General features: G+C 43.6%; 1 protein-coding gene and 1 long non-coding RNA gene across 3 annotated transcripts; both read right to left on the bottom strand.

Moving 5' to 3' along the window:
- Nucleotides 1-4,500: 4,500 nt before the first annotated feature.
- On the bottom strand, nt 4,501-26,896 carry VDAC1 (voltage dependent anion channel 1). Of its 2 annotated transcripts, XM_083489668.1 has the most exons (9): nt 26,244-26,896; nt 15,736-15,805; nt 14,633-14,682; nt 14,324-14,476; nt 14,175-14,227; nt 9,248-9,475; nt 8,516-8,666; nt 6,191-6,248; nt 4,501-5,509 (listed from the first exon to the last, which is right to left on the bottom strand). In XM_083489668.1, the coding sequence occupies exons 1-9, from the start codon at nt 26,343-26,345 to the stop codon at nt 5,418-5,420; spliced, it is 957 nt and encodes a 318-aa protein (XP_083345794.1). In that variant the 5' UTR covers nt 26,346-26,896; the 3' UTR covers nt 4,501-5,417. The 2 variants fall into 2 exon arrangements, with proteins under 2 accessions (XP_083345794.1, XP_083345795.1); XM_083489669.1 differs by lacking the exons at nt 14,324-14,476; nt 14,633-14,682; nt 15,736-15,805; nt 26,244-26,896 and having other exon boundaries at nt 9,248-10,614; nt 12,923-14,227.
- Nucleotides 26,897-53,601: 26,705 nt separating this feature from the next.
- LOC310700876 lies at nt 53,602-59,344 on the bottom strand. The gene is made up of 3 exons (XR_014522884.1): nt 59,278-59,344; nt 57,196-57,281; nt 53,602-53,978 (listed from the first exon to the last, which is right to left on the bottom strand). It is a non-coding gene; the product is annotated as an uncharacterized lncRNA (long non-coding RNA).
- Nucleotides 59,345-60,948: the final 1,604 nt, after the last annotated feature.

Consider the following 60,948-nt stretch of genomic DNA (forward strand, 5'->3'; position numbering starts at 1 on the left):
ACAAAAATCAAGAAAGCTTATATCAATAGGAGTTCTCAACTTTCATCTACTGAAAACCTTGGAGAATATTTTATTCCTTTCACCAGAACACTGATGAAAGGCATAATTCACTTTCATAGGAGAAAGTTCCTCACTTCAAGAGATGAATTCATCCTTGCCTCTGGTAAGCTAAGGGGGTTTTGATATTAAATTGATTTTTTTCCCTGTTTATCAGTTCTCTCTTGATTTGACACATTTGATTACCTCTTACTAAAGTTTCTGCTTAAAAGGTATAATTAAGCAGAACGAAACAAAATCTTAAAATTCCATTCTGCTTAACTGGTCCCATTATATCACATTAAATAAAACAACCACTTTTAAAATGCAGTAAAGGCACAATCCTGTTCCGAAGTTCTACTACAGGGGTAGGCAACCCAAGGCCCATGGGCCGGATGCGGCCCTATAGCCTTCTCAATCCAGCCCACGGGCGGTCCAGGAATCAGTGTGTTTTTACATTAGTAGAATGTGTCCTTTTATTTAAAATGTTATTTGTGGGGCATAGGAATTCATTCATTTTTTCCCCAGAAATATAGTCTAGCCCACCACATGGTCTGAGGGACGGTGGACCGGTCCCCTGCTGAAAAAGGTTGCTGACCCCTGATCTACTAGCTGAGCAGCCTTAAGAATAAATGATTGGTGAATGTGTCAATCTTGGTTTCTGTTTCCAATCTTAAATCCAGTTCCAATTTCAAAGAATGTCTGTGTTTCGTTTCACGTATTGCTTTGAAAGGGCAAATTAGGTGGGCTCACCTATAAATATGAACTGAGTCAAATTTCTCATCTCTTCCTACTTAGAACCAGTGTAAGTGTCAAACACCAGTGGAATGATAGATATAGAAATGTGGGCAGACTGTGGGTGTGTTGTGCTTATCCCATAGCCTTTAATTTCTTTAATTTCTACAGCACAGCCACAAGGATGATGCAACTTTACACCACATCAAGGTGTGTTTTCCCTCCCAGGAAAAGCAATAGTTTTAAAAAGCAGTGCCAACAAAAGCAATAGAAGATTTAGCAAGCAAAGTTCCAGAAGGTGTGGAGCTGGATTTGGCAACATGTACCACAGCGGACAGGGGGACGTGGGTGGTGCTGTGGGTTAAACCACAGAGCCTAGGACTTGGCGATCAGAAGGTTGGCGGTTCGAATCCCCGTGACGGGGTGAGCTCCCGTTCCTCAGTCCCTGCTTCTGCCCACCTAGCAGTTCGAAAGCACGTCAAAGTGCAAGTAGATAAATAGGTACCGCTCCGGCGGGAAGGTAAACGGCGTTTCCGTGCGCTGCTCAGAAGTGGCTTAGTCATGCTGGCCACATGACCCGGAAGCTGTATGCCAGCTCCCTTGGCCAGTAAAGTGAGATGAGCACCACAACCCCAGAGTCAATCACGACTGGACCTAATGGTCAGGGGTCCCTTTACCTTTACCTTTACCACAGCAGACACTGTGCATGAACCGTGTGAAAAGGTTCTTCCAAATAATAATAATAATAATAATAATAATAATAATAATAATAATACCTTTATTGTCAATGGACAAGCTGTGTACAATGTTGAAATTAACTAAGCCTCCCTCCCCCCCCAAACACTCTATCTCATTGCACTCTGTGTGCTTGTCGCACAACACACCAACCCCAAAAGTCAGTTGCACTATATTATTTTCCATTCAGCAGCCTAACAGCCCACAGATAGAAACTGTATTTTAGCCTGTTGGTATGACTGATTATACTTCTATATCTCCTGCCCGAGGGTAGAAGATTAAAGAGGTGCTGGCCGGGGTGTGAATCATCCCTGAGAATTTTTCTTGCTCTCCTAAGGCATCGATCCCTTGTGATGTCATCTAGCAGGCTCAGGGGACAGCCCATGATATCATGAGCTGTGTTCACCACCCTCTGTGAAGACACTGTAAAAACATTGTGGATGTTGCTCTGTATCCTGGATGTTGCTCAGTAAAGGTCTGAGTGTTGCCAGAAGTATTCACCTAGAGGGTGAGAGAGATTCTTCATCCACATCCTAGTTTGATTTGACTCCAGGATGGGACTTCCAAGGGGAATGGGGCAGGCAGCTTGTTAGACTGCAGGTTGGTGTCTTTCTGCTTGATATCCTCTGCAAAGGCCTCTCAGTGGCATGGGTGCTGCCTCTGGGGTGTACAAGGCAATCAGAGGAGGGAGAAGGAGTTTTTGCTTGCATACTGCCTGCTAGGGGTGGCCTATGTGGCACCATGTGCGTAGCAACTTGATTACGCAGGTTACAATGGAGGGTGCTAAAAGGACTTCTTAGTCCACGCAAAAGCCAAGCCACGCAGCAGCAAATCCTGACCAAGGCTGAGTCCAGATGGGGGCATCAGCTCACAAACTCTTTCAGATCTGATATTTCTGCACGCTCTATTAGCACACTCCCTTTTTTCCCAGTCACCCTATTGATCCCTGTTCTGCTGCTTGCTGCCTGCCCCAGAATTGGGCAGAAGATATTCAAAGTACAATCTGATGTGTAGCTTTTGTTCCTCTCCTCAAACACTCTTCCCTCAGACACCTTAGATGATTAGACAGCCATCAGTTTGTTCTTTTTTAAAAAATAATAATTGTGCAGTTCTGATTTAACAGACTTGTGCAAGATATGTAATAATAAAAACAAAATGCAACAACTTAGTGCTCCAAGTGGGGCCTGTGTGTCTGCCAATGCTTCTGCTAGTGAAGATAATTCCATTTTTGCTGCCTTCTCCAAACATTAAACTTCAGCTTTAAGCATCCAAGGATCTGGTCACATTGCTGAGGCAGGAGGTAAATCAATTCAGTCCTCAGCCTCTCACTGATATTTTTTTCAAACCTCTCCACTTCTGAAGGATACGGGAGGTGGGGAAACAGCAGGAGGCAGCAAGTGGGGTTGCTCTCTTGCCTCATCTTTGTTTTTCCACAAAACCTTTCCAAAAGCCTGTTGCAGCAAACTCAGGGTTGATTTGATTCCCTTTCACCCGTCTTAGCACCACAGTTCGATTCGTGCGTGCTTTATACTGAAGTTGAAAACTAGTCTGAAAAGTCCAGGTGGTGAGGAATTACCTTAATTTACAAGGGGAACAGCACATAAAGCAGCCCCAAACTTTTTACTACTATTATTACAGGCCTTGCACAGGTGGAAGGGGGCCTGGAGCAACAGAAATGTCACCACACATATGACAAACTGACCACTCACCCAAAAAATGCATTAAGCAGCTTTCACATCAGCAGTGATAGCAGATGGATAAGGGGTTTACTTACTGGATTTTATTGTGGTAAGGGGAAATCCAGATTAGAGGGAAATCTGGGCTGAAATTTTGATGATGTTGTCGTGCACGAGTCTGAAATAAACAGCCATGTGGAAACACCTCATCTCAGGTAGTTTGACCTGTCCCTCTCCTTTTACTAGTGCCAGGTTGGCGCATGCACACACACACAATTCAGACTGGGTCTTCAGTAGGGGTGGGGCTTGCTGCTCATCTGTGCTTGGTTAGTGCTTATGCTTCTCATCACATCAGCTTGGTTCATGTTGATGCTTAGATGGCTTTACCAGTTCGCACTCAGTGCATAGCAGGTAAATCAAATGTGAATTTCTCTCTGCTGTCAAACTTTAGCCCGTTGAGCTGAAAATGTCAAGCTCTGGCTCAGCCAAGATTTGGACAGAGAGAACGTGTTAATCAGATTGGCAAATGCAAAACATTGAAAAGAACAGGAACACTGTAATAAAGCATAGGATCAAGAACCAATGACAGACATCTGTCAAGGTTATTCATTTGCTGATAAGGCTATAAACAAACTCCAAGGAATGTACTTTTTTCCATCATGTGCATTGCTTGTGATGAAAGCAACTATAATCGTAGTGGAGGGGAAAGGGTAGATCTCTCAAACAGATGTGCAGTCTAATATGCATCTCTTGTGTGATCCAGACTCTCGTTCCTTCCATTCCTCCATCTTCCACAATGCCTACCCCATACCAAAGGTTCCTCAAGACACAGACCTACATTTTTTGTGTATCTTAACTCCATGTACACTGGGGGAGATATCGGCATGCTTTGGGGAATCCCAAGGTTTGCAGAATTCTTTTAAACAACTTAACAAGGAAAAAATGCACACACACACCCAAAAAAACCAAAAACCTGAATCCAAATGAGGGTGGATTATCCCATGAAATGTTGAGGGTCAAACTGGAAAAGAAACCATGGAAACAGTGGGGAGTCATGAAGTGTCCTAGAGGAGAATGTGACTGGTTAGCATACCTGTTAGAAAGTGACTGCAACATTGGGGGGTCTCATTTGTTTCCATAATAACCAAAAGCTTTCATACTGAGGACTTTACTGGGATATTCACTCATCTGTTTGTTCTGTCTTACAACAGATGGGGGGAAAACACCTATAGGTTGTCAAGAGAAATGCAGCCATTGCGTTTTGTAAGAACACAGATGGGGATGCTAAACCATTTAGGAAAACAGACACAATTAGAGATGAAGTTTCAATGTTTTATTCAAGTTGGGTTTGCTTGTTTGTTTCATTTTAAGTGGTGTCCAGTACAGCATTTTGGGGTCTAATGCCACACAAAAAAAGATGGAAGACTGAAGATGTAACCATTAAACTGCTAAAAAGAGAGAGAAGAAGAAGAAGTGATAGAAACAAAGTCCATCTTGTTTAATGCAATGTCACTAGGAGATTACAGTTACAAAAGACTTCCCTGCTTATGGCCCTGTCGTACAAGCTTTTCCATAATGAGTGCAAGGGAAAGAACCACAACACGGGGTGTGATTTTTAAGTGGTGTTGGCTGAGTCACATCAAACTTTCTACACGCCAAAGTTATACGAAGTGAACACTCTAAAGCACTCCAAGGGCAAGCTGTTGGTGTAGGAAGAGAGCTGAAGGTGTAGGAGGGAGAACTAAGTAAGACTTAAACGTGTGTGATGCATCTGCCTGAGCAGCCCCTTATCAGACAAATTTGAACACTCCATCACAGAATGAAAGCCTGCTAATTCAAGTGACAGGAAAAGGAGCTTCCTGAGCACTTGGATGGATTGGCATTCTCATAGCATGAATTCCAAATGTTTCAACCATTTCAGGAACCATTATCTTAAGAAAAAGGTTCAAGACAAGAATCAGGCCTTCTTATTAAGAGCTGGTAAGTATGGCGTTCTAATAAGCAACATTCCCCCAAAGGTCTGGAACTGGAGAGAAAAAAATCATCACCGGCCTTCTCTGAAAACACACACTTTGAAGCTTAGCCTTCTTTAACCAGGTTCAACATGACTGACACATGGCAATAATTGCATCCCAGACATAAAACATTGAAAAGTACACTAAATTCGGAAGGTAGCTATGCTGTATAGTATTTCAGAATTAATCACCAGAAATAACGGTGGTACAATTCCTTCTTTCATGCTTCAAATTCCAGTCCTAGACCTAGTTTGTGGCCACCTGCGTTGACGTTCTTCCCATCCAACAAAGCCGACAATGTCAATTTAATACCTGCATAGCAAAACAGGGAGAGGGAAGATATGAGCATTCATAGTTAGGAACATAAGGGCAATGCATACAATCTGACAGCGATTTCCGCCCGGACACAGTTTCCGACTGCCGTGTTCTGGCTATGTCTGGGAAATTCTGGACATATAAGAAGCCTATCTGAGAGATGTACAAGAACTAGACATACAATGGATATAAAGGGTTAATTAACACTTTCCTGATATAGAACGGTGGTTCTATAACTTCCATACAACTACCAAAACACCTCACTAACACCATTCCTTGTGATGTCAGCATTAGCAACACTGTCCTTTGACTCACCCTCTTTTAGTATTTTAGATTTGATCCAAGCAAATGACTACAATAAAGCATGATCAATTATCCATAATTCTTACATAGACTGATCAGCTTTTTCTGTCAATTTAGATTTAATGTTTTTGGCGATTTATCTGAGGAAGTACAGGAAAAAATATAAAAACCAGATGGAGTGGCATTCAGTCGCCTTCACAAGAATTCAAATTTAGATAAAAATAAAGCCTGAAAGAATTGATCACTAGGATTGAAGAATAATCAGGCTTTCCGCACAGCACAAGCATACAACAAAATCACTCATGTCATTTTCTACCATCACCATTTGGACAGAAAAGGTCAGCAGAATCGAATACAATTCTATTCCATACGTACCTGGCTTCAGAGTCTGAGTATATCCTAAACCAATCAGACTGGAATTATTCACTTTAGCCTGAAAAACAAAAGTGAAGATATCGTTCAAAGTTCTTGTTGCAGATCATAAAAAGAATTGTGGAAAACAGAAATGACAGTTTATTTGCTCAGGGGAAGAAAATTGGGAATTCGGAAAGCATGTGGATGTTTATTTGAAAATGCAGATCTTGTTGAGTTCAATAGGTCTCCCCCCGCCCTGCCCATCCCCGTCAGCTAAATTTGCAAAAGACTACTCATGTATTTCCTAACAAACTCTTTACTTTTGCTGAACAAAAGTTTTCTCCAGGTGATCAGTACAATATTGTGGCTTGCAGCTCAAATGGCACAAGTAGAATGAACTTAGGATGTCGGCTTACTGCCAGTGTAAAAGGAAAGCAAATGGAAACTTATACCCCACCCATTTATAAATTTGAACCTAAGGCCAAGCATGATGTTTTGCTGCCAGGAATCATTTTAAAAGCTCTCTGCAAGTCATCCAGTTGCCAGTCAGCCTCTATACTGCAGCCAAAACACGAAGACTGGCCTTGAACGGGAGAGCCCTCGCTTTCCACTCTCCAGAATAGCTACTGCAGGTGCGTCATGCATTATTCCAACCAAGGAAATAATTAATGAAAGGGGTCGTCAACTTCTACCACAGCTCTGATTGCCTATTGGATCCTGCTTTTCACCCTGCCCTCGTGCCTCTACTGCCCTTCCCCATTGCCCTCCCCAGTGGGGCCATGTCAGGCACCTGTTCACAAGTGGAACGAGCAGGATAGAGCCACAGCCACCACAGTAAAGACCAGTGTTTTAAAGCATCAGTGCTACTGAGGCTACATGAGGGGCTATAATAATGATGATGATGATGATGATTATTATTTATACCCCAACCATCTGGCTGGGTTTCCCCAGCCACTCTGGGTGGTTTCCAACAGAATATTAAAAACACAATAAAACATCCCCAGGAAGGAAAATGTTGAGTTTTTTTTCAGGTGCAGAGATTTAAAATAAAAATTAAAAAATGTTATTACTCAGATGTGTTTGTAGGGCAATGAGTTTTACCCAATTAAATTTTACATGGAGTAGTGGGCTTATGTTAGCCATGTCTATTCATTTCTACGGGGCTACTCAGAGTAGAACTAACATTGGACACAACCCTATAAGTCAGGCATGGGGGACCTTTGGCCCTGTAAATATATATATATATATATATATATATATATATATATATATATATATATATATTCCTGCCCATCTGGCTGGCTTTCCCCAGCCACTCTGGGCGGCTTCCAACAAAAGATTAAAAATACATTAAAACATCAGTCATTAAAAACTCCCCTAAACAGGACTGCCTTCAGATGTCCTCTAAACGTCAGGTAGTTGTTTATTTCTTTGACATCCGACGTCTGATGGGAGGGCGTTCCACAGGGTGGGAGCCATCACCGAGAAGGCCCTCTCCTCCTCCTTGCCCAGTGGCAGACTTTGGGCTTTCAAATATCAGCAGCGCCCTGCGTGACACCAAAATTCAGTGCCCCCCTTGCTAAGTCATTCTCAGCTTGGCACCCAGTGCAGGCAAACTAGTCACACTCCCCTAAATCCGCCTCAGAACTCGAGTCGTGAGATGGAAGAGAGAATGAGCCAGCCACAGGTGCAGCAGCTCATGCAGTACTGCCAGTTCAAAACACATGTAAGTTAGGTTTGTTAAACCTTTTGGCTCATTCTCCCTTCTATTCTTTAGCCAGTAGTTTCATGAGTCAAAGGAAACGATGAGGAGATTGTCTGTGCAGCTGCCATAGCACAGCACTGAGTGAAGCTGCATACACATCTCTGCCCAGCAGCAGCGAGAAGGCATGTGGTAGTGATAGTTACTCACTATGAGCAACTAGGCAAAGTGCTAGATCTACAAAGCTGTATTGCTCAGATACAATCTGTTTTCTTGCTTCTTATTGATGACTTCGCTTGATACGTGAAGCAAGAGGAAGCAGTGATTACCAGGTGAGGTAGGTGACCCAGCAGATGGGTTGCTGTTGCTCTCCAGGAGGGGAGGCGAAGGCAGCAGGAAGGTCTGTGCATTGGCAGAAGTGCAGGACTGGCTCTGCTGATGCTTTTGCACTGCACCAACCTCCCCACCACCTTGCCCTATGCAGGAAGCAACAGAAACCCACCTGCTGGGAAGCTGGCATAGCTGTTCCACCCCACCTGCTGAGCTGCTTCTGTTAAATGGTCTTGGAGTTCCAGGAGAATTAAGCAGTCAGCTTCTGTAACAGAATAAATCTCAATGAAAAGGAGTGTCCACATGTTACTCACAGAGAAAGATGCATCTGGGTCAATTTGATATTTGGCAGCTATTCCAAAGCGGGTGTTGCTATTTCCAGCTGTCCAAGCAAGATTGACAGCAGTTTCCAACTTATTATTCACCTTCTGATAAATGGAACCTCCAAATTCTGTGCCATCATTCCTGTAAGAACATTTTTCATACTTTATTGTACAGTAATTTGTGGGAAGAGTGCAAGCCTAGGCATGGTTATGTTTATGATTTGCTGCTGAACTGCTCTAATGGTTGGATGCTGGGCTTTTACTCTTTTTTAATGTTTATATTGTTTAGCTTTTCATCATTTGTATACTGCTGTGAGATGCTACAGGATGAAGGGCAATCTAAATTACAATCTATATATGGTGCTTAAAAAAACACATGAAGGAAATATATTAACAACATCCTTTCACATTTTTTATTTCTTCAATAATCTAGTGTGAACTTAAGTCTGTCATCCATGCCAAATCATTTCTGAACCCAGGTCTCCAAATCCTTCATCTGGGTTTTGGAGATTTGGATTTAGAAATGATCTGGAAGGTCCTATATATTTGAATAAATATAAATTTGGATAAGTGAAAATACAATCTTCCTCCTACCAAAACAGTGATGTTTAAAGCATCCAAGTTATTGATAAAGAAACAGTACCACCTTCCTTTTCACCAACTTGATAGGCTCTTTTTTTTTCTTACAATACTTTCCCAGTATGCAGTCTTCCCAGTACTTACACATTGGTGTGAAGCTGAAATTCGTCGGTCTTGTAACCAACAGCAAAATTGCTCTGAGTTATTCTGGACTTAGCAGTCTCAAAAGTCATTTGGTAACCAGCCAGCCAACCTTCGTAGCCAAAGACAAAGGCACCACGTATTGAAGGACCAGCGATGTCAAAATCCATGTCACAGCCCAAGTTGATATGTTCCCGCTTGTATCCAGACTTGACTTTAGCATTCTTCTTCCTAAAAGGAAAACCGTGCTTTACATTATTCATTTTCAATCATGCATTATAAAGCTATTTCCCCTTCACTGCTATGTACCAGTCCCATGCATTCTCCACAGTTGGAGGCAGAAATGTTTCTGAATATCAGTTGCTGGAAACTACAGGAGGGAAGTGCTCTTGTGCTCATATCCGGCTTGTGGTTTTTCCAGAGGCATTTTGGTTGGCCACTTTGAGAACAGAACATTGAACTAGATGAGTCATTGACGTGATCCAGCAGGCTTCTCTTATGTTCTTGCCACCACCAGAAACCTTTAGCGGTAGCATGGAGACTGCCAACACAAATTAACCTCTTTCTTTGTATGCTGAGCCGCTTGACAAGCTATAGTCACCATGCATAAGCTATCTTAAGATGCTACCTCATCATGCACCTGGTGGCTGAAACAAGTAGGCCAATTTTTTGAGCCTCTCCATTATTAGAGCTTTTAAAGCAAAAAATGGATGGCCACCTATCATGGAAACTACAGCAACAAATTTATTACATCAGCAGGGGACTGAACTAGATGGTTTTGAGGTCCCAATTCTATGATTCTAACCAGCAATCAGTCCTGTTTTGAGCTGTTGAAATAGGCACTACACTATTTCAATACAGGGGACTATTGATCAATGCAGTAGGTTAGGAAAATTATTTGGAACATTATCTGGGGATATTGACTCAAAACTGATGGTTGGCAAACATTTTACTTGCAATGCCTTTATCACCAGGCACCCTTCCACATGCTGGTTAAATTAAGGACCTACTTTTTTACCTGCTATTAATCAACCGCATTATTTCCTCTCAGTTCCTTCAGCCTTATTTTAACCTGGATATTTACACTGAAGCCAAATGGAACACTGAGATGATCCAAGACCGAAACCCCAGGTATAACAGCTCGTGGTTCGATGTGACATGCACCCCAGGAGGTGACTGCTACATTAATCGGCAGACATATCCCTCTTTCACATACCGGTGCCTCCATTTCAAGCTTGGAAAAGAAGCAAACCTCAGAGCCACCTCAAGAGATCACAGTTCAAGGTTCACTGAAGGCAGGCGCTATCAGTAACGCACACCAGTCCTTGTCAAGCAACACTTTCACTACTTCATTTATATAAATGGTGTCACTTAACCACATAATTACCGTATTTTCCGCCCTATAGGACGCACTTTTTCCCCTCCAAAAATGAAGGGGAAATGTGTGTGCGTCCTATGGGGCGAATGCAGGCTTTTGCTGAAGCCTGGAGAGCGAGAGGCGTTGGTGCGCACTGACCCCTCTTGCTCTCCAAGCTTCAGAAAGCTATCCGCAAGCCTTGGGAGCCTGGCGGGAGTTCCCACCGGACTTGCAAGGCTTGCGGGCAACAGCCTGTTCTGGGGGCTGGGGTCGGGGGAAGCTCGGACTTCCCCCGCCCACAGCCCCGCAAGCAACTCCGGGAGCGATGGCGAGGGTGCGCAACCTCGCCTTCGCTCCCAGACCCCCAGCCCCGAGGCTAAAAACGTAGCCAGGACAGCTAGCGGGATCCATCCTGCTCGCTGTCATGGCTTCTTTGCTCTTTGGGCTCGGGGGGGGGGATAATTTTTTCCCCTTTATTTCCCCCCCCCCAAAAAAGTGCGCCCTATGGGTCGGTGCACCCTATAGGGCGAAAAATACGGTAATTCAAGGGATGCTGGCATGCCTCCATTTTCCCTGGGATTAATTGAAAGGACACGCGTATCTGACATTTGTGACTCCTGAACAGTGTGGTGTATTTTTTTTAAGGAGCTTTATATGGGCAGGAACCTGCCTAATATTAGGCTAGTATATTTGTCCATCTAACCCAGAACTGATTAGACTGACTGGCAGAGGCTCATCAGAGTCTCAGGTAGCACTTTCCCATTACCTGTTATCTGATCTAGCTGGAGTTTGCTATGCATGCAAGGAACATAGGAAACTGCCCTATACTCAGACCCTTAGACCAGTGTTTCTCAACCTGTGGGTCCCCAGATGTTGCTGGACTACAACTCCCATCATTCCTAGCCAGCATGACCAGTAGTCAGGGATGATGGGAGTTGTAGTCCAACAACATCTGGGGCCCCACAGGTTGAGAACTGCTGCCTTAGGCCATTAGGTTGGTGCTGGGCATTCATGTGGGTCCTTCTGCATGTGAAGCACAGGCTGTACCTCTGAACTATACTCCCTCCCTAAAGGATGCTTGTGTGGCACTGATGGAGAAATGGACAGTCATGAACAGTCTCAACTAGCACCTCAGGAAAGCTGCCACCTTCCTTCTCTTCCCATCCGCCCTGCGGTCTTGCTTGGAAGCCACAGGGAAAACTTCCTTAGCCATTCCCCAGCTTTCTTTGCCAGGCATGTCACACACCCTCTCTTTCAACTCCCAAACTCCATCAAGGGACCCAGCTATAAAAGGAGAGCAGGGTCTTTCCCCACTGAAGCCAGTGGCTATGCTGGGGTGTTATCCCAACATGCAGGAAGCCAGCCTCCTCTGTGCAGCTTTCCTTAGCACCTCTGCAGAAATCAGGGACAGGTTATCCCATCCCAATGTGAAAGATGAATTGGGGGGGTCTCTTTTGTGTTAGCAAATCACTCCTCTGTTGCTGATATATGACTGGTAAGTCACATGTCTGTGTTTACTTTCCTGAGCTGGGAAAGTCTGAGGATGGAAGTTACATCTTATCTCTTGTTATGTAGTGCTGTTGCACTATGTTTTTCTCTCTGTATCTGCTGCTGAAGAAGAGAGCAGACACCATTATGATTTGTCCTGTAAATATTGCAAAATAAATCTAAGAATGCTCACAATTATGCTTCCAGTCATCACTGCAGAATCTGCTGATTAATAGCGTGCACAGGATCATCCGACCTGTGTCGTTGAGTGCTCCGGGATGAAGACTGATGTCCATCCCGGGGGAGCACAACACCGGACAACGCCCGGAGAGGCTTGTCTCATACCGGGGGCAGTGGGGGCCCCCAAGGCATGTTAGGGACACTTTGACCTCATATTGAGCTTCAGAAGCGCTCCAAGTACCAGGTCAGGGGAGAGGTGTGGCTGGTGGTGACATTTTGATTGGTTATGAAGGTCAGTCAAAGTCTGCAAACACCTGCACCAAGGGAATGACAGGACTGAGGTTCATCGCTCCCTTGTGTGGTTTCTGCTGTGCCACCAATGAGGCAGCAGGAAGGTATCCAGTCAAGACAGAATGGAGGACTCCTAGTGGAAAGGATTACCTGTCACTGGAGTCCAGTCCACACAAGCATTCCTCTCAATACCCACTCACTTGGAAAGGGGATTTATGGCTCTGTGTCTTACCTGCCTTTAAAATGTAGCCCTCCTCACTCTGCTATCAGTAATTCAGCTGTTTTGAAAATGCAACTTCTGAAACTGGGTTGCGAAGGGCCACACTTAATGTAACACTAAACACACAACATGCTGTGGCAACCTTTGTCCTTTCACTGCTAATGGCAAGTACAGGGCAAGTTTTCATCAGGACTGTGATGTCGGAGTGGGGAGGCGATTCTTTTCTTTGCCACTGTGGTTCTGATGAAAATCAATGTTCCCTGTGTCTTGGGTGAATAGCAGCTCTGCAGAGAGGAATTTTATTTAGCACAACGGTGGAGGAGGAAGGAGTGAAACCACTCCTTTCCCACATTCCGCAGTCCCCAAAGCGAATCACACACACCCCAATTTGAAACAATAAAATATGCAACAACCAAGAGGTGCATTTAACACCATGTCTAAATTGCGTCTTAAAACGGCTAATTCCCAAATGGACATTTTAAAATCACACCAGTAATTAAAAGGATCTATTTAATTTAATAATTTTAGTAGATCTCTGATTTAGAGCTTCATGTCAATGCTAAGGTGGATGCCACATTAACCCCTGGTGCTTTTAGCAAAGGTGCTCTGTCATTTTACATTTTTTATTCCCATCCAGGTAAGCACTGCTAGTAAAACCTGAGTTTGTAATGATGCTGCAAAGCCAAATCTGGAGGCTATGGAGCAGATACTCAGTAATCATTCTGAGACTGAACATCCACAACTCAGGAAAGGGACACCATACCTAATGAATGCAGCCCTGATTACTGGAAATGCAATGCACTACTTTTAGCTGTGCAACATTCTGACATCAGGAGCATTTAGAAAGGATGATAAAAATGAAGACGCGCACACACACAAATATTAAGTACGTATAATCTCCCAGCTGCTTAATCCTCCTGGCCCACATAACATGCAGGAAACAACCACAGCATCAAAACCTTTCATCCAACCAAAGGCATCTAGCGTTACAGCCTGCAAGAAGGGAGACCAGAAATCCAGCTGGGGCAGGGGAAGAAGAGGCGTCCCAAATAGCACAACTTAGTGGTAAAGAGTGAGACAGTTATTGTTAAGTAGCACTAAATAGACCTTGCACTACAGGCTGTTGGAAGATGTATTTTGCATTTATAAGACCCACACGTGCATCTTAGGCCAAAATTAGCAGCAGTTATGACAACTGGCTCAAGTGATTAACTATTTTAAATAGCACCACACTTAAGTTTGCAAAAAGAAAAGACCTTCATGAAAAGGGAAAGATGATCGCACACAAAGGATAATCACTAATGCAGCCCAGATTGGAAAGATAAAGCAAATTAAGCAGGCAACTAACAACAACAAAAAGGTTATTCTACTGGATGAATGTACCCACTCCTTACCCAGTGTTAGGAGAGAATGAGGAGTCAAAGGTCAGCTTCAGTCCATGTGCAAGCTGAACAGAAAAAGAAATTCACCAATTGCATTTATAGTTCGAAAAGATGAGTGCTTAAAGAGTTGAAAAACTGCCATATTTCAATGTAACACTCACCTGATCTTCTAAAGTGATCTCTGTGCCTAGTGTGTTGTCTGTGTTCCACTTCTCTGTGAATGTCAAGCCATATTCTGTCCACCTGTACTTGGTTTCCAAACTTCCAGAAACTTTGGTTGTTTCTGTATTTGCTGAACCTGAGCTTGTAAATTCCTAAGGACAAAATGCAGGGTGAAAAACTGTTTTTCACAAAGTCACCTTACAAAGTTAGAAAAATATACAGGCCCCTGTCCAAGCAGACAGGTGGCTTTATTGGAAGGGTCAATTAAAATGACATGAAAAAATCATGTTTGGTCTTTCTCTACTCACCAGTCCATTTTCAGATTTTGTTTTCAAATCCAACTTTATTAAGCCAAATCCTAAGAAAATATAAGTAAGCCAGAATGATGTCAGTAACCATCTGGGGCAGAGGCAAGCAGAGATTCTGATTGAACTTTCATAAAATGTAAGTCTTCTGTGCAGGAAGAATAACATTTAAGAAGCTACACTAATTTCTGCAGCTTGCAGAAAGTTGGGATATGATTATATTCACATAATATATTATCTAGCCACAGGACAATCAGCATAAACATGATAAACTTTTGCTGCTGCTCTTGCAAGAAGTAAAATGAGTAGCATTTTTATATATTTCAGTTGATTGGTGTGTTTTCAGTTGTATCTGTTTTAATTTGTGTTACGAGGCAGTACTGGAAGAAAGATAGGATATAAATGAAATGAATAATGGGGAAACACATGATGAGATCCATGATTCCATGAGATATTTAACAGAACACAAACAGTTTTCTTCAAAGGATCAGAAGGCAAATTGCTGAAATAAATACTCCCAAGTAAAGGCCCAAATGCACAACACCATCTTTAGTATACAAATTCAAAGGTAGCTAGGACTTGGCCCAAATTTACTCCCTTCCACAGGTTGCAGAGTAAAGTGACAAGACTGATTACTCAGGCTGACAGCAGCTGGATAAAACTGTTAATTCAGTCTGGTCAAAAAAGGGACATGTCTCCCCTTGTCTTTGTCACTGAAAAACAATTTAAAAATTTACAATTGCCAACAGTGCCTCCAGATATACAGTTAGATGGGCTTTTACAAAGTGGGAGCTACATCCGAGAACTATTCTTTGCATCCCTCTGCTGCAGTTTACACCTTGAAGGACATGAGCTATACTCATCTGGACAGAGAAGTCCTGTGCATCTTTAGTCAGAAGGTTTACTAAGTGAGCTAAATGATGCCCAGAAGCCAGTGCATACTGGGAAAGACCTATTCTTAGGGCACAGTTTGATCTATGTATATTGACTGTGATCTATAACACACACAACTGGCCAGAAACTGCAATTATAGTTGTGTGAAATCCTAGAAATCAACAACTCAGATAACCAGTGAAACACCACCAATTCCTTGTGGCAATATTTACCATATCCCTTGGTGAAGATGTCTCGAGCAGATTTTCCTAGGTCAGCATAAGCAGGGGGAACAGCCATTTTCTGCCAAAAAAAGAGAAAAGACACTTGAGTTTTGTGGAGAATCCAAACACCACGGTGCTTTGGTCATTCCAGAGGTCCAGCCACCAAGTAACCAAAAAGCGGACCAATTAAAGCCTTTTTCATGTTACATCACCGAGATGCCCTCTCACTGGTCGCTATAAAAACAAACCCCACAATCAAGAACAGAGCTGAGTTTGTCGTGACCTTTATTTGTAATGTTGAATCACCTAAAAAAATATATTGAAGAAAATCCGGCCAAGAAAAAAAATCCTGGGGCTTTAATTTACCTCTTGATCCTTAACAACATGAACAGATCACAATGATCTGGGCTGCCAGGTGCATGTGAAACATGTCACTCTGAATCTGCTGAGTTAACAACATCTTCTCTCCTCCCCCACCCCCGATATAGAGCTCACTATTTATGTTTTCCCTTCTTCTAAATCTTTCCACAAAGGAAGGAGATAGTATCATTTAAGCATTTTATTCTCTTTTCCAGCTAGCCTTGAAGCCCAAAGCATCCATCAGAAACAGATGATGAAATCAAACAAAGCCATCAAAGCTATGCAATATTAGGATCTGGATCCAGCACCTTGTTACATGTCAATACATAAAAGTTTTTCTAAAAACAATCATTCTTTAGGAACAGGAACCACAGAGATCCATTTCATAGCAATCAAGTCTATAACCACATGAGGTTAACAAAACTTATAATTGAGCTCAATGAAATGACATTTTAAAGCATCTCCTCCTTCAAGGCCAGTATGTTACACATAAGTAGACTTGCCTTGCAATAACCAAGACAGACCCAACTCATGAGCCCTTAAATCCTTTACTCTTCACCCAGATGAATATATAACAGTGCCTTACACATGGTGCAGGATTGTTTATTGTAGAAACTGAAGATTCCACCCTCATTTCTTAAATGGATTAGAAGATCCATTAGTATACTACTAGCTGCACACCATAGGTTAGAAGCTTTACACAAAATAATTTATTTTGCCAGTAAGCAACAGGCATTGAGGATCTATTTCATATTTCACAGACAGAATGATTTACCATAATTCCGCTGAAAAGTAGAACGCAAAGTAAGGATATGCTGAACACCCAATGGTGTGTGTCCCTAAACCTTTTTGGAGCAAGCACCACTAAGTTATTGCTTATTTTGGCTCCAGACCAGAAGCAATTTGCTTTTACAAGAGAACTACCAGAGCACATATGTCAGATAGGTACTTTAGCAGTTATTCACAGCCTGAAGCGCTAAGTGCAACAAGCTGTTGCATGCCAGAGTTGGATACTACTCTTAGATAAGTCAAGAGTCTCAAGAGTCTCTCTTCTGGCTCAAATTGAACTGCTACATCAAGCAAACCCAGAAAACAAGCTACAAAGAATCTTTCTGACCTAGTGACATAGTCAGCATTCTTGAGGGTACACTGATTGAGAGATACAAACCCCAGGTGATACTAACTTAACTATTCTGTGACCGTCTCCAGGGTGCTCCAAGCCTGCCACCCAACTTAGTAAGCTTAAAATGGATGCTCCTCGACTAATCAGATCTTTATCAAAATGGAAGACCCGAAGGCCAAGAATCATATTCTCAGCAGCATAACTAGCCGCTCATGTGCCTGGTGCGGCGTGTGCATCCTGCAGCCGGGGGCAGGGCAAGCCGCCCATAGGGACAGGGGGGTGCTACGTGGAGCCTCTCCGCCACCTCCCCTTCAGTTGTAGGGCAGCTGAGGGACAGGCGGAGGGCAGGCGCAAGCCCCAAGCAGCTGTTTCAGGCAGCGAGGAGCCTGCAGGCGCCCAAGCCACCACGTCACTCCCAGGCGAGACGCGTGGCTTGGGCACGCTGCAGGCCCCGCAATAAGTGCCGGCCCATGCGGTGTGGCGCCCAGTGCCAGCCACATTTCGTTACATTTGTTGACTGAACTGAAAGGTTCGTGAGCCCCATTTTTTAAAAAAACTCACATTTTGTCATTTTGTCACATCCCTTCACTGATGACACCCGGGGCGGCCCGCACCCTTCCTTCCTCTGCCACTGCATATACTCCAGAGGTCCCCAAACTAAGGCCCGTGGGACTCGTTTATCTGGCCCGTGGCAACCCCTACTGCCTGCTGCCACCACCCACTGTTACCGGCGCTGCGCTGCACGGCTGCCCACTTCCGGGTTGGAGGAGCACCAGAAATAGCTTGTGCACAAGTGCAAGCATTATTTGCGCATGCGCAAGCGTTATTTCCGGTGCACATCTGGGTCAGAGGAGGCCCATGTACATGCGCACAAGCTATTTCTGGTCTCCTCCAACCCAGAAGTGCGCCAGAAATAGCATGTGCGCACGCTTATGGGCACGCGCTCCCCCGCCCTCCGGCCCGCCATGCGATCAGCGCTGGAGACACCAGCCCAAGGCGCGGTAAGTTTGCTGACCCCTGATATACTCAATAAGTGTCACTGTGAAAGGCTAAAAGAGAGCCATGAAATGTTAACAGGTCTCAAAAGTAGTTGACCTGAATGTGAGCACTAGGTCAGAAAAGGGACCTCTCAGGATTCTACAGGTGTCTTGAGTGACTATATCTGCATGCATCTTTCCATGCGGCAAGCACTGTCTCTGCTCCAAAACCAGAAAATTCCTTTCAGAGGAGCTTGTCTTCATGGGCCTCCTTCTCCAGTGCTGTACTTGTCCACTGCTATACCAGTGTGAGCTGAAGGAAACAATACCTGGAACAGCTCCTTTACATCCTTAATGATGTTTTCATGGTGCTCAGGTGTGACTACTATCAGTCAGGACAACTTCTATTTCAGCTGGCTACAAATCCATTCTAAAACTCCAGCAGGTAGCACTGAAGAAAGCCACGTCACCAGGATCAGCTCTGGGGTTTTTCAAGAAAGCCACCACAGCACGGGAAACGTCAGCGATGGCTGTGTGATGAATCGATCATGACATGCCGGCTTAATGCAGCAGTCTAAACTATGCCTATGAAGCAGTGGGAAGTGTCTAAATCCCATCTTATGCAATTACTGAAATTAAGGAATATTAAAAGATAATCCTGTATCTAATGAGAATTGAGTTCTAGGCAACTATTAACTTCACAGGGGATCAGGTGTCTGAAACAGACAATATCACAGTGTTTTTTCTGTGGTTAACCCCCATTAAGATATGAATCATCAAGGGGAGGAAAAGTTACTTGCTTCCTCTGTGCAAGAGCTGATCAGTCGTTTTAGGTCTGCGGTAGCTCAAAGACAACTGTCAGCCTCCACAAGTTGAAAGTTCAATGAGCTTAATGAGTGGGGCTGCAGGGTCTTAACAGGGCAGCCTGTAAATGCCCCTATATATCAGTTCTGGGATCTCAGAATGTGAACTCCGAGTGGGTCATAAGTGAAACTGCATGTCAGTGTCTGATCCCAGCCTTGAAGATGATAAAGCTATCACATGACTCAATCCCTGTTCAAGGATATCACCAAGACTGAAATAGCAGGGACAAAATGCAAGTCAGTGTTAAGCGCTCCTGACTTAGCAACACTAAACTCTGGCATCTGTTGTCTCACCTCATGATTCTGCAATTTATAGGATTATTACATTTTTAAAAGATGTTGTGGAAGCAAAGTCAGGTAGCAAGCTTTAGATGATAATTGTTTTAGGAAACACCAACTGGCAGGAATAGGTTGGAGTTCCTTCATACTCGGGTTAAGAAGCCTCCCTCTAAAAGAAAAGTAAGTTTGTTCTTATATATCCCTGTCACTGATGATATAATAACAATAACAATAATTTATTATTCACACCCCACCCACCTGGCTGGGCTTCCCCAGTCACTCTGGGTGGCTTCCAACAAAATATTAAAAATACAATAAAACATCAAACATTAAAAACTTCCATAAACAGGGATGCCTTCAGACATCTTCTAAAAGACAGGTAGTTGTTTATTTCCTTGATATCTGATGGGAGGGTGTTCCACAGGGTGGGCACCACAACCGAGAAGGCCCTCTGCCTGGTTCCCTGTAGCCTCACTTCTCGCAGTGAGGGAACCGCCAGAAGGCCCTCGGAGCTGGATCTCAGTGTCCGCGCAGAACAATGGGGATGGAGACACTCCTTCAGGTATACTGGACCGAGGCTGTTTAGGGCTTTAAAGGTCAGCACCAACAAAACGGCATAAGAACTTTCTCTTAAAATAAATACAAGCCTGCATAGCCACAAAGGGATGACAAGTTGAAATTGTTCTGGACCCTTGGGCATGGAACAATTCATTTTTTAAACCAAAAGGAATGATTTGCTGTCTTAAAAAAAATAAAAATCTTCCTATCTTATTTTAAGGGCACAAGAAAAGCCCTGCAGGATCAGGCCAAAAGCCCACCAAGTCCAGCATCCTGTTCTCACAGTGCACAACCAGATGCCCACTGGAAGCCCAGAATCAGGCCCTGAGTGGAACAGCATTCTCCCAACTTGTGATTCCCAGCAACCAGCATTTGAAGGCATAGTGCCTCTGACTAAGTGGGGAGAGAGATGCAGTAGCAGCACTAATGCCTCTTCTGCATTTGTAAGAACTCATTTGTTCAGTGTGGCAGCACCTTCCCATTGGAACTCCCTGCCTATTGAGACTAAGCTTAGAAAGTTAAGATCATTTTAAGGTGTTTTAGCATTTTAACTTTTGTATATTTTAAAGTATAGTTGCAAATTTCTCTTGATTTAACTGTTTTATCTTTCATAAGCAGCTTTGAGGGGTTGTTGTTTCACAACCGGGCAGCGTATGAATTTTATGAAATAGATAAGAATACACTTCTCAGTCTCCGCTGTGAAAACCAATGTACATTAGGCAGGCTTAGTTCCAGCTTTGGTCAACCTCGGCCTTGGCACCCATCTCCATGCCACTTTCTGCTGATCCATCTCTCTTGCCCTTAGTTAGTGCCTCTTCTGCAGCTGGTACAGTAGCTGTGGAGCCTGCTTCTGTACCAGCTACAGCATGGGTAGGCAAACGAAGGCCCAGGGGCCAGATCAGGCCCAATCGCCTTCTAAATCCAGCCTGCGGACAGTCTGGAAATCAGCATGTTTTGACATGAGTAGAATGTGTCCTTTTATTTAAAATGTATCTCTGGGTTATTTGTAGGGCATAGGAATTCGTTCATTATTATTTTTTAAAAAATATGGTCCAGCCCCCCACAAGGTCTGAAGGACAGTGGACCGGCCCCCTGCTGAAAAAGTTTGCTGACCCCCTCACTGCTGCCTGAGCCCCAAATCGCTTGCCGCCACCACACACCCCAGCCAGGCAGGAGGAATGGACTTTAGACCCCCATCAAAAGAGTTAAAGAGTAACAAGTAATGTATCATTTTCACGGAATCTGGAGACGGTGGCAGAATCCTAAGGTACCAGCAGCTACAGAATGTCAGGGCTGATGTTGACACAGTGTTTGGTACTAAGGCAATCCATCCCAATAGGAGGAGCTTTGTACAAAGAAGTTTTCAGGTTTGGTCTTAATCACATAATATTGTGTTTTTCTCCAAGTAATTCAGCTTTCCTTGCTGCATTTGATCACCTCCTTGCTGCTGGTTAGCAGAAACCTCCCCAAACAAGATGTAGCACACAGTGCTAGAAACTCAGATATATAAGCTAGGTGCCAAATGGCTTCTTAAACCAAGATTGCCGTAGCCAAAACAGAATGTCTAGTTGCTATTTTGGGGTAAGACAGCTCTAAAGTCTTATTTTTCAAATGATGGACTGACTGTGATTGAGTCTCAGTTAAACATCTGGCTAGTTCAGATGTCAACCTTGAGCAAGGTTAAGAGCTTTGAGAACTTAAATAAGAAAACTGACTTAATCCAGGGACAGTCACATATAAGAGGGCCATTACAACCTTTTTTTCCTTAATGGTGACTGCTGCTGCTCCAGCTGCACAGAGAAAGCAATTTGATTCCAGAAATTCATTCCAATTGTGCAGATAAAATATACCATAACTGATAGGATTCTACAGGATGGGGTATTAGTGTGTGAAAACAGTCCATCTTCACTTGGTTGCAAGTGGTCAAAAGCCAGCTGGGAAATGTGGCTGGTGCCTGACCAATTTCAAACACTGGTAGCATGCCTTGCCACAAAGCTACTGTAAGCAAAGAATTTCTACATACTTTGAATCCTACCTTATTCTCCCTGACTTACTGTGTGAACAGGTGCAGAAAGCAATCAAACCTAAGCCCTTCAGCCCACAGAACATGAATGATATCAGCCTCAGTAAGATTTACACATTCATATTACTAAATACAAAGGTGATTCAAGAGACTAATATTTGTTCTGACTTCCTGCTCCACGGTCAAACCTCCATAAAATTCCAGCTCTAACCCACATGCAGACTTCACAGTCATACTGACTGAAGTGACATTTTGCATGGGACTTGACCTGGCCACACAGAAGTGGTAGGAAAATGCCTTGCTACTCATTTGCTGATAATATTTTTACATAAGAACGTAAGAGCCTGCTTGGTCAGGCCAAGGGCCATCTAGTCTTGCATTCAGTGGCGTAGCGTGGGGGGTGCAGGGGGGCCCGGCCGCACCGGACGCAACATCTGGGGGTTAGGGTTAGGGGGCGCAAATCCACGGGTTAGGGGGCGCAAATTACTTGCCTTGCCCCGGGTGCTGACAACCCACGCTACGCCACTGCTTGCATTCTGTTCTCACAGTGGCCAACCACATGCTTATGGGAAACCAACAAGCAGGATTCAAGCATGAGTACACTCTCCCCTCCTGTGGCTCCAGGCAACTGGTTTTTAGAAGCATTTCTGTCTCCAGCCACTGGGGCAGAGCATAGCTGTGATGGCTAGCAGCCATTTTAATGACTCTCAAACTAGATACATAACCAGCTGAGGAAGAAATCCTACATCTGCTAACTCGGTCCACATACTCCAGTGGTGCCCAAGCAATTATTCACACTGTATGAGGTTCTGTTCAGTCACCTGTAAATGTTTCCTATTTCAGAGGAATTTCTCCCAACTATTATAGGCTGGAATCCATACCTTTTACATAGGGAATGTCTAAAGCACAGAGATGTGGCCACCACAGAAGTCAGAGCCAAACGTATCAGACTGCAGAAGTGGAAAGTCGCCAAGTCTCATGATGAAAGACCTCTTAGATCTTGCAGCTCACAAGCAATAATACATTATATTAAAAGAAGGGTGGAATATACATTTCAAAATATCCCACATAATTTCTTGGAATCTTGCAGACTGAAAAGACGGATTTTGCTCCCTCTGCACCACCAACGCCGATTTGTTTTATCTCTCTCTCTCTCTCTTAATCTTTTTTCCATTGTAAAAAATTGATTACCAGAATAGTCAAATCAATATATGTAGCAACTGTAAATTGTGCCTTATTTAAGTCACAGACCTTGACACATCAATGACATGAAAGGCATGGGGCAGGGAGAAAAATGGGACATTGGAGATTTAATGCTAACTGTCCATTATCACTAACTGCATTGCTGGGAATAGGGGAGGGGGGGTTCTTTCATTGTATCTTTTTAAAACATTTCAATAAACAACAAACAAAATGGACCAAATTTCTTCTCTATATATCAAGCCACTATCCCTCCCATATGTCTATATAAATGCGCGCGCACACACACACACACACACAACCCATTCCTAACAGTGCTAGCTTTATCTTATCTCCACTGTCACCTAGGTCATGTCTATCTCATCTTTGCTACACTCAGTCAATATCTGACTTCTACCAATCCTTGCTTTTTGCATCTAATGTTCCCTGGTGAGAAACAGTTTGCACTCAGCTCCTGCTTTCCATAGGTGGTAAAAGGATAGTGAGTGCACAGTTCTCTGGCTCTGTGTTTTTATGTTGTGCATTTGAGGATTTTCTTTGCCTTCTCTCCAGTGATATCCATCCTGCAATCCTGATGAACCTTTCATATACTCATTATCAAGATCTGAATGCACCATTGTGAGCACTCAGTTCTGACTCCACCCCCTAGCTGGACGAAGAAGATACGGGAGGAGAACAGGAATGACAGATGCGCCCGAGTGTATCATTTCCGCAAGAAGCTCAGGTTTGGAAGGAAAACACCTTCTTCTTTTGTGTTTTAAGAATTAGATTTTGTTCTTACTTTGCCTCTAGGTGTCTTTTTAAATGTGTTGCTTTGTTTCTGCCACAGGCTTTATGAAAACTGCTGGGAAGCCTTTTAACAGGGCGTCTTGGAGAAGATTTTACCAATGTGGCCCACACATGAACAGTTCTATTGAAATAATTGTATTAAAAGGAAAGCACATCACTAGTGTATGCCTTGCTAAAAGAGCAGAGGCATATGCAAATAGAGCAACTGAAAAACAATAGCCTCAGTGTAACTTCCCACTGAGATCAGTATCTGCTAAATGTAATATGTGAATGGCTACATGAGCCTGTTTTGCTCCTTGGACACTTGTCTGGAAGACAACACCTGTACTGGCAGCCAGAATATTTACATATGACAGTGTACATGCTTCTTTCATACAGTAGCCTTCAGTCCCTTGGATTTCCAGTCAGTCAACTTGAACCAGTTGAGGATATCTGACTTCTGCACATGTTATCACCTGCCAAATCAGGAACCTGTGGACATATGTCTCATATGTATCTGAAAGTGGATGCTATCTCTCTGTATTGCTTTTGACAAAGAATCTGTTTGCAACCCCACTAAACAAAAAAACAAAAAAATAGCAGGAGTAAAATGATGAAATTATTTTTCCTGCCATTTTCATAGGGGAATCAAGTTGGAACAGAAGCACACATGTGCAGAAAGGATGAGGGAGTAGCAACACTGTCCAATGAACACTGTAGCCACTGGTGTGAATGAAATTTAGCATGTCATGTCAAAAAAAAAATCACAGTTCCATACTGAAGTGTGAAAGAAACATTAGTCTCACATGTACTTTTAAAAGCATGTTTAGAATTGGATGTCATGTGTCAGTTTTGCTCAATACCAAAGCACATTTTCAAAATACACATTTATGTTTTATCCCCATACCTTTGGTTGTCAATGGCTTTGAATTTGTGCTAGTAGTTAATATTGTGTTTAATTCTATTACAAACAAAAAGGATTGTGACAGTATACATGGAAAATTAGAAATATCCCACGTATAATTAACTGTCTATTTGCTAGATATATGTAATGTAATAGGCACTGTAGAATTCTATCTACTTAGCCGCTATATTGGCCTTATGAATGGCACTGGGCTTCTGCCTAGGGCAACAAATACAATCTGCATCCAGCCATAATGGTTGCAAAAATCAGCTGCAAAAACAGGTCACGTTCAGATAGCCCTTTTGAAACACATCAAAATCAATCTGAGAATGAAGGTATTTCCCATTGCAGACAGTGGCATTTGATGTAGCCATGCTCTTGAATATTGAAAAAACCCTTGCTATTTATTTTTAAAATGACATTCCTTTAGAATTATCTACATCCATTTGAAGACATTCAAATACACCCAGCCCTTTGGGCAAAACCTCATGACTCCATGTTCTCGGCCCACTGAACTTTTGCCTTCATCCAGCAGATATAAGAACAAGCAAGGGCATTAGGGGCATTTAGAGGTCAAGGGGAAGATCCTGAAAAGAGGAAAAGATGTGGAAAGCAGCACCCACTAACAGGTAGCCAGAAAAGGCTACGACACTGTTACCTGTGCGCTGCATCTAGACCTTGCCAAACCCACGTTACCGTGCCTGTGGCCTACCCCGGGGTTACACCACCTGGCCTCGCTACTACTTGGGTATGCGCTGCCCAGGAGCGCAAGGAGCATTCAGCTCGAGGCCTTTCCAGCGAGGAAGAAGAGCACATGGAGTCGGCGCGAAGCACGCTTCGCGCACAGAGGTCACCTACAGCTCGGTGCTGCTGAGCGCGGGGAGAAGGGGAGCGGCAGTCTCCCCTCGTCCCCGTCTTCCAGGAGCCTCCGGCTGGCACACAGATGGGCTGGCACACAGATGGCGCTGGCTTGGAAGAAGAGGTGTCCAAGGGCCAGCCGGGCACGTCTGGGAGGGAAGGATGGAGAGACGGGAAGAGCTTTGATGGGAAGCAGATGCGCACAAGGGAGGCCCGCGAGAGGGCTTCTGGCGCCCGCGGCGGCGGCGGCGGCGAAGCGAGGCGGCCTCGTCCAGGGCTTTCCGGGGCCTGCGGCGGCGCGCCGATCAGCCAGCCTTCGCGGCCTTGAAATAGAAAGGGCAAGGCGCCAGGGGTCGCGCTGGAGGGCAAGGCGATTTCTCCTCGCCATCCTCGCGACGGCCACCTCCCCAGGCCTGCAGTGGCGCAAAGCCTTCGCCTTCCCCCAGCATCCCTCTCTCCGGCTGCGGCGGGCAGGGGAGCAGTAGCCGCGCCAAGGCCGCCGGCCCCGGCTCGCCTTCCCTCCCGATCCCTGCGGCGGCCCGGAGAGAGGCTGTAAGCAGCCCCGGCGCCGCCAGTAGCGGCCGATCTGGCTCGTCCGCCTTACCGTGTCTTTGCCGTGGCCGCAGCAAGGCTTCTGGTGTGCGGCGGGAGGGGCGGCGGCGGCGGCGTGGAACGGGGCGGATCTTGCAGGCGCCGAGGCCAGCATCGCGGGAGAGCCACGGGCAGCAGGCAGGCAGGCAGACGGACCCTCCCTGCCGAGCAGAGGGACGTGACTGCGCCGCCGTCGGACGCTGGCCGGCCACGGATAGGCTGAGCGCCGGGGACGGGAAGGGGGATGGCAGAAGAAGCGGGGCTGGGCTTTCCGGGCGAAGGGAGCGGCTCGGCCAATGAGCCAAGGGCGGCGTCTCTCGCGTCTTAAGCCGCACGGTGGTTGCCAAGCGCCACACTGGAGGCGGCGCCCGCGGAGTCGTCGGATCGTTCAGGTTTAGCGCATCGCCTTTTCTGCCCCGAGACAGGGTGGCGAGGAGATGGTGTTAAATGCCTCGTCTCCAACTGAAATCGGTGGCCCTCGCTTCCAAGCGGAGCTCCCGCTTAGGAATGGCCGTCTTTATTAGTATTTATTCCTCGCTTTGCACACACAAGTCTCCAAGCGAATAGAACACTCGAAACAGCTAGAAATCGGTTAAAAGCCAGAGAGCAGAGATCGCTACACCAGATAATCCGTGAGGATCGTTCGCACGTAGGCAGCGGAAGGCTGGTGTGAATTCCGGATATGCTAAAATGCATGGCAAGAATGCCCGGTGGGGGAGCTGTCCAAAAACGTAAGCAGCATCTGCTGAATCAGGCCAGTGAAGCCTCTAGACCAGTGTTTCCCAACCTTTTTTGGGCAAAGGCACACTTGTTTCATGAAAAAAATCTCGAGGCACACCACCATTACAGCCCCGTGACGTCAGCGCGCAGCGTCACGCCAGGAGGGACATGAATTGCTAGCAAATTACATAATCACCTCCTTGAGGGCTGGCTCATCTTCTCCGAAGGCAGAACCCCATTAATTAACAGCACAGACTCACACCATAGCCAAGACGAGGGGGGAAAACCTCAGTCATGCACAGTCATGCACATGTGGGGGCTAAATGAGGACGAAGAGAGCAGGGTTCAAATCACCCCACCTGGCCAGGACAATCCCTGGGTGCTCCCTTGGGCCACTTGCCTGACCCACTTCGCAGGGCTGTTGTTGCGAGGATAACACGGGGAGAACCACGCGCGCCCCCGGGAGCTCCTTGGAGGAGAAAGCGGGCGATGAATTCAATGCACGAAATATATGAGAGGCGGCCAGGTTTTGCAGGTGAGGGGCCCCCACCAGCCTCCGCTTCCAACACCCAGCGCAACGACGCCGAAGTTTCCCCCCGGGCTCGGCTCGGGGAGCAGCGTTGCTCCCCCCGGCTCCCCTTCGCCCTCCCGGCTCTCTCTGCCGCCCACTGGGGACCCCCCTCACCTGCCAAGTCCGGAGCGCCGGTGGAAGTTGCATGCATGCATGCAGGGCGCCGCGTTGCCATTGCATTGCACTGCACTCCATGCAACGCCTGCACGCATGCATTGCCTTGCACGCACGCCAAGGGGTCTCCCCGCGGTCCGATGCGTCCCCTCCGGCGCAGATGCAGCATTGCAAAAATAAACACCCCCCCCGACGCAGCCCTACCTGGGGGGCAGCCTCCGCCGCCGCCGCTCCGCCTCCGCGGGGATCCCCGGGCTCCATCCTGCCGCCCGATCTCCGCGTGGGCGCAGGCAGGCTGCGCGGGGTCTGCGCGGAAGAGCTCCTGCCCGCCCGGCCGCCGCCGCTGCGCTCATTCCATGGCCGGGAGAAGAGCGCTTCAAACAAAACGCCCGGCCCACCAGGCCACGCTGGGAAACGTAGTTCATGCACCCCGCGCGGGCGCGGAGCCCAAGGGCGAGGGGACTACGGATCCTGGCAGCCCCCGCGCCGGGGACGGAGGGGGAGAGGCCGGGTGCAGGGATGGAGGGACGGGTGGGTGAGCGAGTGAGTGAGTGGCAGCCGCCAAGCCTTGGCTGAGAGCCAGGAAGGGCCTCCCCGGAGGAGGAGGAGGAGGAGGGAGGCGCAGAGCGGGAGGGAGGGAGGGAACCCCAGGGTCATCTAGTGACGGCACCCCAATCGAAAATTTGACTTTTTTTTAAAAAAAAATCTTTCGAATTTTTTAATTTTTCCCGCGGCACACCAGGCAACATCTCGCGGCACACTAGTGTGCCGCGGAACAGTGGTTGGGAAACACTGCTCTAGACCAGGGGTCAGCAAGGTTTACCTCGCCTGGGCCTGTTCACTCCAGTGGATACCCCTACGTGGGCCGGATCGCCTGTGTGTGAGCGCGCTCAATTTCCAGCACCTGCATTTGTACAGACGCAATTTCCAGCATCTGTGTCTGCGCACATGCGTTTTTCGGCGTCTGAGCATGCACAGACGCAATTTTCGGTGCCACAGAAGCAAGTCCCTGCACCGCGCTGTGCTGGTTTAATGCAGCGTGCAGGGACTCGCTGAGCAGGCGGGTTGGTTCGGGGGCAGCTTGTGGGCTGGTTAAATGACCCCGTGGGCCGCTTGTGGCCCATGGGCCTTAGGTTGCCAACCCCTGCTCTAGACCAGCGTCCGGCTCTCGCAGTGGGCAGCCTACAGGACGAGCACTAGGAATATCTGAAGGTCTTGGAGGCAATGGGAGCCCTGCATATAGACACAAGAAGACAGAGTGCATACAGGAACCCACCACATTAGTACTGGCCATCAGATGATGAGGAGTAGCTATGATAGGCCTTAGGGACATAAAACAGAGCGATTCCAACTAAACTTCCTGACATTAAGAGCCACAGTGAAAAGGACTCCCTCGGAAGGTGATGGACTCTCCTTCCTTGGAGGTTTTTAAGCAGAGGTTGAATGGCCATCTGTCACGGATGCTTTAGCATTGCAGGGGGTTGGAGTAGATGAATCAAGCCATTGTTCCATTCAGCTCAGTATTATTCACACTGACAGTAGAAAATACAGTGTCTCTCCAGATTTCAGACAGGGAGTCTCTCTCCCAGTCCCAGCCCTACCTAGAGATGTTGAGGATTGAACCTGGGACCTTCTTGTGTACAAAGCAGATTCTCTACTACTAAATGGCAGCTCTTACCCATGGGACTGGAATAGGGGAAAGAAAATGGTGACAATTGCTCAGGTGGTAGATGACTAGTGGGAGTGGGAAGGAAGGGCCATATTTTCACCATGTTTGTATAGAGGAAGTCAACGAAGAAAGAAACACAAACTCAGGACGAAAGGGAGAAATGAGCTAAGAGGAAGGCACATTTGGCAAACCCTCACCATGATCAACTCCTGCCTGGAAACCTATGTCCCCACTGTGGAAGGATGCGTGGATCTAGAATTGGCCTCCACAGTCACTTACAGTCACACCTCGTAAGACTGTGTTCATGGAAGACAATTTTTTTTCTTTTTTTAAAAAAAAAATTATTAACAATTTCAACATAACAATATATCAAAGCACCATATTCATTATTTTCCCCCTTTTTCCCATTTCCCATCAACCCCCCCGAGACTTCCCTCAGCTCCTCTCTCTGATTTCTCAGCATATGTTATTCTCTAAATATTATAAAATTATTTCAATCCTTATATTATCTATCTACCATGTTATCAATCACTAAATTGGTGTACAGTGGTGCCTCGCAAGACGAAAAGAATCCATTCTGTGATTCTCTTCGTCTAGCGGTTTTTTCGTCTTGCGAAGCAAGCCCATTGACGGATTAGCGCTATTAGCGGCTTTTAGTGGCTTATCAGCTTATCGGATCAGCTGATAAGTGGCTTAGCGGCTTAGAAAAAGGGGGAGGGGGGGAAACCCACAGGAACTCGCAAGACATTTTCGTCTTGCGAAGCAAGCCCATAGGAGATTCATTTTGCGAAGCACCTCCAAAACGGAAAACTCTTTCATCTAGCGAGTTTTCCGTCTTGTGAGGCATTCGTCTTGCGGGGCACCACTGTATATTTATTCAAAACCTGCCAAGGAGTCCAATTCATTTTGTTGTCTTTTTAAGTACTTCGTAAAAAGTTCCCATTCTTCTTTGAAGTCACAGTTGTCCTTGTCTCACAGTTTGTATGTCAGTTTAGCCAATTCTTCATAGTCCATCCATTTTTCTTGCCGCTGTTCCTTTGTCGGGGTTTCCTCATTCTTCCATCCTTGTGCTATCAAGACTCTTGCAGCTGTTGTAGCATAGATGAATAAGTTCTTTGTTTTCCTTGGCAGGTCTTGTCCTACAATCCCTAACAAAAATGCTTCTGGTTTTTTTACAAATGTCATTTTAGACATTTTCTTCATTTCATTACATGGAAGACAATCTTACTCGGATGCAAGTGATCGCCAAAGAATAGAGGGAAGTTGCCTAATGGTAATGGAATGAATACTCAGGGGAAGCAGGAGAGAGAAGCTGCATGCCTGGTTGACAGGGTGGGTGGTAACAGGGGTGGATCTGGAGAGAATAGGAGAGGAAGGGAGAACGAGAAGTTTTGATCATATTGAGTTTGATGCTTTTTATGATCCAAGTAAAAATCTCCATACAGGCAAGTTAGAGATGTGAGGTTATTATAGGGAGGTTACTATATCAGTTGTAAATCGCTTTGGGTTGCCCTGAACAAGATAAAGTGACTAATGAATTCAATAAGTAATAATAATATGGAAAGGGAAAGCTGAGAAGTAGAGCAGGATCTGGTGGCCTACAGAACCATGAAGAGGTGGTTCTGTAAGCCATGAAATTCACGGAGGTCACTCAGGGACAGTGTGGAGAGGGGGGGAATAGCAGAGGGATGAGAAGAGATTCATTCCTAAGGGACCCTGGCAGAGAGGAGAGAAAGCAGAGAAAGAGCTTCCTGCTGTGGGGGCAGGGGGAGGGACCTGAATGAGCAGTGAAGTAGAAAGAGGAATTTAGGCCCTTCCTTCCCAGCCACCCTGTCTGACCCCCTGCCCCATGACTTCTCAGTTCTGCTGCTGCTCTTATTAAATTATTGTTATTATTATTCCACCCTTCACCCTACAGTCCCTGGCTGGGTTCTAACAATGAAATGCAACGTTAAAAACATTTAAAAACATTTGGTTGTTTATTTGATTTTCATTTGATTTTTATTGTTGAAGTGATGGGTTGTTGTAGTTTTAAAAAAAGTTTCTCAGTCACTTTTCATGTGGGACCTTTTCCTTCCTCTTGCCAGCCTCTTGCTTACTGGGTTGCCGGGTGTTCAGGAGTCTGGACCACTGAGACAACTCCTTCTATTCCCCTCTTCTTTTTTTCCCTTTCTGCAGAACGGGGAAGAAGGTACAGTATGGTGTTTTCTGGCCTCTTGCTCATGCAATTGCAGGATGCTTTGAACTACAGAGGCCAGTTTTTGCTTCCACTCTTTGTTCTTTTTCTCTTTCTTTCTTTCAAGGCAAAATGATTGGGAACTGCCTGCTTGGCCCCTCATGCATCACTGGCAGTAAAACTCTGTGAGAGAGAGAGGGGGGAGGAAGGGAGAGAATGAATGCCTGAGCCAGGTTCCTCTGGGTACTTTGTGGCTCTGTGTGTGTGTGTGTGTGTGTGTGTGTGTGTGTGTGTGTGTTCATTCCTGTGTTTTGAACCTGCTGTTCATTATGTGTTTGTGTTGAGGTAGGAGTTCATCCCTGCAGGGCTGTTTTTAGCTTTGTTGGGTGACTGACATTCCCCTGGACTTGAAACAACAGCCTACACATTGCAGATGACATTCTGCTTCAACCATCACACTAGTCTAAGGGCATTGTCACTACACTGGTGAGATGTCTCCAGTGAGCTCTTCTTTTTTATTCTCTGTTTCTTATTTTTGTAACTAAAAACTTGTACATGCAATTGCTTACTATCTCCTGGGGTCAGGGACTACCATTTTTGTTTTTAATAATCTGGATGGCCACTCTGGGAACACGGGATAAAAATTATTTTTAAAAAATATTATAAAGATAATAACCTTTAGCCTCAAACTCTTTCTTTCAAAGCATCTTTTGTTTAATGCAGATTCAGAGATGTCTACATTCTGGTTCTTTATGTGGCCTAGGGGGCAATCCACTTAGGCACACGCCATGTATAAGACACCTTCAGGACATTCACATAAAGGAACTCATAGAAAACAGACTTCTGCACGCCCAGAAATAAGACAGAAAAGGGGGGGGGGGAATATACCCAATGCTCTAACTCTGTGTAAGGCTACTGCAAGTGCTTCTTACGGTTACAAAAGTTGGAAGCCACCTCCAGTCTCTAACAAGCTGTGACAAGATTCCAGGAAGTTCCAGGTACTCACCGAGGGTCTGTGTTCCTGTGAGAATTCGGGCACAGTGGAGACTGCCTTGCCTTTAGAAATATGGTGTAATTGCACATATTTACACCTTTTGTCTTTGTCTTTGTCTTTGTACATGGAGTTTTCTTGGCAGCGATACTGGAGTGGCTTGCCAGTTCCTGCTCCAGGTGGATCACATTTGGTCAAATACTTTGGCCACCTCATGAGAAGAGAAGACTCCCTGGAAAAGACCCTGATGTTGGGAAAGATGGAGGGCACAAGGAGAAGGGGATGACAGAGGACGAGATGGTTGGACAGTGTTCTCGAAGCTATGAACATGAGTTTGACCAAGCTGTGGGAGGCAGTGGAAGACAGGAGTGCCTGGCGTGCTCTGGTCCATGGGGTCACGAAGAGTCAGACACGACTAAATGACTAAACAACAACAACACACCTTTAGTCTACATACAGAGAGTCCAGATCTTACAGCATGCTCATCTCAAGAGGGGCTTCTTCCCCACAGCAGTACAGCACCTGACTTTCCAGGGCATCTCTCCCAGCCAGCTTTCAACCAGCCAACCAAGATCATTCTGTCCTTTTTTTCAGCTATTGCAAGCTAAAGGCCCCAAACCCTTCCAGTGACATCATACCCTGTTACCCTAGCAACTTTCCAAATCTGTGTCTGTTCACACCTCAGGGCAGGGAAGGAAGGAGAGTTCTCTTGCATTGCCAATGGCTCTTAATGGCCCTCTATTTTTTCTTAATGGCCATAGCTCATTCAGGTCTTTTTGCATAGGTTAGTCCAGGAATTCCTCTGCTGTATTTTCCCTTCTTACAACAAATAATCAAAATCCTACCATTTATTAATTTCTGCTATTCACTGATAGACTCTGTTACCTCATATCTGTGACAATACATTCTTATGATGGAGCCAGGAATATCCCTATAATGACTAACCTGCTCCAGCAATCTTGTTTCTGTTGTGGTGACAGCACTCAATGCTTCTATGGGAATTAAGTCTTCTTCTTCTTCTTCTTTGGCGATCACTTGTAGCCAAGTAAGATTGTCTTCCATGAACACAGTCTTAACAGTGAGTCCATAAGTGACTGTAGAGGCCACTTCTGGATTCACATGTCCTTCCACAGCGGGGACATAAGTTTCTGGGCGGGAGTTTATCATATCCACTGAGTACGCTTGCTTTATTTTTTATATACATCTGCCAGAAGATGGCAGTAAAGGTCTTATCAATTTAGCTATATACTATTTATGGCTTTCTTCTGTTGTAATAAACAGATGGTGCTATAAAATTGTCTGTTGAGTTGATAACTGAGTGTGATATTGTCCAATGAGTGGAATGGTGTGGCCCATACCTACCTCTCCCTTGCAAAAAGCTCTTTAGCCACTCATAGGTAGCAAAATTAATGTGTTGTGTGCTGCATTATGGAAATGGTGTGCTACATCAAGGAAGTGCAGTTTCCATAGGAAAACTCAGAACCTTCCCTTGGGAAGCCTATGGTTTCTCTGTCTACCCACAGCATTATGGAGCACATGCAAAAGGGTCTCTTTCTTGGGCTACAAGTTTAGGTGATGCACTATACATTGCATCAGGTAACATCATGGAGCCAGCTTGGCCATTGCCATGCATTTGTTGGTGACTTCTATGCACTGCTATTTTGGATGGTTATGAAGTAACATGTTGACTGCTGAATGGTGACAGAGTTACCAGGGATGCTTGGAGGACTGCCTGTCACTGTTGCTATATTTTGTTACAAGATTACTGATGGTGGCTATGTTACACCAGTGTCGGCTCTGGAGCCATGGCTGCCTAACAGAGTAGGACTATTGGATCAGCCTGCTGGGCAAACACATGTACTACAGCAAGGGAAACAAATTTCTGTAACTGCGAATCTACAAAATGTCATCTTCTGTTGTCTTTTTTTAAAAAAAGTACTTACATTGCATTTATTATTCAATGTAAACATCCTATCCTTCCCTCTAAAGAAGCCCAAGGCAGCAAGTGATAACACAGTAAAAAATCTTAGGAACAATTCCAATGCAGATGCAGACTGGGAGAGTTTTCAACTGAAATGGCCTGTTGAATGAACTAGGTATTCACTAGGTGTTTAGTACTCTTGGGGAAAGGGGAATTCCGAAGGATAGATGTCATTGGGAGATTGCAGTCTCTATATCATATATACAACATGTTTACAAACTGCAGGTCTAACACAACCCATCCCGCTAAAATAGGCCACCAGTATGCCCAATGCCCTCTAAGTGACAGGCCGAAAGCCAGGGTCAAAAGAAAGGTTTTTGTCTGGTACCTAAAAACAGAATGTAATCACAGAGAAAATGTAACTTAAATTTTCAAATTCAGTAACTTCCCCCCCATGCATGCATTTTTTTTTAAAAAAAGGGGGGGAGTATTGCCATTGGGGGGAATAAATTGTACTTTGGTTAAAAGAGCACATTCAGTAGCAAACAAAATTTAGAAAAGTCAAATAACTGAATATTATCTCCTTTTTCACAGTCATCTGGAAAAAAGCTAAAATAAGAAATAAAAAAAAGTGTTTCACAAAAGTGAGCCAAGTGAGCATCTTTTGATCATGATAGATGACAAAGAAAGTCAGCTGACATTATTGTTTCCCCTCTCCCCCTTGTTTTGGGATGTGTGTGTTGACTTTGCGTAACAGGCAGTGATCAAAGTCAAAGCAGTTTTTCCGTCACTTTATATTTTCTTCTTTACTCTGAGCGCAAGTTGTTAAGTTTGCAACATTTTCCCTCTTGGAAGCACTGGACCAGTAGTCTACTTCAAACAGGACTGTTTAGAAAAGAGAAGACTCCTGTGGATTCTGTAACCCCATCCCCATGCCTCAAAGGTAAATGTATGCAGCTTGAAGACACAACTGGGAAATGAGTGTGGAACAACCCCTGTAGCTTTGGAGACAGGTTTCCAGAACACAAATACAAGCTTAAGACTTCATACCCCTTGAGAGATCAAAAGAGGGATACATGGATCTGTTGTCTTACTTTATTTACCTACGTCGATATTTTTATGCTGCTTTTCAGGCAACAACCCCCTCTAAAGCAACTTACAAACCATTATCTTACATTGTTAATTTAAAAAACATATAACCCAATTAACTAGAACAGCCTTCTTTAGAAACAGGTGGGGGGTGTCTCAATAAGACAGGAGTGGTGTGGGTATGATACCCACCCAAATGTGACCGTCCCCAATAAATCTCTAAATTAGGGAACACAAAATTAAATACTATGGGGAAGGAAATAAATATACTCCAATTATCAGGTAGGTTTGATCATTTTCTGGTTTTGGTTTAAAAAACAAAACAGGTTAAGATAGAAATGATGGATGCTGCTGCTAGCTATGTGCCATTTATATCAGGGATGGGGAAGCTCCAGCCAAAAAGGCAAGATGTGGTACCCACTCATCATCATCCCACCACTAGTCCCCTGGTTCTAAGCCTTCTTCCCTTGGTCGCTGCTCAGCTAGTGCTTCCCACCACTCCTCAGCATCTAGCCAGTCAATGACACCCCAGTGGCATATCACACATTTAAACATCATCATTTTCAGTGATTCCACATCAAGCATAAAGGACAAATACCCGGTAAATGATCCCAAGAAAAAGAAAAGATTTGAAACCCATGGAAGAAATCAGTCTTTGAATGTTAGCTGAAAAGTTATTGACCTAGGTAGATTTTTTAGATTTGGACTTAAGCTGGAAACATCTCAGCTCTCCCATGTATCTAAGCAGGAGGTTACAATGGATGTGCAGCAAGAGGAAATTCATAGAATTATTCAGTGTAATTTCTTAGGTTTGTAGATAAGTGCATATGTGGTTTGAAGATGCAGATATGTGCCCAGAATTAGGATCTAGATTTCCCCCTGTTATGCCATGAAAATAACTGTTTTTTAAGTTCCCACAAAGAACACATCAAGGTTTTCACAGTAACCTCATCACATTAAGTCTGAGGTCAATGTCCAGGGGCAGAACATATGAGCAGATCAAAGCCTCAGAACAGCATAGAACTAGTAGGGCAAAGTCACTCCACTGGAAACAATAAAGGCTTTCATTCTGATTACCATTTTAATTACTGAAAGCTGCATCTGAAAGCAGAGAATGTGAGGCAATCCCTGGGCACAGTTTAAAGACAGATGTGTTAATTAGCATTAAAGGGACATGAAAATATTTCATGCTGGCATTATTATCTTTCTTGTTGCAATTTGAGTGGATAACTAGGACATATGGTGCATCCCATCAGAGCTTTGTGGTACGGGGTGAGTTCCTTACTGCAGTGATTTCCTAGAGTGTTTGGAGCAGATGTGTTTTCCTACAGCAGACACTCTTTATATCATTCTCACTGTTTGCAGAGCAATGGAGAAACCAGCCACAATTCACCTGTTGCTAAGTAATGACTAAATAATACTTAATAGTTCATGGTTGCAATCCTAGCCACACTTACCTGGGGTTGAATTCAACAGGACTTTCTTCTGAGCAGATATGGTTGAGATTGCACAACAAGGCATCTTTTCATAATATTTTTTGCCATTGATAGTGTTGTCTGCTGTCAGATGGGTGATGGCTGTCAAAAAGGCCTTTTTTGTTGATATGGCCAGCAAACCCTGATAACTTCCTGGTGCCAAATTAATACTTTTTTCTTGATATTGTGTTGCTGTTTTTAAATAGTTTTCAAGGTTTCAAGTGAGCATGACTGGCCACCTTCCAATCACATGACCCATTTTTGTCCAGCAGCACTTTGAAGTCTTGATAATCAGCTAACTGTTGCGGCTTCATGGCATCATGCAGGGATCTGTGCAATAGCCACTGGGTACTAAGCACAGGGCCTAGCAGGTACCACCAATCAGTTGATTGATGCCTGCCCCAGTCACAACTTTAGCTACAACACACCTGATTTGGGCATGGCTTGGCCAAATGGACTTGTGGGCCAAATGGGAAGTCTGATGGGCCTAATTAAGCCTGTGGGTGAGATGTTTCCCCACCCCGGTCTAGTTCTACACACCTTGCGTTTGGAATGGAGGAGAGCTCCAGAGGTATGACATACACTCCCCAGTGAAAATAAAAGGGCTGAAAAGGGACAAAGTGCTCTGGTTTCTGCATGATAGCTGTCAGGAGTCCAGGTTCCCAGCTTGGTAACACAGTAAGCGTAGATAATTAAAAAGGAGGATTTATTGCAAAAACAAACAGATAGCTCCAGACGGCTCTAACAAAGCCTCCGATATCATTACTCAAGATGACCCTTCTGGAGACTTCTTCCGGCATTGACAGACGATATTGAACTTACAAGCCTTATGTCTCTTGTTTTGCTTTCTATCTAGCAGCCTCCCATTCGCTGTCTCTTCAGACTTAGTGGATCAGCTCCAACCTCCTCCCGTTCTGGGAGGCTGTCTCTGAGTTTGTTCGCGCCTGCTTGTGCTTCCAGCAAGCTTTCTAGCCTGCTCTCAGCTACTACCTTATTAGCCTTCCCCTCAAGGTCAGGAAGAACCAAAGTCTGCAGCTGCTGGCTCTCCCCTGCCTGACTAACATCAAAGCCTCTCTGTTCCTGGCTGCTTTCTGCAGTTGGCTGCAAACCTTCGCTTGGAGCTGGCTCATTCCTGACAATAGCTCTTACAGCTTCCTTGGGGAGTTTATGTTCTCTCCTCCATTTTGGAGTGCAATCAGAAACATATTTTTGTGGGACGGGTGAGGTTTTTGTTATTGTGTTACGTAATTTCTGTTTTATACTGTAAACCACCCTGCAAGTGAAGGGTGGTACATAGTTCTATAGTTGTAAAAGATGAAACAGTGAGTGTGCCTCTCCCACTCCTATATGTTTGCCTTCAGCCTGCTGAACAGTTGGAATTTCAAGATGGTTGAATGCAACACTTCCTTGGGTACCATTGGACATGGAAGCTAATGTGCCCTATCCACACCCGCTGGATGGCTTGAATTACAGAACATTGTTCTTTTGAGCCAAGAGCTCAGTATGTTCAAGCTGCTTTCTCCATTGACCAAGGGTAAAGCCTTATCTATAGGGCATTCAAAGCACCACTCACTTAGTGTAATTACACTACGGGTCATATAAATCTGGCATTGCTGTAAAATATTGGATGTAGCCATGTAAGTGGAATAAGATTTCTTATTAACATTTTACAGCGTTTCTAATTTGTAGCAAAGAGAGTTATTGGGATTTAATTGAAAGATTCCTCTGTTGGGACTATAATAATTTTCCACGAAAGTAGTTAAAAAGTGTGTTATGCTCCTTCAAAGAGTAGCAAATATTATGCAGTTGCCGGGGCAGACAGCTTGGCATCTTCCTGATGCACTTGACCTATATCCTCCTTCCTTCCACAAACCCTTTCATTTCCCTGTATTCAAATTAAAGGGGCAATCAGTTTCATCTGTGCTGAGCTGTAAAAGCAACATTCTCTAATGAGCTGTCAGCCTGGATGAAAATTTACATACAGGCTGATCCCCCCTTTTATGACCTGTAAATGTCTACTGTGTGATTTATGTATAGCAGCACATTTAATTATTCTTTCAGAATTATTCCTTCACCTGGTCTATGCGAGAATAAGTTCAATGGAGAATATTAAATGTGCTGCTATTCCACCATGGAAAATCCTGTGTAGGGAAAATTTAATCACAAACACAGTGTAAAATACAAGGAAAATGTAGTCTGATCCTATAGTCCAGGGACGGCCAACTCCTAAGAGAGAATAAAAAACTGGCAGTGATCCACCCCTTTTGGAGGGGATTCAGGTCAAAGCTGTTGAGCTTTTTTTAGGGAGGAAAGTCCCTTTTTTAGGGGTTCAGGTCAAAGTTGTTCAGGGGTTCTTGCTGGGCTTTTGGGGGGGAGAAAGGGGAAAAGTCACTCTCCAATGGATCGCTTTCCTGGTCATGTGACCAGCATGGCTAAGCCACTTCTGGCACAACAGAACACTGTGACGGAAACCAAAACGCACAAAGCCGCCGTTTACCTTCTCACTGTAGCAGTACCTATTTATCTACTTGCACTGGCATGCTTTCAAACTGCTAGGTTGGCAGAAGCTGGGACAGAGCAATGGGAGCTCACCCCGTCACGGGGATCGAACTGCTGACCTTCCGACCAGCAAGCCCAAGAGGCTTAGTGGTTTAGACCACAGCACATATAGTCCTTGTAAGATGGTGGCCACTATGCTGCTCTTGTGTCAGTACCAACTATCCTCTTCATACATTTTCCAGTAGCACATCAACAATGCTCAAAATACATTCAGCATAGCAGGTGTGAAAAGCACCATCCACTGAGTCAAAAGGCTCTCCTGACCTGCCTAGATGGCAGTGTAGCCCTACACAGACATTACAGTGACCCCATTGGGGAAGAGGTGGTATAGAAGTCTCTGTGTTCTCTGCTTTGAACTTCTATGCATTTAGCTATCTGGAATCCTGACACCTATTCGTATGGTTTTTATCTTTGCAGATTTTAATCAGTAAAGAGAACCAGATGCAACTCAGTCCTTTCTGATGCTCTGCGACCAGAGCTCCCTCACTGAGCTCCAAATGCACAGCAGAACTTCTTGGTCCTCCAATGGAACTCAGAAGCTGATATGCAGAAGCAGGAGGATGTTAAGATATGTGCAATAAATGTGGGTGCCAAATATCTGTCTGAGTGGTATAAGATCCTCACAACGTTCCTCTACAGAAGATGTTTTTTGCTATGTTCATCTTCGGTAGATTTTCCTCTCCACTCAGCAAACAAGGTACTGCTAAACATGCCATATCTCCAACTGCATTCCCACCCCCACCCCCACACCTTATATTAGAGGTGCTACCCAGTCCTTTGAAATGTCCAAAGTCACAAGTTTTCTTTGGCTCCTTCAGTGCCTTCTGTTCCAATACAGGTGAGCATTTTGTCTCCACAGGCTCTTAGTGGACAAGAGAGGCCTGTTGTCTTGTCAAGGGGCTTCTTATTATTATTATTATTATTATTATTATTATTATTATTCAGGTAGGCAATAAAAGAGACACCAACTTGATACAGTGGTACCACTGGTTACGTATTTAATTAGTTCCAGAGGTCTGTTCTTAACCTGAAGCACCACTTTAGCTAATGGGGCCTCCCACTGCCGCTGCGCCACGACAGCACTATTTCTGTTCTCATCCTGAAGCAAAGTTCTTAACCCAAAGTACTATTTCTGGGTTAGCGGAGTCTGTAACCTGAAGCGTATGTAACCCGAGGTACCACTGTACTTTATTTGCCAAACTGCAAGAGCAAAGCATTAAAAAAGAAAGCCATCTAAAGTTCCTCCAGAGCAGCAGCACACCCTCTCACTCCTTCAGTCTATGGCTGGCATTGGAATCTCCAACTAAGCAGGGTGCACTGCTGAGTTTATATACTTCTGATGTCTCGAGAGGAAGTCACCAAAATATTTCCACTCTCCTGGTTGTTGACTGCAATGTCGGTTGGCGACTTCAAAGGACTGGCCGGTGGCCAAAGGTGATGGCTCATTACTCCTGTGCTAACCTCGGGCATCAGTGATACCTGGGCAGCTGTCCAGGGCCTTATCTTGATGGCCTTTAAGGGAAGCCCACCACCCTTACATCTGTACTTTCCCACGCTGTGGACTTAGTGTAAGACCACAGCCCTTTCTCATGACGTCATACATTTCTACACAATTAACTCCTCGTGTAAGATGTAGGCAAGAAGGATTCTGTTATTAGCTAAGCATTTTCAGATTTGTAAGCCTAAGACCTCAGAGAGAGAGCCTGTTGAAATGCCACTCTTTCCTCATGATCATCATATGTCTTCTGCCATATTTCCCATTCACCCATATTCTGGAACCGCTCTGAATCATAGCCCTACATTCACATACATAGGTGGACCGGCCTGCTTGGAAATGAACCCTGCCTCCATTTGTTGTGGTATATAAATCATGGTCATTCACTATCGCCAAGTCAATGAAATATATAAAGAGGATTTAAAGGAAAAAGGATTTGATGATAAAAAAATTAAATTTGAAATAGAAATATTAAATAATGAATGTAAAACAATGTCTAAAATGTATAAAATACTGTTGGAATGGCATTTGAAAGATGAGGAAGTGAAATCAGTAATGATGCATTGGGCAAAAGACTTTGGATACAATATACAGCTTGAAGAATGGGAAAGGTTGTGGAATGAAAGGATAAAATTTACAGCCTGTAATGCTTTGAAAGAGAATATGATGAAAATGATGTATAGAAGGTATATTATACCGGTGAAATTAGCTAAAATGTATAAGACAAATAATAAATGTTGGAAATGTAAAGAAAAAGAAGGAACATTTTATCATATGTGGTGGGAATGTAAAAAAGTAAAGAACTTCTGGGAAATGATATATAATGAGATGGAAAAGATGTTGAAATATGAATTTTTTTTAAAAACCAGAAGCATTTTTACTTGGTATTATAGGTCAGGACACTAATAGGCAAGATGTTAAATTGTTTTTATATGCAACAACTGCGGCAAGAGTATTGTTAGCCCAGAAATGGAAACGAAGAAAATCCGACGAAAGAAGAATGGCAGACGAAATTAATGGACTATGTAGAATTGGACAAAATGACAGGAAGGATTCGAAACCTGCAGGACCAGAGATTTACAGAAGATTGGAAGAAGTATATGAATTATTTGAAGAGCAACTGTAATCAACAAATTACACTAGTAGGACTACAATAAGTTTTATAAGGGTTATACGAAGTGTTACAAAGTAGAAAAAGATATTGGTTATGAGTTTGAGATGTAATAGGGAAGATAAGAAATGCATACTGAGAGATTAGATTGGAAAATTTTCAGACAGGATTGGAAGTCAAAAAATTGAATAAGATGTAAAAGTATGTTTAATTACTGTTCAAAATGATATGTTAAAAAAACTAATAAAAAATTAAATATATATATAAAAAAAGAAAGCATGGTCATTCTGCTCCATGGACAGAAGCAACAACAACATCCAGGAATTACCGGTAAAAGGAACTCAGGCATAGAGACTAACCTCGCCCCCAAAACAAAACAAAAAACACCTCAGAGATCTTTGTGGTTAATTCTCTTTAATGCAGCCTCAATTCAAATAAAAGCCTGGAGAAAAAGTTAAGTTGCAAATGTGGATTCCCACAGTTGTGGGCTCTCAGAAGTACCCGAGTTTTATTAGAAGCTATTCTCGCAAACAACGCTAGAGGGTGACTGCAACTTTCACTGGAAAGAAACAACAGTTTTTAAGAAAACAAATCTTCCTTCACCACAATACTTAACAAATACTTAAATTAAAGCTAAATAGTTTAGGGCAGGAGGACTGGGCAATTTTTACTATTTGCCTGGACTTGAATATGTATTCTGTTTCAAGTAACGAGCTGACACTGAGCAGCCATGTATTTTATCTAATTTCAAGTCATCGCATGATATTAATCGGGTAACTTGATTTTGACATTTACTAGGATTTAATAAAAATAGGGTTCCTTGGTGTGTAAGCTTTATTGTGGAGCATTTTAAGATTTCTATTAAACAAGCTAAATTCCACAAGATAATAAAATTAAATTCATCATAGCCAGGAAAAAAATTTAATTTCACTTTAACCTTTTTAAATTTCACTCATTGCACTCATAGTGCCCCAAACAGCTTCCTGAAATGGATGTTGACATCATTAAATAAGTCATATTTCCTATTTATACATTCATTTTTGAGTCTTTGGTAAGATCACTTGAAGCTCTTTCAGTAGAGTGATTGACCATCCCTAAATTCAACATCTTTCTGATCTTCCCATGGGTATAATAGCACTAAGAAATAATTAGCTATATTTGTTAATATTTACATTTAAACCAATGGGCATTGCTGTTTTCCACATCCCTCTAGAGTTCTGTGTATCTGTGTACAATAGTATTACATTAAAATAAAGTTTTGTTTCTGCTGAGGGCAAAACCAGATGTTTTTCTTTACTTCAAAGCAGCTTCCCTAATTTCATTGGGGAAGAAGTGTGGGGGAAGGACAGTCAATCCCTTTCTCCAATCCCTTTTCCCATTCCACATTTATTTGCTATTTTAGTAATTTATATGCTGCATAATAACATAGTTTTTAAACAGTGTACCTTTAAAGCACTATACTTTTAAAGCACATTCAAAGCACAGTCTTCCCCTCAAAGAATTTTCGACACTGTAGTTTGTTAAGGGCTGTTGGAAATTGTAACTCTGTGAGGGGTAAACTACAGTGCCCAGAATTCTTTGAGGAGAAGAATGTGCTTTAAAGGTACAGTGTGTACACAGCCATCACCATCACATATCACCTGTAACACGTTTGTTTTAACTGTCAGTACATTTTGGAAAATAACACCCTTTTCCTCCAAAAACTAAAAAGCTGTTCAAATTCTCTGTCGTGGAAAACAATTGAAATACAGTGTTAAGGTTAAGAACTTAATTCATTCCAGAGGTCCGTTCTTAACCTGAAACTGTTCTTAACCTGAGGTACCACTTTAGCTATTTCTGGGTTAGCGGAGTCTGTAACCTGAAGCGTTTGTAACCTGAAGTGTCTGTAACCCAAGGTACCACTGTATTTGAAAATATCGGTACTTTAAAAGTTGGATCAATGTGGGAAATTGTTCACCTGCAGAGATTACCTTACCTTGCCAAATCTGATCAGCTATGTGTGTGGCACTGAGACAGTCATGTTACCTGGTTTTCTGGTATCACACTGGCAGGAGGAGATTTGCTAAAAACTGAAGGCACCAAAACAGTTACCAGGAGAAGCAGTAAACTTTTGGGAAGCATTAAAGCCAGGATAGGTAAGGGAAATCCAACAGATTGCTTGGCATGGGGACATAACCACACAGAGGCCTGGGAAGACAAGCAAGCTAGAGAGTTATTTACCAAAACAAGACCATTCTTCCTGCCTCTAGCATTAGGAACATGCAGCACTCTGATATAGAAGCTCCTGCAGAGCTGGATTTAGGGAAGCACGACTGGTTCAGCTACACTGGACACAGAGCCTTGGGGACACTGCAGGGGTCGATGCAACTATGATGTTGAATGGAAGGCAAGAGGTGGGACATGGTCCTCAAATGGCTCCTTGGTTAAAGCTCCACTGATTCATACAAGGGAGAGGAGGAGGGTTAATGAGTGATAGAAGACAACATGGACTCAGCCCTAATGTTTACCTTTTTTCTCTTTCTACTATGAGCAAAACTCCCAACTGCAGAATGCTCTAAATATTTTGGACTTGATATTTGTGATGTCATTAGAAAGCACATTTAAGATCTTGAGATTAATAACCCAGGTTCTTTTCCAGAATCATGTTGTGATTTATTGATATATTACTGTGGCTTGCCCAGACAGGAACAAAACAGGTTCTTAGTTAAACTTTAATGAGCTTTCCTGCTGTGACCACCACAGAATAAACATGGAAGCAATTGTCTCTTCATGATTTGATTGGAATGGTGAGCAGGCACGGTTTCCTCCATGTGTACACAGACAAACTCATGTTTTGTTCTTCCTCTCCGTTTTATGGAGACGGAAACTTTTGCTGAAACAGACACAGAAAACAGAATCAGCAGGTAGATTATTCAGAGATCTTCCATTTCCTGCAGTGTCTATGTGTATGGTCATGCAACTAAACTCATTCTCACCTGCCTCTTCATTAAAGCCTGTAAATACAATTGTAGCCCAAATGGGGGTCCGTCCCCCCCGTAGTCAACAGCTAAATGAAAAACAAATTGAGAGCAGAACATGAGAGCAATCCATAGAACCTCCCCATCAGAATGGCAGCTCCAACTTCTTGCGCAAGCAGAAGCCAGCACAAGAAGTCCTTTCAGTGCAGTAGGATTCCCCCCTTCCTTCTCCCTGCCCTCCCTTGCACCTTTTCCAAATCTCCTTGGGATGATGGGGTGGACCCAGAACAGCACAAGAGGAGAGGGGAGATCATTCCATCCACCAAGAAGAAATTCTGGCATTGTTTGAACCATCATCTGAGCAGAATGCTGAATTCCACCCAGACTTATTCGTCCCTCCTTCTTTAAGAAATTTTTGTTTCTGTTTTGCTAATTTATGTTCCACTACTACTACTACTATTTTACCTTTTTGCCATTTTTTGTTTGTTTCCTTTGGGTTGTTTTATGCTCATTTTGATATTACTATATCAGATACCAGAGGTTTTCAACCTTTTTGAGTCCACGGCTCCCTTGCAGCACCCCTATGAGGCTCAGGAGCCCAGTTATGTCACCCCTTGCCTGCAGAGCTGGCAGCCTCTCACCCTTTTTCAAATCCCCTCCCTTGTGGAGTGTTCCCTCAGCCTCCTCTCCTCTCCCCTCTCCTTGGGAGTCTTCTGGGCAGTTGCTGCTGCCGCCCCAAAGAAAGGTGCCACCTCATGCCACCCCACAGGGGCCTGGGCAGAGGATGCCCCCAGTCTTAGTGGCCCAACAGAGACTGGCCAAAGGTGAATGTGAGGCCAGCATCTTACCTTGGGAGGCAGCAGTGGCAGCAGCAGGGCTGCTGCAACCAACAGCTGTGCAAGCCTTTGGGAAGCAGAGATGTGAGAGGGCATTAGAGGAGGGAGGGAAGGAAAGAGGGACAGAGGCCAGTGTTGCCTGCTGCAACCCGACCATCATTCAAGGTACCCCAGGGTGCCACGGCACACTGGATGAAACCCACTGTCATAAACCACCACAAAACCAAAAGTCGCAGCTACCAACTGAGTCTGATGTAGCAGAAAGGCCACCAGGGCATAGGACAGATGGGGGCAACTTATTGTAATTTTGCCCCCATCTTCCTCCCTACAAGGGGCAGTATTGAGGCAAAGCAGGAAGAAGTTGACAGCTGGGGTCACCCCCTTTGGCTGGTTGTAAGTATGAAGGCAGGTGGCGTCTAGCTGATGGCAAACTGAAGTTGATGGTGCAGTGCCCCATATGCTCTAATGAACCACTGCATGAAACACGTGGTTTTTTGTGTGTTGTTGTTGTTTTGTAACCTTACAAACTTAGTAAAATACATACATTTATACATGGTGTCTCTTTTAAACATTTCAAGTACATGTGGTGTTTAGTTGTTTCCATTATGCTTCCATTGTCAGTCGTGCTCATTAATAAATCTTGCTCAGTAAGAAATCAATTGTCTTTTCTGATGATGTAAGTTTTGTTGTACTAATATTATTGCCACATGCTTGACAAAACAGCAGAATGTGTTTCTGGGTCTGCAACTCATCAATTCAAGCCTAAAGTTAAGAGGAACAGAACTTTGAAATCAAAATAAGACATCCTTCAGGCTTCATAAGATTTATCAATATTTGGCCATAGTATGTGAAAATTATGAACAAACCACATATTTAGGGCCTGATCCAGCCAAAGTTAAGCACTCGAATTCCACATTTCCATGGAAGAATTAAGCAAGCCTGCTTCCCCCAAAATATTAAACTTTTTTGCAATAAGGAAAATGTAGTGGAAAGTGTCATGGGTTAAACCACAGAGCCTAAGACTTGCCAATCCGAAGGTCGCGGTTCAAATCCCCACGACAGGGTGAGCTCCCGTTGCTCAGTCCCTGCTCCTGCCAACCTAGCAGTTCGAAAGCACGTCAAAGTGCAAGTAGATAAATAGGTAGCGCTCCGGTGGGAAGGTAAATGGCATTTCCGTGCGCTGCTCTGGTTCGTCAGAAGCGGCTTAGTCATGCTGGCCACATGACCCAGAAGCTGTAAGCCAGCTCCATCGGCCAATAAAGCGAGATGAGCGCCACAACCCCAGAGTCGGTCATGACTGGACCTAATGGTCAGGGGTCCCTTTACCTAGTGGAAAGTGTGGGCTCAATGCAACATCTCCGTTTAACAATTCGGAAGGAAAACTCAAAGGCTAGATAGCCTGGAAGCATCAAAAGAGTAACTGGCCCAAGGTCACTTCTTGAAAGGAATGCAGATTTAAGGCAGGGTCTTCTTGCTCCTTGGTCTTTCATCCTCTATCTTCTACATCACACAGGTTCAGCCTAACTGACCTGTATACTAGATGTACTGAGCTACTTATCAGTGCCATGGAACTAACAGGCCTTCCCTTCCATTCACTAGTGGCTGAAAAAAGGGCCTCCTTAGAAATACGTCTCCAGCATCTGGTGGTTCAGAATATTTGTGAGGAAAATATCCTAGGAAGTGGTCCTCATTCTTGCTTCTGTGCTCAGTATGTCACAAGTAACAACAGAACCAACTGAAGCTCAGTTAGTTAGTGATGTTAACTAACCCATGCTTGCTAGACGTTTCCAGGAAATATAAATCCTATCTTACAATCCATTTTTCCTTCAGGACAAGCTCTTAATAAGCCTCTTATACATTGCAAGACACACACAAAAACTGTGTCAAGGAAGCAATTTGTTTTCTAACTCTATATGAGCTACAACCAAGAACTAATTGGCTTGAAACTGCTTCCCCTGCCAGCCATCTGGTTGACACTTGTGGTCTTCAGATGTGGTCGCCTTTGTTTTTCTAGATGTCCTCCTGACTCCACCCTTACGTTCACTTTCTTCCTCCTCTTTGCCGATCTTTTAGCGAGACAGCTGATTAAGACAACTCAGATAATGTATTTGATTTTTTTATATAAAAAAAAGAATTAAACTGTAAACCACAGAAAATCATCATTGCTGTCTGGAGTGGAATTACGCATTATTTACTATTTAAAGTTAAAACATTAATCAATAAGCAGATGTCTCTGATGGAGCTGACCGTTGCTTATGAAGTCCCATGCTGTAGTCCACCAGTTAATCATCAACGTTTCTCAAGACTGTTATTCTGATAGCACAGAATAACATAGCGACTCTTCTGGAGTTCATCCCCAGTGAGAGATGGTCGCAGTCACTGAAGGAGATAGGAACACATGAACTTCCATCAATACAGGACTCTTTCTATGAAGTTTTTAAGCATCTGCAAAATGGAGGGTGAACCTGAGGGCGTCAGGAAGGGGTAACAACTTGCACTGCTGTCTTTGTAAGTCATGTCCCACGCTTCCTTAGCAGATGTTCCACATGAGTTCTGCACAACCCATGAAGCATCAAACATTACATAACACAATATCAAAATGTGGGTGGGAGTTTTACCAGGATTCCAAGTTCCACAGGTTGTATTTGCAACCATCTGCATGCAAAACATATATTCAGCCAAGAACCTTTGATCCCTGCTTTAAATAGTGTAAGACCCAGTGAAACCTCCATGCATTGGGTCTAGTTTAGTTGCTTCAAGCTTCCATATACTCATTTTCAATTTTGCACAGCATCTGGAATTGCAGGCATCTTATAAAATAAAGCGAGAATAACAAGCTGACGTTTCTATTTGCCATCTGAATTTCTGTTGCCATGGATGGTTTTATTTGTAACTGAATTCTATATTTTGTTTTACACCATTTTAATCTTATCATTTAGCTTTGGGTTTGGACTGTGCAAAAGGCCACCCTGGGACCTTCAGCTGAAGGGTGGATTACAAACACTTTTTAATAAAATAAATAAACAATAAATTCGAGCTGCGCTTGCATGTTGATATTTGGGAATATTATGACCTCCCAAGCCAAGCAGACTTTGATACACATATCTAACAAACTGGTCCTACTAGGCAAAATTTACTGGTTTCAATGGAACTTTCTCCTTGGTATGTATGCATGTTTTTGTTTAGTCATTTAGTCGTGTCCGACTCTTCGTGACCCCATGGACCACAGCACGCCAGGCACTCCTGTCTTCCACTGCCTCCTGCAGTTTGGTCAGACTCATGTTGGTAGCTTCGAGAACACTGTCCAACCATCTCGTCCTCTGTCGTCCCCTTACGTGAGTGAGCCCTCAGTAGGACTTACTTTTGACTCAATGGCCTACATTTGAGCTCCTTCTATAGTAGGACTGTAGCCATATACATATTGCACAAATAGACATTAATACAAGATTTGTTCAGGATTTTGTAGCAGCAAACCTTTTTTCTTCTCTGGACATTTGGCATTGCAGATCAAGTAACAACAGATAAAAGGGGTAATTTACATTGGGCTGTCTTGCTACGCTAGTTTTCTTATCTAAACACCAGCTAAACATGAGTATGAGCTCAGTTTGAAAGGCAACTACAATATTCAGATTCTTGAATAATCCATATGCATGATGTGACCTGCTGTTTATAACGTTCTGAAGCTGCAGATTAGAGATGTACTAACTCACAGCTTGTCCTGATTTAACACTGAACTACATTGAAGTGATGAATCATAATTACTGCAGGATAGACAGATAATCCTCATTTCTGGTGATGGGATTGAACAAAGCTTCAGCGTGTCTGTATACAGACAGGAAAGAAGGGGCTGTTTAAAAGTTCATGTACACACAGAATCAAGCCAAATTGGATTGTAACTAGAACTCAACCAAAACTAGTAGACTTTGTGTGTGAGAGAGAGAGAAAGTATTTTTCAGCAGCATGGAAAAACGGTTCTCATTTTCTTGGAGCCTTTTGGCCTTCTTTGCTGAAACGTTTGTACTTGCGATTTATTCACTCTCACCCTGCCCAACCCGCTCTCAGTCGCATCATCATATAGTTATGGTGTGTGGCCATCTCTGACTGCATGGTCTTACCCATGGAATGACTCCAGAAAGGAGGAAGTGGCAGATAGAACTATTTATTTATTTTTATTTTGTAACATTTATTTCGTAACCACTTGATTGTTAAGAGAAACATAAAACAACAAAGCAGTTTACGGGGGGGGGGATGACACAATAGAATTATTAGTAGAAACAGTTAAATCATTCAAAAAAATAGAATCAGCAAAAAACCAAATCATAGAGTTCTGGAGTTGGAAGGAGCTGTGAGGGTCACCAAGTCCAACCCCCTCAGCAGTCTAGATATCTGGTTAGGCTTGTCTAAACAAGAATGTTTTTAGCAGGCGCCAAGCAGTGAGATCACCTGCCTGATATCAATAGGCTATGACTATGAAGGCTGCCTTGTATATCACCCCCCTCCCCGTACTACGTCCCTGGTTGGGATAGCGCACCACCATGGACACAATTACCAGTCCCGTTTTCAATATGGGTGGCAGGAACAGATCTTTCCAACTGCTCCACAGAACAACAAATTATTTTGCCAACGAAAAATGTATACAATCAGTTGTCAGATATTGGGCTGTATGTCATGCTTCAAGGAATTCGATCCCTCTCCCTCATGGCTGGCAGCTAGAAATGGGAAAACGTCCTCCCTGTGCCAGCTGATCTGTGCATTCTGCCTCTGACCTTTCTGTTCTACTACTCTCAATGCATGCTGGGTCCTGGGAGTGCGTGGGGTACGAATGCTGTCTAAAGACACTGAGTCTGTCAGCTGTCTCTCCCCTGGTGCTTCTTCTTCCTGCCGCTCTTGCAATATTTCCCAGCTTCTCCCTGCTACCGTCTCTGAACTATGACCTTCTGCAAACTACTGTTCTAAATCTATACTGTCCTCCTCTTCTCAGGAAGGTTCAGGAAGGGAGGGGCGGTCCCCACCATTCCTCCACAGTCCAGTCCCTGACACCGTATCCAGTGCACTTGCTCTGTCGGTGAAAAGATTTATGCTAGCACAACAGACCTTTCCTTCTTCTCCACCCTCCTGCACCTTCCCCAGATCTGCTCCAGTGGCTTTTGAGAGGAGAACAGAGAACAGATTTAGGGAGCACCTGGCGGGTGGAGAGAGATGGGTGTTCTGTTGCACAAACATAAATCCTTGCAGTAACAGAAGAAACCCATTGTATCTGATATTGTGAACTATTGCATCCTAAATCCATGCAGAGTTTATTTAGGGGAGGGTGTTAGGAGTTCAGCCTACACTCAGGTAGGACCTTGGCAGAGACACACGCCCAACTGGCATGTTCTCTTCCTCCTGGTCGATCGTTCAGGAGCTTCATAAGCTTTCTTCAGCCCGAACATCACAGCGACCGATGCCAACCGACACTGGCACACTTAGGAATCTGCAGAGTTTGTGCATCTTGCGTAACAGACTCAGCATTTTGGCTAATCTACTTTATTTACATATAAACACACACGGAGCACTGCAACATGGCTCCCTCTCTCTCTAGCATCAGACAGCAAAGAGAAAAAGAACAAAGGACAAAAGTCCCACTTCACAGAACACAGTAACACAAACATCCTGTTTCCGTCACTTCCCACTCTGTGGAGTCAAAACATATACTGTCATGTGATAGACAAAAATCCCATGACTGCAATCATAGATCAAGAATTCTAACAGAGGGGTGGGAAATCAATAAGGAATTAGAACAGAGCAGATGTATGGGTAAATATGAAAGGAGTATGACTGATCCATTCATCCCTCGCCTTCCATGGCTGAGAAAAATGACTGACAGAGTCCAAAAGCCTCTTAAGGAGAGGGATGGATGGAGGGAACCTTCATCATGAGAGGAACAGGAACAATAGAACCCTGTCAATTCTCCCGAACCAGTCAGAGGCTTCTGTTACCACAACTGCAGTGCCTTACTGAGTGTCTATCTAGGTTGTGTGCAGTTTGTTAAGGGCACTGGGAATTGCAGCTCTGTGAGGGGTAAGCTACACTTCCCAGGATTCTTTGGGAGAATAGCTATGTGTTTTCAATGCATGGTATGGATGTGAGCTGTGCCAGGGGCACATGGTTTACAAAGCAGCACATGGCTTGGGCACACTGAATTAATGTAATCATAGAGAGTTACGTATGTTCATCCAGTTCTGTCTACTCTGACTGGTAGGGGTCCTCCACTCAGAGTTCTTCTTAAGCAGGGGGAGCCAGGGATCAAAACTGGATTCTTCTGCATGAAAAACATGTGCTGTGCCACTGAGCCTTGACATATAGTGTTTTTTTAAATAAAAAAATGTTAGATAGGGGTTTGGGGGGTTGAAGTTATTATAAACTCTTGCGGGAAAGGCAAGATAGCTCGGAAGGTGACAAAATAAACAAGGTATCCTACACAAATAAACAAGGATTTCTTGGTACCCAAATGTTCCCGTCTGGAGGAGCATTTCCCTGCATTGTTTCACTCAGCCTAGCACTATGTGATGTCTTCCTCAAAGAGTTCTGTTGCAAAGTAGGCACAGTGTTTTCGAGAGCTCCGCTGTTGACAAGCTGACGTCTCTGCCTGGGCTGGAACAACTTCAGCTCTTTGTCGTGGTAAAGCTGAATTACATGGGCAAGCATTTCCCCCGGTCCTAACACAGCTTCATAATGCTTTCATACACAGAAAACAGAATTATTCAGCAATGACTTCACGAATATGATTTGGTTCCTAGCCACTTGTGCACTTAATTATTCTTCAAAACAGATGTTCAACAAGAGCTGACAAAACAAAGAAAAAGGACCACCAACCAAATGTTTCCACAAGTAGAGCTTTTAACTTGGCTTCACAATAATTCACCCACCCAGTCCCAACAGGGGATTCTCTTTCAAATAGATTCAATTGCTGAAATTGTAGTCTAATTCAATGAAAGCCCACTTGCTCCAAGTCATATTCGTCCATAGTCCACACCACACCATTGCCTTCGCTTATTTAATATGAGACCTAACATGTCCTAATATTTCATTTTAATGTTTGTTTCTTGCAGGTCATCTCCATAATTCAGCTGCTGTGGTTGATTCCCTGTATGATCTTTTTGGACTTTCTAGACACATGAGGGGCTCAAACATGTATTTCCTCCTCACGGAACAGCCTTTGTTGGGAATACAGCTACATGGGGAAATGATCTAATACAGTGCATGTAACCTCAAAGCTGCATTTCTGTAATGCACCCTATGCAGAGCTGTCCTGAAGATTGGTCCCAAAGCTACAGCTGGTGCAGAATACCAGGGTTAGGCTGCTGTTAGGAGTGACCTATTGTCAGCATGTAACACTGCTGTTAAGAGGTCTATGCTGGCTGCCAATTTAGCTACTGTGCCAAGTTGGTGTATAAATTCTTCATCTGTCTAGAACAGGGGTCAGCAAGCTTTATTTTGTCTGGGCCGGATTGGTCCCTCAGAGATCCCTCTGTGGGCTGGATCTCTCGCGCGCATGAGCGCCCATGATTTCCAGCATCTGCACATGTGTGCCCGCGATTTTCGGAGTCTGCGTCTGTGCAGGTGTGATTTCCGGTATCTGCGGGTGCCCCAGAAGTGAGTCCCTGTGCCACGCTGTGCTGGTTTAGAGCAGCACGCGAGCGGGCACCTCGGTTCAGGGGCTGCTTATGGGCCGGTCAAACGACCTCCACGGGCTGCTTCTGGCCCATGGGTCTTAGGTTGGTGACCCCTGGTCTAGGACCCATTTGCCCTATTTACCTGTCTTTTCTCATGTCCTCCTGCTTGAACCCTTAGGCCATCATGTGAGACCTTGAACACTTGGGTCATTAAGTGAGTTTACCCTCAAGACCATATCTTCTCTCTCTGCCTCAGTTTTCTTCCCTCAGAGAGCCCCTCTCTAGGACCACAATACCTCCTCTCTGCCATCTGTTTCTGTTTCCCCTCAGGACCAAACAATCTCCCCTCTTCATGTCTCGGTTTCCCTCCCAAAGACCACAATGCTTCTTCCTTCCTCAGCTTCTGAACCTAGAAAAGAGTCACATATTAAAAAATAATACGTCATAATAACATATACAATCCATAAAGCCTTAGTCTAAAAATGTTATAACAATATTACAATAGCAGTCAAAAAAATCCCAGCAGAATAAAGCAGTATAAATATTTTTAAAAGAATTTTTTGTTAATGGATAGTTATACACAGAGTATTAAAATGTCAATTAAAAGCAGTTTGAAAGCGGGGGGAGTCATCCATGGCAATCTAAAACTCATAAGAATAAACTCTAATTATCTTGGAGGTTTTTTGGGCCTGTAGCTTAGTGTCTGAGACTATGCTATGTGTACACATCATATAAAACACCCCATTTTCAATCCCTGGAATTTCTATTCTAAACAAGGAAATATAACAAGAGAGCTTTATATGACCAGATTGCTTTACCAGCTCAAATCATTCAAGAACAAGAATCAGTACAGTACATAATAATTCCAACTGAAGCTTTTGCTGTCAGGCCTCATCCCACATTTTCTGATATAGAATTCACTGTTTCCCTGCAGGCTGACCAGTGAGGGTCCCTCTGAGCTTTAGCCAAGTCCTTACCTCTCCCTTACTACTTTGTAAATATGGCCTATAATCATTCTGTGACTGGGGCCTTCTATGCAGACATGAGCTCCTCTCTTTCGAGCAGTAGATTAATTTGATATTAGGCTGTGCTTAGCTCTAATTTCATGTGAAACATTCCCACCAGCATGGATCAAAATTTACATCAGGAGTTGATTTCCCAACAGCAAAGGCATTTCTCAGTGATGAGGTAGTTGTTCATTTCCTACAGAGCCATCAAATTAATTGGGCTGAATGAGAAACTGAATGGATTTTGGTCTGAATCTTGCAGTTGTTCTTACTCTTTTAAAACTAAATGAAATGCTTGTAGTCTGAGACAGACACCAGGTAATATGAAATTAATCTCATTTCTTCCAGTAATCCGGAAAGCCCAGTATAGAGCTAGAAGCAGAGAGTGGCCTAATGCCGATGGATTCCCATTACAAAAATGAGCTTGCATGAGCCTTAAACTTACATGGCTCCCATCAGTGGCTCATTTAGATCATTCTAGACTCTGGATTTCATGGTCTTGTGAGTGGTGCTCTCTAGATTGCCAAGTGCATTTTTTCTCTGTCTTCAAAACGTACTAATCCAGCCCTGTTGTGTTTGCCTCCCTTCTAAGTGTTGTTGTGAGGAGCCGTAGACTTATGCCCCCCTGGGTCCAGCCCTCATGGTCTACCACCCATCCCCACTGATCCATCTCCCACCAAAACTCCTCCCTATGTGCAAGGAGAAGATGAAAGGCTTTCACTTTTCAGCAAACTACGGTTCCCTATTACAACTGAAGTCGGGGTTCTATGGTTTATCCTAACTAGCTAATAAATAAGTTTGATGCAGTTTGATGCTGGTTTGCTAACCAGAGTTAGAAGAAACCACAGTTCCTTGAGTTCAGGCAATGAACAAAGAACTATACCTTGTTGCAAAGCGGAAGCCTTTGATCTCTACACCATCATAGATCCAGCCATGGCAGCACAAGTCTGCATGCTTCCTATATCTGACTACATAAGGTTTGTGAGCAGGATTGCAACTGACATACAGCACAACAATATGTGCCTGTCCCTAAGCACAGCATGCAACTGTAGCTGTGTCAATGAATGCACTCTATGCCTTGTTGCAACTCTCAAAGTTTGAGGTAGCAGAAACAAGTCAAATGTGTTATTCATACAAGTAACAAAGCTAATCTGTTATGCATTTCAGCTCACAAAAAAAGAAACCCTCCTTGATCTCTGAAGAAATCAGCTGATGTGTGTGGACCATTTGGTCTCATTCCTGCTGCCTCCACATGTAGTTCTCCCTATGAGCATTATTAGTATTCTTAATGCCAACCAGCTGTTCTTAAACAAGCCAGCTGTACAGCTGAGCTCAATGGATTTGATGTGATTTTCTTTTTTAGAATGACAAGGTTTTGCCATATGGTCTGCCTCTTGATTATGCACACTATAAAAATGTATTTCGGAATGACATGTAAAAAGCAAGATGATAGTAATGGAACTGCCTGTGTGTCCTTTTTCACAATGCATTTTTTCATCTGTCATTCATAAATCATCAAGGAAAGTTTTCCCAATCAAGCAGTTTCCCCATAGGCTAATTTTCCCCCTTTATTCATTTTCAGTCAGTGTCAAAAATGGTCAGATGTTCTTCATTCTCCCACCACCCAGTAGCACTCTAGGAATTAATTCCTTCAGCCAGCCCAGTTCAACGACACAATGACCGGAAGGACAGGTGGGTTCACACCAAGGGTTGCCAAACACTACATAACATGGAGTCCAAAAAGTACCTGGGAACAGCAGGTAAAAGCCACCCATAAGTAGAAGCACTAGGGCTTTTTATCAGCAGGAACTCAACGGAACTCAAGTCCAGCACCTCTCAGGTGGGCACCATTGGCATTCTAACAGAACAAGGGAGGCGTGAGTCCCGGCACCTCTTTTTCTAGAAAAGTAGAACTGAGAAGCGCATTTGGAATTACTAGTCAGAGTGGGACTCCTGCCATGTAGGTTGAAAATGGAATTGCCTAGCCTGGCTTATATAGCCAAACGTTTCTTTATTTTATTTATAAAATTGATGTTATGGTGGAAAACATTTGGAAAAACTAATAAAAATTATTATAAAAAAGGGGGGAAATCAAACCTGCATGTTAAAAAGAAGAAGAAAGAAATGGAATTGCCAGTGCCCTGAACTGAGGGCATCTCATAATGTGTCATTGCTTTCAGAGAGACACTTCGGGCTAAAACATGGCAGCTAGGGTATTTATTTTTTAAAGGATGGGAAGTTTAAAATGTAGCTCTTGAGCCAACTCATTGAATAAACCATAATTAACAATTTTACAATAATTTTATGCCAATTTTTAAAAACACGCATCTCACTGTACTCATCCACCTATCCCTGCCCTCCTAGCAAATGAACAGCATGGATTTTATGATGACTCATGGGCTAACTCCAAATGAAGGCCTCCAGCACAGGACCTGGGAAAGCATTTATTTATTGCCTTGTGAAATGGATGCAGTAGCCTCATCTGCTTCAGGATGTTGGCAAGGGTGAAGCAACAGTCAACCCTGATTGCCCACTCAGGAAGGAAGGAAGGAAGGAACATTGGGGTCTTGGTGTTACAAAAGATTAAAATAGGTCTGAAAATAATCTAAAATTCCTCACTTTTAACCCTTGGTGTCACAGCTGTTTGTGACGGAGATTTGTTCTGTTTTCCTGACTGGAAATAGTGATTGTAGTGCCATCATCACCTGTCCAGCAAAGCCAGCAAAAGGCATTAGCAGATATCATCATCTAAAAGCTACATGCCCTCAAAGAATCCTGGGAACTATAGTTTGTTAAGACTGTTGGGATTTGTAGCTCTATGAGGGGTAAATTACAGGCCCCATGATACTTGAGGGGAATCTATGACTGTTAAAGTGGTATAAATGTGCTTTACATGTATGCTGGGATTGTTAATGAAATATTTCTGTCTTTAAGAATGCTGCTGTGTTTTGTGAGTTCAGGGCAAAAATGTCCATTTCTGCTGAAGCGCCCAAGAGTGCACTTAATATCGTGTCAAGAATGATACAAAAATAGCAGCTCACACCGGCCCTGAAAAGCTGCAAGACAGTTGGCCCCTTACATTGTGACTTTTACCTCAGAGCAACTCGTAAAAAATAATGTTGTTGACATTTGAGGAAAAAGCAGGTTTCCTGTTTGAACTCTGACAGGTATCGGAAGATGTGAGTAATGTCAAATCTTGGGTTTGCTTTAAAGGCAGTCTGTGGTCATGGGTTTCTCACATTTGTTGTGTGCCAAGCAGCTTTGAACTGCTTGCAGTACTTTGTCAAAAAAAACACAAACAACAAAAAAACCTCTTGGAGATTCTTATCGAGAAGAGAGACAGGATCCGTTATGACATATGTGCAGTTGTGAACAGGTTACTGGAGATCAAAACCGTTCTATATTACAGGCTTCGCTTGCTGTAAAATGTGGTAGATGTACCTGATACCCCCGAGCAAACGTTGTATTTCACTGTGTTTGGCCGGAAAGGGATGCTTTTATGAGACCAAGCTTTTATGTTTATTTTCATTTAATATTATTTTTCTGAATCAGAGGTTAACACTTTTGACAAAAAAGAAACCAGTCCAGGAGGTTCCTTGTGAATTGTTTTTTTTAAAAAAAATATATATATAAGAGCAGTTTTAGCATGTGTTTACTTTTCTTTTTTCTGAGCAAGTCTGAGCCCTCGATGCCCAGTCGAAATTAGGCAGGCACAATCTCTAAGTTTCAGGCAACGGGTTAAAATAGCTTTACTTCAAGAGGCTCTTGAATAATAAAATAAAAATAATATTTTTATTTAATTTATATGCCGCCCATCTTGCTGGGTTTTCCCAGCCACTATGGGTGGCTTACAACATATATAAAAACACAACAAAGCATCAAACATTAAAAAACAAAATATCCTATAAGAGCAACAAACAAACAAATCAATAGAAACCAATAATAACAACAATAACAATAATAACAAATAAACAGTTTACAGTTATACCAAAATTAAAATAACCGCCAGGCCCAACTAAACATTTAACCAACATCAACCCAGCAAAAACAAAACAGATGAACCAACATTAGAACTGTTTGAAACATTTAAAAACATTTTAGCCAGTTGCTCCAGCACCATGAACGTTGTTCTAGTGTTCTGCTGTGAAATGTTTTAATCTGCGTAAGCCACTATGTAAACCACTTTGAGACACATGATGAAAAAGAGGGTGTACTTTTCTTAAATAAATAAAAACATGTCTGGTGCTATTTGGCACTGCTACCTAAGGACTGGTCCAATGTCTTTTTCTACCTGAGGTGAAAACAGGGCTGGATTTAGGTTTGATGAGGCCCTAAGCTACTGAAGTTAATGGGGCCTTTTATATGTCCAGCTGTCCTTTGTCAACAACAAATGGTCGCTGTTTTGTGTGTTGAATATATGCTATATGGTAATTCATGGACCTAATAGGTATCTAAAGCCATTTGCATATAACAAGATATGTATTTTATCAAAGTAATTGTTGAACTGAAATACAATTAAGAATTTTGGAAATGTACATCCAGTTGTTCTTTTTCCTTTAATTTTTTTTGGGGGGCCCAAGAGAGTGGGGCCCTAAGCTATATCTTGTTTAGCTTATATGTAAATCCGGCATTGGGTGAAAGACTAGCTAGTGTTTCCCATTCCTCATATGAAAACTGATGAGACTTCCAGTAGAATCTTACTTCAACAATGGAGAAGGGAAAGATTCTCCCATCACAACTGAATAGAGCAGGCCCAGGGCTAGCCATGTGGCAAAAACACCCCTGTCCACTAACACCTGACTGCTGCTCCTTGCCGCTGCAGCATCATTCTACCAAATGGTAGGGCCGGTGCAAGCTAGAATCATGAAAAAAGAATCATAGGTTCTTTTTTTAGAAATGCATCTACATTATTATTAACCTATTTATTAAACGCCTTCTACACAATCATCCCAAGCTGATATAGAATAAAAAGAGCAAAAAACCCAGTTAAAAACCCAGTGGATACATTTAAAACAAAACTGAAATAATACAAAGCAGACACTTGTGGCAAAGACCCATTTATCCAGCAGAGAAAGACTGTCAGAATAAAAATGTTCAATTGTTTCCACAAAGTGCAGATACTGGGCGCCTTGACAACAGTGATACTGTTTTACAGAAGAGGCAGCCATATTCAAATCCCTGATCTGAGTTACTGCAGAGCAGACTTCTGAGGTCTTTGGAACTTGCAGGAGACACTCTCTCACTGACCACAGTGATCTTCCTCATACATAAGGGATAAGCTGGTCTCTCAAGTAACCTGGTTCTTAGGTGTATAGGACCTTATATGTTAGTACCAACACCTTAAAATTGGCCCTGTGGCAGATTGTCAGCCAGTGAAAATCCTGCAAGCAAAACATTGTATGCTTATGGTAGTTTGTCCCCACAATCAACCTAGCCACCTCTTGACTGAGTGATATAGACTGAAGAGCAGGAAGTGACCAAATAGTTGATGGAAGAAACTCACAGCATTGTTTAAAATTATATTATTACCGGTATTTTTTCTTTGTATTGAGTAACATTTATTTTAATTCTCCGCAACAGTAAATGTAAGGGTGTCCCTGATCTGTAATTGAAGTGCTCCTGTTCTGACTTTCGTCCGGCTGGTATGTGGTTGCTGACCATGACTTGACACTTTTATTGTAACTAGTTTTACAATGTGATCTAGTTCTTAAAAGCCCTCTGCTCTAGCCTTCATTTCAATAGCAGAATACGACAATATTCAGTGCCATCAAGTTCCCCAAACCTGTGATTGTATGTAAATATAACCTTCATGCCATTCTACATAATAAACACTAAGATGGGTGATTGAGATGGGTGATGGTGCTTTAAAATGAATTTAAAACAATTCTTTTCAAACAAAACTGTTGAAATGGCTCATTAAAATGTGCTGCTCCTTTGATGCTCAAGTTATCGATGTGCAAGCAACTGTACTTCATATTCAAAGGAGAACACAGGGCTTTGCTGTGACATCCATATTGATCACCTTCTCTTTGTTAGAATGTGTTACCCTGTAATAAAGCCAGGTGTGCTCATTCTCTACAGAGGATTTGAATATTTATGCACCATCAGATTGGCCCTGATTTGCACCGAGACTCGTCATACAGAGGTGCCTTGTGCATGGCACTAGAACTCGGTTATTAGGAGTTGTTTGTGCTTCACAATGTGAACAATTACGCCTTAGAAAAATACAACCTCATTTCACCTTATATTAGCAGTCCTCATTTTCCAAGCACTGCCTAGAATAAAAGGTTAATTAGGACTTACGCTTTTTTACAACAAAATTAAAATAGCTATTTTAAAGAAGCAATTCTATGCAAATTTACTCAGAAATAA

The sequence above is a fragment of the Podarcis liolepis genome (assembly GCF_965112155.1).
Source record: "Podarcis liolepis genome assembly, chromosome: 2".
Taxonomy (NCBI): domain Eukaryota; kingdom Metazoa; phylum Chordata; class Lepidosauria; order Squamata; family Lacertidae; genus Podarcis; species Podarcis liolepis.

What these genes read in the sequence shown, in the direction of transcription:
- VDAC1 (XM_083489668.1), bottom strand. Translation starts at nt 26,345, where the DNA reads ATGCTGGCCTCGGCGCCTGCAAGATCCGCCCCGTTCCACGCCGCCGCC. An exon ending in CATCTTCACCAAGGGATATG is followed by an intron (nt 14,683 to 15,735) that starts GTAAATATTGCC and finishes ATATTTTCTTAG; the next exon opens with GATTTGGCTTAATAAAGTTG. An exon ending in TACTCAGACTCTGAAGCCAG is followed by an intron (nt 5,510 to 6,190) that starts GTACGTATGGAA and finishes TTTGCTATGCAG; the next exon opens with GTATTAAATTGACATTGTCG.